Raw genomic sequence first — 52,610 nt, 5'->3', positions numbered from 1 at the left:
GAGGCTCAGAAAAACAAACAGCCCCTTAGTCTTTAATTTGCCGAAAATACAATTTTTTTTTAGTTGGTGTCGAAGGATTTGCAATGTTTGAGAATTTACAAGTGTCATTTTAGTAAAATTATTTTGCGTTTTCTAAATGAGTTTCTATGATTGCCGTTAAATTGTATATATATGGGAATGGGATCCCTTATGATGACTAGCAAAAGTGCACGTGTGTTGCACATGGAGCCTAGAAAAAAAATATTTACAATGGAGAAAAAACTTTCTTTTTAGAGCATGTCTTCAGTGTGCGAGATGTATAGTGCGCAGATAATGTGGGCTTTTGGATCAGTACTTTTGCCATGCAATACACACGCACCCCTTGGTATGAGTGGCCCAGATTTGATAGCATACCATACGATGTGCGCACCATAGATTTAGCCTTCTTTTTAAAGTGACATTTTTTTTTTCTGCCTATCATTCTTTTTAGCAAAACAATTGATATAGTTTAAAACAATTGTTATATTTGTGAGATGTGATTATCATTTGAGCCCAATATCATCAAAAGCAATATCATTTGAGCTAATAATCAAGTAGAAGTAGTGTGGGAACAAAATTTATTCCAATAGTTCTAATTCGCTGAACATGGCTTTAATAAGTGGTGGAAAATTTTAATAGATAAGTTTTTGATTAAATCCACCACTAAAATCTGATTATGTTGGTCATTATGTTGATTAAATTTACGACTGTGTTTTGCATCAACCTAGAGTTGGTCATTATTTGTCTCAAATCTAGCCTCAAACATAACACTTGATGCCTCCACCACTAGTAGGTACTACTCCAAATTTGTGACTATGTTTTGCATCCACCTAGAGTTGGTCATTATTTGAGAATGCTTGTCTCAAATATAGCCTCAAACATGACACTTGATGCTTCCACCACTACAATGCAACGATACATATTGCTTGTTCTTAATTGCTTCAAACTCATACCACAATTATTTAGCAAGAACTCTTTGAAATTACTCCGACCAACACATAAGTATCCACTAATTAAACACATCATTCGGATGATGGCGGTCCTGTGAATGTGAAGAAAAGAAAGATTACAGGTTCATGTCCATATCCAACTCAAGGTCGAGGGCAAGGTAGTAGAAAGAAATAGTTCTAATGAGTGTTGGAATATGTAATGGTGTATAAAACTTGGGCTCTTCAAATATTTGTGGAATTTGTTTGTACGTATGACATGTTTTATGATATAATGTTAAAAATACAGATGAAACTTTGCTGAAATTTATTCTTGATATGAAAAATGTAATATTTGATTTTACATGTATGATAGGTTTTATAATTTAATGTTGAAAATACATAAGAAACTCTGTTGAAATTTCGGTTTATTTGGAGAATAGAATACACCCATTATCGAGAAAAGAAAAATAAAATGGAATGCTCTCTTTCCAAATTTAACAAAAAAAAAATTATAGTATTAACACCGTGTAGTAGTTTTTTTTTAAAAATCCCATGGAATGCTCTCTTTCAAAAGTATCAAAGTAACCATCAAAGCTTCTGGATTCCTACGTACAGAAGTCTCTTGCTGCCGCAAAGGGGTTCCCACGGAAGCCTCTTGCTGCCACAAAAGGGTTTTCATAGAAGTCTCTTGCCGCCACAGAGGTTCTCACGGAAGTCTTTTGCCACCACCCATCAAAGCTTATGGATTCCCACAGAAGTCTCTTGCTACAACTGAGGGGGTTCCCACGGAAGTCTCTTGCCGCCACATAGGGGTTCTCACGGCAGTCTCTTACACGCACCCATCAAAGCTTCTGAATTCCCACAGAAGTCTCTTGCCACCATAGAGGGTTTCTCACGAAAGTCTCTTGCCGCCACCCATCAAAGCTTTTGGATTCCCATGGCATAAAGTTTTTGCCACAGAGAGGTTCCCACAGAAAGCTCTTGCCACCGCAGAGTGGTTCCCACGGAACAAAGCTTCCGTAGCTATATATTTCCCATTTTCCAATAGAAGCTTCTATAGTTCTATTGTCCAATTCTTTTTGAAGTGGTTGAAGTATAAATACCAAACATGAAAAATTATAATCCACCATGAAAAATTCTAATATAAACTCTCAATTAAATAAACCAATGAAAAACTTCTTGATTTAAGAATGTCTTTTAAAAAGTTGGGGTTTTATTATGCTTAGGGAAAACTCATCAAAGAGTCTCAAGTCTTTCGGATTAGGAGCTTGCTTTTTGATTAAAAACTGCACAAGAAAAAAATGGAGCTTCGACAGCAGAATGACGAGGTCATTGCCTTTTAGTTTTGCTAGGACAATAAAAGAAATTGAAGGAAACTTTCATATGAGAATGAGAAATATAAAGTTTGATTTTCTTTTTTCAAATTTAGAGTGCTTACGTGGACAAAAAAAAAAGAGTGCTTGGTGGGGGGAGGAGGTGTGTGTAAACCAATATGAAGAAGGGACACCACTACCCTTTTACCAAATAGGTGCTAGTCCCATTTTATGAGCACAACCCAAAATATATGTATTACTTATAAATTGAAACAAAATATGTTTAATCCTTTATTTGATTTGATTTAGATTGATTAATATAAAGAAATTGAAAAAAAAATTATAATTGAAGTTTCCTATTTTAAAAATAAAAATATTTTAATTGAGAGAGTCAAAATTCAAATTATAAATTTTGAAAAGGGATTGATCTGAAAAATAAAAAGGAGAAAAAAATGTAATAAAATATAGACATTCAAAACTAAATTTAAAGAAAAATAAGAAAAATGAGAGAAGAGAATGAGAAGAGGGAGTTCAACATCAAATTTGTTCATCACCCACCTTAATCATCCAAACAAAATCTCCATCCTATCTTTCCCCTCCAAAAATTTGTAAAAAATTAGAATTTTTTTGACTCTTTGAGTTTGATGAAGAAGATAAAAAAAAAAAAAATCAGCAATTAACTTAAAATTGAGAGAGAAAAAGTGATGGTAAGGATAAAAGTTTGTTATATATGTCACGTTATTTTTAAATATCAATATATTGCTAAAATATCAGGATAGTTTAGGATATCTCATGGATATTTACAGTTTTACCCTAGAATGTATCCGATTCATATTTTCATATCATTTGAGATCTCGATACATATTGTGATATTTTGTACTTGGTGATAAGAACTCCACGTTACTAAACAATATAGTACCGGCCAAGTTGCTAAATTCTGGCCTTTTATTCCCTTTTTTTAATATATATATATTAAGTAATCACAACAAAATACTAGCCATGGACAAGTGGGTGGGGAAATGCCGACGCGGCGGTCTCAATAACAAATGAAATACTGAGAAAGTCGGAAGTTTTTTGTTAAACAGATTGTTGAAGTGGAATTGTACAAAGTTGAAACTTGATGTCATAATAATAATAATAGTATAATTGCTGAATGAAAGGAAATTCCTGTGCAAAGTTGAAACTTTCGATGTCATAATATTGCATCACAGAGTAATCCAGTATAATCTCGCGCACCGAAGTGATTTTATGAAATACGTGACCTAGAACGCACCAGTTGTCCAAGGGGGAAAATATCATAAAGACCAGTGGGCGAGGGGGGAACACGTCAGCAGAAAAAACGAAGAGGGCCAATCAGGTGGAAGCTAATGATTTATTTATTAAGTTTGGTGGATATTTCTATTTTGTTAGATTTTGAGTAAGGAGAAGATATTTTGTAGTGAGAACGATTGAGTGGTTGTCCTCCTTCACTCACGAATCTCGTTAATTATTTTTATTATTATTATTATAAAGAAGTGGGAGAGATGGGTGGTCTCTTTTGAAGCGATTAGAAATCCTACTTTGGATCTCCAACGTTCGTTCTGCGCTGACCACATTCTTTGTTTTCAGATATTTTTAATATCTCAATAATAAATAAGTTGAATACTCTGAAGACGAAACTCTTTTCATAAAACTTTTTTGCTTTGCTCAGAGAGAAGCTCTAGATAGTGTCCGTTTTTTTCTGTATTTCTTTGACACAATCAATCAATAATAAATAAAGAGAGATCGAGATCGAGATGGTGGAAGTGGAAGTGGAAGTGGAAGTAGTAGTCATCGGTGAAGAAGAAGAAGAAGAAATCATGGAACTGGAGATGATGCAAGACAAGGATCTAGCTACTAGTGTCCTTCGATTGGAGAGTTTCAAGTCTCTCAGGATCTTATTGGTTGAATCTGATGACAGCACTCGCTCTATCATCGCCGCTCTTCTTCGAAAAACCGGTTACCGAGGTTCGTCCCTCTCTCTATCTCTCTCGATGATGATGATTAACTTACTGGTTCCTTAACAAAGAGCCTTTTTCAAGTTGTAATTTGATTTCATTTTTGTCAACAATCAGTTCAATCAGTTCCGGATGGTTTAAAGGCGTGGGAGACTCTTAAAGGGAAACCCCAAAACATAGACCTTGTCTTGGCAGAAGTTGAGCTCCCCTCAATATCTGGCTTCTCTCTACTTTCCATGATTACCGAGGATGAGCTCTGCCGTAATATTCCCGTTATAAGTACGTTCCTCATCTTTTTTTTTTGTTACAATAAAATTGTGTATATATCTTTTCTGATATATGAAAAAATTCACTGTGGCTTCTTCTTCTAAACAAGCTCTGTGTTGTTGTATGCGTTTGTCCAGTGATGTCCTCCTATGACGCTGTTAATGTCGTTTTCAAATGTATGTTGAGAGGTGCTGCCGATTTTCTTGTTAAACCCGTAAGGAAGAACGAGCTCAAGAATCTGTGGCAGCATGTTTGGAGAAGGCACTCTGTATGTCCCCTCCTCCCAATCTCAATTGCACTATTCATTTTGTTTCTTCTTCACTATATTATTCTGCAGCATTTAGATACTCTGTGCTCTGTCTTTGAATTAAATCTTGTTAAATTTCTATCTAAAAGGTAAACGGTGCTAGACATGATCAGCAAAATGCAAACCCTTCTCAGCAAAATAATGAAGCTACTGATGAGAGTTCTTCAGCTAAACACTCTACTGATTTTGTTGTGTGCCCCAAGGAAACTAAGGAGTGTAGTGAAAAAGGGAGTGATGCTCATGTGAGTGTTATACTGTTTTCTGTCTCTCTTCTCTGTACCATCAAATATGATATGGTTCAGTAAAACAAACTAGTAACATTATTTAGGTTCTTGGTGGCATCCGACCAACATTTTTGAATATGTTCGTATTAAATCGACCATCAAAAGTAGTAAACGATTTGTTCTGCCAGTGATTCATTTGCTTATTCGTAACAAATACCCTTTCTTTTTATCTTGCAGAGCTCTTGTACAAAGCCAAACATGAAGGCTGATGAGACAGACATGCAAAATAGGCAGAATCTTTCGCATAAGACTGTCTCTTTGATAAGTGGCATAAAAACACCAATAAACAAAAAGTCAATTTCAGTGGATGATTTATTAGTTGAGAATGAGAACCGCGTAGAAGGTATGACACGTTTCCTTGATCTTCTCTTCATTTTCTAGATACTTGTGTTTCTTCTCAATTTGATTCGACCTATCTGGACGAAAACATTGATAGGCCTTTTCTTGCAGATAAATCAATTAGTTCTGACGTGGCACCCTGCATCCAAAGCAATACGGTATTTGCTTTGATTCCAGAAGAAAAATATGCTGATGCAAGAGTAACATCCTTGGGCAAGAATGTAGCTCCAGAACTTCGAAGAGAGGATGCTAATATCCTAATTAACACTACTTCTATAAATAATGAGAGCATGAAGCCCTTCGGAGAAGCTATGGACTTGATTGGAGCATTTGATAATAACGTACACTCGTGCACTACTCATTTTCAAGAAGTAGTTGTATACAATGAGTCAAACAAATACTTTCAACAGGACGGTACAGGTAACGGTAGCAGGCATATTCCAAGATTGGAGCTTTCCTTGAGAAGATCTGATCCTAGTGATCATGATATTGGAGAAGAAGATGAAAGGCATATACTGAAGCATTCAAATGCCTCAGCCTTTTCACGGTGAGCTTGAACTGCCAACTTCCGTTATTTTATTTTTTAAATGAATTTTTTAAATAATTCTGTAAGAGAATAAATCCATTTTCTCTAACTAAATGATAATCGCACTCTGGTAAAGACTATAGAGTCTTTCCATTGCTTGAGATCTAAATAAAATGCTATAATGTACTTGTCCTTTTACTTTTTAGGAGTATAAGTGACAATCACTTTAGCTAGTAAATGGTAACAAATTGTTCTTGTAATTAGCTCGTCTTCTTTACTGCAAGGTCGCATGACCCTTTTTTTTGTGATTGGTACGTCATAAGTCGTCATTTCTCTTGTGGTTGTACTACTAATACAAGTGTGCTGAGTCTGCCTAGGTCTATTTCTACTAGGTCCATATCCTAGCCTCTAGGCTCCCCCCTAGGGACTCTAGGCTCCCCTGTAGTTCCTCGACAGCGACTACGCCTTTAACTATATAGGGTTGTATGTGCCTGAGCACTGAGCATTTGCTCACCCAATTTGACCGGCTGCATTCTGCACTTTAATTGAGCTTATTTCTTCTTTGAAGTACATCTTTGAGTTTATTTTTTTTTCTCCGGTTTTATCATGTCTTAAAACAATTGGTTAAGAATGCGTTTATCCGACTGATGCAGAATGATAAACAATATAAGCGGCTTAGAGATGAAATGATAAGCATTTTTCCAATATCTTTGCCTTTAAGGATATGTTCCTGGTGTGTCTTTGTGTTTTGATGTTTCTTAGACGTCAATTGTCTAATAATTATGAATTTCTCCAGGTACAATAACCGGTCAGTGCAACCATCTTTATGTAATGAAATCAAAGAAAGTGCGAGTGTGAGTGTCTCGTGCAAAAAACAATCAGTCCAAGCCTGTCACTCTGCTGAAGTTCCTGAACTCGGGTTCAATTCCGTTCCTTTTCCAGTCAGAGGGACGAAGGTCGATAGTTTATATTTGGGATATGGTGCTGTTTGGCCACAGCTGTTTTTTACACCAGCACTACAGTGTTCAAATTCAGTCACAAAGCAGAACTTGGTTTTGCATGTAGGTTCTTCTGATCAGTCTGATCCTGAAAATCACGACTACAAGCAATCAAATTGCGAATCCTCCAACACAGCAATGCACAGCCTGGGGCGTAATCTAGAATCTTTAGATGAATCAAGACATGTTTCAGCGGCTACTGCTCAAAGTGCCTCTAATAGTTTATGTAACAGCTCAAGCAATATAAACAGTGGTGGCTGTGGGAGTGTTTGTGATGGAAGTGGGAATGAAACTGCAGTCAATGCTGTTGGGGCTATTACAGGAAGCGGGACTGACATAAGGGTGTTTGTGCATGATGGGATCAGGGGAATGGATTCTCATTGCTCCACACAAAGAGAAGTGGCGTTAAACAAGTTTCGATTGAAGCGAAAAGATAGATGCTTTGAGAAAAAGGTAAATTTGTTGAATGTAGTTTTCTTTTCGTTAACTTAGAAGGTTATTCATCATCACACAGTATCTCATTAATAAAATGCTAGTTCCTTTCAATGAGATGTTACTGACATTCTTGCATACCCTACCCTACCCTACCCTATGAGAAGTCGAAGTAGGAATTGATCCTATACATCTTCACGAAAAAAATATTCGAGAATGCAAGATTAAAATGGTTGGGGTAACTATAACCAAGATGTACTTTATGTATCTCACCGTATACGTTTTTCAAGCATTCTGAATTTCAGTCTCCTTGTCTAGCTTCAATGGCCTTAGCATGATTATTTCTTTATTTTTGTTTCTTTATTGCTTCATTTTATTTTATTTTTATCTTTTTCTATTTCTTTAATTTTTTGTCCCCATATCAGGTTCGTTACCAAAGCAGGAAGAGACTTGCGGAGCAACGTCCACGAGTTAAAGGACAGTTTGTTCGCCAAATCCCTAGCTGACATTATTGAAAATTATGATCGTAGGAGTTGTAAATTTTGGTTATCCGTTTAGCTGAGTGTCATTTAGGATATGTGATACTTTGTCGGCTGTGATCGTTGACTGACGCTTGTAATGTGAACAATCGTGAATACCGACTAGCTTTCAGAAAAGGCAGAGCTCAAGAGGCTTAGCTATTAGGTACATTTATTTTTAACTTACATTGTACAATATTGTAGTTGTGTCACAGACCTTCTTAACATGAGATAGGTGCCCATGATTTATTTTTTATTTTTTATTTTTATTCTTACTTATACGCCTGGACGATCACTCTGTACAATTATTTTGCTTATTGGGAATGGATTGGATATGGGTGTTTTTCCATTATGCAGCTTTTATACTTTCTTTAAAAGCTCGCAACTTAAAATGGTCTCAAACTTAAGTAATTTTACTTTAGAAGCGCCCGAGTCGTGAAAGAGTTAACTGGGCGTGGGCTGAGCTTACCCGTTTTATTATTTAATTTTAAAATGTAGAATATACATTCTTGTATAAAACCCTACCTTGAACATCTTTGTGTATGGCTCTGCATCGTTTCATCTAGTAGAAGTACGTAATACGAATATCATAGGAGTGCTGTTTCTCAATAATTCAATAAATATGGACAAGTAATTAAATATTTGTCATTTACCTCCTAAAGGGGTTAGGACTTGTGACTAACAAAATTTCAGAAACTTGGATAGCTTCTGAAAACTTTACAGAACTTTCCTTTCCTAACGTTAGGGGGTTACCCATTTCCCTGCAAAAGTAATCTGTGGATTTTCTATTAAGTAGTCTTGATGTGGTGGTTTCTGTTATCCAAAAATCCAAAAGCTCTGTGACATAAGCTAACATTTCATTTAATTGATGACACTTCCAAATTCTATGGCCTTTGTCCTGTCAATAATTCTAGATGAGAAACCGAGTTAACACTTGACACCGTGAGATAAACTCGATTGTCTTTGGATTTTTTTTTTCTTCGTTTTCGTTCAGAACAAAGAGTAATCATTTTTGTGGCCACCATTGGTAAGATTGTGTGAAAGCCAGTTACCCACCTAGAGATGCTCCAAGAAGGGCATTTTGTGGCCAATTAGCCATTTCTTGTAGGCTTATAGCTATTGGGTTCACAAACATTATCCTCGTGTAATATGGACTCACCTGACTTTGCATTAAGTAAGTATTATCCATCACACATTCACACCTAAACAAAATGAAAAAAGGACAATCTATCACCGCGAGTTGTGTTATAATTGTGTGATAATAATAAAAGGTAAAGTCGTCAGCCAGACATGGGAACTATTGGCTATTTCAATATCAAATATACCAAACTCAGCCATGATCATGCATGGATCAATATCAAATGCTGCATAAGTGTAACACAAAGTTTAAACCCAAGATCTAAGGCCTCAGGGTCTTTTTAAGATTATATTTTATATATATATATATATATATAGGCAGAATTAATATACAACACTTTTTATATAGTGGGCTCCATCTCACTCTACAAATTTATTTACGACTTAATTTTATGTGGATACTATCTTTTTATCATAGAAAAATAGAGAACATTTTTGTAAAAATTGGGCTCATTTGAAATTTTTTAAAGAAAGATTTACAAAATTTTAAATCCTAACCGTTAAAATAGAATTTAGGATTTAAAATTTTGTAATCCTCTTTTAGTATATTTAGAAATGTCGAGCCCAATTTTTACAAGGATGTTCTCTATGATATAGGAAGATGGCATCCACAAAAACACAAAAAAACAAGTTGTAAGTAAATTTGTAGAGTGAGATGGAGGTCATTGTATAAAATGTTATACAAAAAGTGTTGTACGTGTATATGGATCCCCCCATGAATATATTTGTCTACTAAGTTAACTTATATTTATGAAGCAAAAAGTCAAACATCTTTTCAGATGATAAACAAGAGGGAGATGAGAAATCACATAGCAAGTTGCAGTTGATTAGGGATTCGTTTAAGACAGACTTTTCCCTGATCGAAGGGTTTTATGACACAAATTTCTCAAAGTGAATCCTTTTATTTCAAACCTCACAGACAACATATTCGATGGAAGATCCTAATGTAAAGGGTCCCATTTCCATAGCTTTTCCTAAAGGCAAAGCTGTTAATATCTACGCATTGCTTAGACTGTAAGGCGTACCATGCTGTAATAATAGCACTAGTATGCAGCATGGGTGCATGGGTGACAGTTTCAGTCCAGCACAAGAAGAGAAGTATCAAACTTACTACTAATATCAAATGACGAAATGCCAGATGATTCTAACTGCTACTAGTAGAAGACTGACTTAATGAGTAGCTCTAGTTATGAGCGACACTTTTGTGGCTAGACGCCTGGATCACTGCCAATTGAAATGAAATTTTACTCAAATAATTCAGTCAGACCAATTAAAACATATTCAATTCCGTTTTGGAGTGGTTATATCAATTTGTAAGCTCATCCATAAAACAGCTTTATGATCCTATGGATCATTACCTCCAGATTACTGATTAAGAGCCCCTCCTGAATCCATGCATCCAATTGTCTCGCAAATATAAAACGCAATTGGAAAAATCCATGCCTAATTTTTTTTTATTTTTATTTTATTTGCAAGCCGGTTTTAAATGAGATCAGTAACTCTTTGATGCTGGCGAGGTTCGCGCCCCAGACCTCTTATATCAACACCCAAAGATTTTACCGACTTTGCTAGTCCATGCCCAATTCTATCACTTGTATGTAGTATCTTTTTCCTCACTTAAAAAGTAACGGATGTAAAGACTCAAAACCCAAGAGCTCGGCAATCATCATCATGCACGATGCTCATGAGGGAGCTCGGAAAAGTGATTTTACAGATTCTTCGTGTTTTGTTTCTTTTGTGCACAGCTCAATGTACACAAAAACGACCTTAAGAAAATATAAAGATTAAAAGCCTAAGAATGGCATTAAGTCGATTTTCACTTATATTGAATTCAAATTTTGAAAGTAATCTTCGAGCTGTCAATTCGTTACGATAAACAAGAGTCTAGTGTGGAGAAAGAAGATCAAGGAAAGCGAAGCCGTGTCAGGATATGTTTTTCTTACTTTAATCAATGTCTAATCTTGTGGCCACTATTATCACCGTTGCTAGTGATGTCTGCTTCATGACTTCAATTATTCTAGGAGCCACGTAGGTCTCTATGATTGTGGCGGACCTCCAGTATGATCCCCTTATCCATCATGGCATATACATTTAGTAAAGCTAGCCGGGGTGTTACAGATCCATTTGATGAAAGAGGGAAGCATTTCGGATAGTATCACTAAAACAAATTTGTAATTTTAAGGAACGAAAAAGAGACAGGAAAACCATATGCATGGCAGCCGGTCCATCTTTTGTATTTGTCGATCTTCTCAAAGTCTAGACAAGCTAGTTACTGTATTTTAGGAGTACGTATGTATACTGCACAGGCGGAAGACATTTTGAGAAGTTGAGTTTTTGGTTCAAGCTAGAAGTATCACAAACACAATCCCCCACCACCACCAGGAGGAGAGGGTCAAAAGTGTTTAGAGCCCGCAAAATAATTGCTACTTTTCTGCATGCACCCTTTATTTATTTTCCATACACTCTACTTCTTTAGCCTTGCAACCTTTACCTCTTTTGCATCTCTTTCGCATCTCTCCAGGCCATATCTCTCTCTCTCTGCAAATGTCTGAATTTGTCGTCAAATCTCCCAAACACTGCGCAAAACAAGGATTCTACGGAAACAAGCTCAACAAGAAACTCTTGTACGCCATCTCCACCTTCCTTATTTCTCTCCTCTCACTAATCCTCCTTATCTATCTTCTTCTGCACCCTTCTAAACCGGAGTTTTTCCTCAGAGAAGCAAACTTATACCAACTAAACCTCTCAGGTCCTCATCTCCTTAACTCCTCCATCCAAATCACAGTCGTCTCCAAGAACCCCAACCAGAAAGTTGGCATCTACTACGATCAACTCCAACTCTACGCCTCTTACAAGGGCCAACAGATCACCACTGAAGCCTCACTTCCACCTTTCTACCAAGGTCATCAAGATGATAACATCTTAACAGCTTTGTTGATTGGATCTTTCCTCCCGGTTGCTTCTTCATTTGGTGACGAAGTGAGTCGAGACCAGAACACTGGTACCCTGGTTTTAAGTCTCAAGGTAAACGGAAGGCTCAGGTGGAAAGTGGGAACTTGGGTTTCCAGCCGATATCGTCTCAACGTTGATTGTGTTACAGTCATGGCTTTTCCCAACTCGTTTGGTCCATTGAACTCAAAGAAAGTCATTCAGTGTTCAACTGTGGTTTAGGTAGTAGTATCTTGGAAGAAGCTAACATGCTTAGTATGCTAATTAACTGTCCTATAGTTGGCGAGTTTTATTTTTCTTTTTGTTCTTTCTTTCTTTGTTTTTAATTTGTGTGGGTGGTGGTGGTGGGGATGGGGCTATATAATCATTAATCAGCTTTGTAAAATAATGATGAAAGATATATAGGATTCAAAGCTAGATAGTAAGTTGAGATGAAGTGCTATCTTATCTCCGCTTTTTGCTTTATAGATGATGGACGGGCCGAAGTGATTATTGAAAGTTGAATGTAAAGTGGGACTAAGGTTAATTGGAGGACGAAGTGAAATTGGCTTTATTGAGTGTTTAAGGATATGGAGAGACAGAAAGAGAGGGTACTGAGGAGGATGACTAGAAGATTCCCATATCCAAGTAGAAAGAAACAAACCAATTAAGGCGGGATATTTTTGGCTTTGGTGAGCGAAAATTAGATTGAAAAAGAATAAAATAAGGGGTTTTTTTTTACTTGACCCCCTAAAACTAACCCCATTTTAAATCCTACTACCAAACAACATTGTCTTTTTTCATCAACCATGAAAATAAATCCTACTACCAAACAAAAAAAATTGTAATAAATTTCAAAACATATCATGTACTATCCGAATTAACCCAAATCAACTCATAAATTGAATCTCTATCTTGTAATTTGTGCACAAATTTTTTTTCTTAAAGAGAATATACTAATTTTTATTTATTTTTATTGTTATAACTTTGCAAAAAATATAAAACATGAAATTATAAGGTTTGTTTATATTTATTGTGTGTGTGAGTTGGATTTTTTTTGCGAGGTAACTTTAAATTATATTAAAAGAAAGGGGAAAGAGTACAAAAATGATTAGTGTAGGCAACAGACTGCCCATACACAATATTCTAGCCAAATCATACTTAAATCTAGTTATAATTCATTTAAACCTGTAGAAGACTTGGAAATGAGCTTCCCACTTGTGAATCCAACTTGGTCTTCCTAAGTAAATGAACTTCTCTTGGTTATGCAGACCACCACCAACTCGTGCAAGTGCATCTGCAGTGATATTGGCCTCTCGCCAAATTGCAGTGAATTTGATGGATTGAGCTTCAAGTTTGCAACTCAACCATCTCGATACAAGCTCCCAAGGGATCTGGTCATTCTCAAAAGCCTTGATAGCCGCTTCCGAATCGGACTCTACCCATAGTTGTTTCCAACCCCACACACACACACACACACACACACACACACACACACACAATAATTGCTAGACACTCAGCTCTGAAGTTGGTGCCCACTCCAATATTTTGCCACACAGTGAGAAGGAATTCACCCAACCAGTTTCTAAAAGCTATATCAATGCCTGATGGACCTAGGTTAGCCATAGTTGAACCATCGGCATTAAGCTTAATGATATTGTTGTCAGGAGGGCTTGATGCTTGGTGCTCTCCTTGGTCTTGGATTGACATCCCAGAACCTTAAAATAACACTATCACCGTCGATGTTCTAGCTATGTGCTTTGGAGAGTCTGGCCGACATCTTTCCTTGTATTTTGACGTGTAACTTACATTCCCACAAGTTACCCATTTTATTGTCAAAATACACTTTGTTTCGTTGTTTCCAAATGCTTACCATTCCTGCAATGATGGTTGAGCTCCATAAGTGTTATATTCTATTGCTCCATAGTTTAGATAAATTCATCACTGAACTGAAGTCTAGGATAGGGGTTGAGCAGTTAAAAGCTAACACAATTCACTTTCAAAACTTTTGAGAGAAGGTGCATGTCCAAAACAAATAGGTAAAGGACTCAATATGATCTTTACAGAGACAACAACATGATGCTAAATGCACACTAACTTTCTGAACACGCACATCTATGGCACACCTCGTCTTAGTATTTTCCACGCCAAAGCTGCATACTGATTCCATAGAAACTTGCTCCATTCAGTGACTGGCTTCTTTTTTCTGATTTGGTCATACGCTGATTTCACCGAGAACTTACCTCTTGAGTCTGGACACCAAACAATGAAATCCTCAAAGTGGGGGTCGATCACACTTGTGAACAACCTTAATGCTAAGGTTGACACTGTCCATCAGTTGCTTCATAACATCAGGAATAACCCACTTATCATCAACTAACAAATCACATACTCTTGTTCTACACCCATTAATCTGTGCAAAATCGACGCTGAGAGCTTGCTTCAAAGACTGAGTGCACAATCAATTGCTGCACCACAAATCCACTTGTTCCCCATCTGCCACAACTCACTGTGATCTCTTCACCACTTCCACCAAGGCATTCCTTATCCCACGCTAAATGGATGTAGGCTTATGATATTTTAGAATTTCACCATCCTCATTGAGTTGAATTTTACCTTTAATTGTGTCTTGTTTTGGGGATTGGATCACTATTTTTTGGGAATCAATTTCCATGGTTGATGACTTGATGAAGAAGGGCAATATTGGCATAATATAAAATATTAACCTAGACTGGGGGGGGCTAAGTCAAATGATTTTAAAAATGGGGTAAATCAAAACGCTACATAGTTTTGGGGGGTTAAATAAAAAAAACCCTATAAAATAATAAGGGAAGTGTTCTGGCCCCCACAAATGTGGCCCAATAAAAGCCCAATTCAATACAAGCCCATGCTCAAAGCTTATCTACAAAAAAGTCCATGCTCAGAGCCCATGCTCGAAGCTTACTTACAAAAAAGTCCACGCTCAGAGCTTATCTATGAAAAAGCCCATGCTAAAAGCCTACATCCCACGACAGTTCTCCCGCCAGTTCTCCAACTTCATCCCACGAGCTGATAGTTCTCCCGCCAATTCTCCAACTTCATCCCACGAGCCGATGGATGTCGCCCGGTTCTCAACATCATCCCACGAGTGACGGATGTCCCGCCAGTTCTCGACTTCATTCCACGAGTGACGATGTCCCCGGTTCTCGACTTCATCCCACGAAAGCCGACAGATGTCCCGCCCGGTTCTCAACTTCATCCCACACGATGTCCCGCCAGTTCTCCAACTTCATTCCACGAGTGACGGATGTCCCCAGGTTCTCAACTTCATCCCACGAAATGACTTCTCCCGCGGTTCTCAACTTCATCCCACGAGCCGACAGATGTCCCGCCAGTTCTCAACTTCATCCCACGAAATGACGGTTCTCCCGCCAGTTCTCGAACTTCATCCCACGAGTCGACGGTTCTCGCCAATTCTCCAACTTCATCCCACGAGCTGACAGATGTCCCGCCAGTTCTCCACTTCATCCCATGAGCTGACAGTTGTCCCGCCAGTTCTCCACTTCATCCCACGAGTGACAAATCACCGGCTCTCCAACTTCATCCCATGATTGGGCCAGTTCTCTCGCCAGTTCTCCAACTTCATCCCACGATTGGAATATTGGAGAACGAAAAGTAACTATCACCAATGCTACCTATAAAATCCAACCTTCGTCATTTTTCCGAACTACGCGAATCCGACTTGATCCCAAGCAATATCTTTGGAGTGCGTAGGCAACTTCAAAACCGAAGACCGGTCTCATCTTTCCCCAATCACCATCTCCTTCACCATCTCCAAAAACATTACTTCCAACCCTCACCGGTGGTGTTTTTGCAAATCTTCTTTGAAACATATTTGGCCCGTCCTGCTTTTACCCTCAACCACAAAACAAAAGTTACGTCAATGGCTTCTCAAAACAAACAACGGTGAAAGTATCCCTTTTACCGCACAAGTTCGACATTCACCTTCTGGCGAGAATTCACTTTCAAGTCCGATGGTCCTTGGCCATCTGCGATGAGAGAGAGTGGGTATTCATGTATCCGATCCATCAACTCGGGTAGACCGCCGTCTCCGGAAATTTGGAGAGCAAGAATAACAATCTGAAGAAACAAATTTGTCGTCGACTTCTCGAAGATGATTCGGGGTCCACGGCAAAAGTGTTTGGGATCGTTTGAACACTCAAGCATCTCTCACAAAGACTCGAGTACAAACTCCCCGCACTAAGAGAAACCGTGTGAATTCGCTACTACGAAGGCTTCGCGAAAACAAAATGTGCAATGCCGAAAGCCTACACTTTCCAGTGTAATCATAAGTGAATCCACAAACTCTTCTGCCGACCTTGATGCCGACCACCCTGTCAGGGATCACCAACTCACAAAAGATCTCATGACGAAAACCGGTTTTACCGATTCGAACCGTACTAAGGGAGATCGGCAAAATATTCATATAGGTCGGCAAGATAGACTACCCAACCAACGAAAAACCAATGAAGTTCCTACCCCAAGCTCTAGAAGGGGTAGGCAAATATACAAGTCCTCGTCGCAATAAGCAGATATCGCCGATCTCGACAAAGAAGACTATTCACCAAGTAGTTCCAGTTCACAACCTAGTCGCTCAAGTTGTAGTCCCAATCCAAGAGGTCATTGTCGGCCAAAGTATGTTGACAATGGTAGCCATGGAGATAGAGACTCACTTGCATCAGGTCAAGAAAATGGTTGTGATATCCGGCCTCCGTCCGTATTCTCCGATGTTCACCATAGGAGACGAAGGAACCGAACTCCTCTCTAATCGGTCTACTTCACTTTCACCTGGGCCGACGGTCGACGAGAACTTACTCCACCTCCTCTGAAGAAATCTTGGCCAAAACGCGTCCGCGGTTAAGTTCGTGACCATCGTCAAGAGAATGTTCCGTTTTACGAACGACGCCTACACCTAAAATGATACCGAGAAGGCATTAATGATAAGGAGTCACGAGAAAATAAAATACAAAATCTCGCTATCGAGAGTGGTATCGATTCTCCCTTCTCTCTCCGAATCCAAACAACTGTTCATCACAAGGACTTCAAGCAGCCAGAATTCGAAAAGTATGATGAGATTGATGGAGATCCTTTGATGCATCTTGTTAATTACAGAAACAAGATGATCTTATGGACTTTCGACGATGCTCTTCTTTGCAAGTTATTCCCGTCCACACTCATTGGAATTGAGTCGATGAGATGGTTTAACATGCTTCCAGAAAGATCCATCAACAATTTTACTGATCTGGCTTACAAGTTTGCCGAGCATTTTTGTCACAACTAGAAAGAACCGAAACATATTGATTCTCTATTCAGTATTAAACAACAAAAAGAAGAAAAGCTCAGTAAGTTTGTTGCGAGATTTCGGAAAGCGGCTGTTGAAATCCCAGATGCATCTGATATTCTTGTCATTTATGCCTTCAAGGAAGGCATTAATTATGATAGGGACGGCATTTACAACTCTATTGTAAAAGACGTCCCAACAACTTGTTATGAACTTTTTTCTCGAACTCAACAGTTTATTCGAGTTTAAGATGATGCATCGGCACGAGTTCACAGAGATAGGGATCGAATAAGCAAGCCGCAGGAACAGAGTAAAAAACCGAAGTTTCAACAAACAACCGATCAAAAGTCCAAGAGTGATGGTAGGCCACAACAATGGAACGACAAAGAACAAAAGAAACTTTCAGAGTTAAAGCTTACCGCCCTCACGAAGTACGCTGTTATCTATCTAGAAGATTAAGGAAAAGAATATCTTATCTCCACCTTTTCCTCTCTCCAAGATACCAAGGCTACACGTGACAAATCCCGTGGTGCAAATTTCCGCGATGATTTTGGTCATGAAACTGAACAATGCCGATCTCTAAGGGGTAGAATCCAAGGTTTGATCGAGAAGGGTATGCTCGAGGATTACGTGCTTTGGGTAAAACAAAACAAGCTTTAGTCGTTACCGCACACAATGTAATCAAAGTCGGTCATGCCAGAGTGATTCAATGTCTAACACCCAGCGCAAGAATTTCAATCACTCCAAGATCACTGATCTCAGCCACCACTATGTTTATAGTGGATATGATTTTCTCCACGGAATGGGTACTGAAACTTATGAGGAAGGACCTCTCTGTTGGACTGACAATGACCTGATAGGAGTGCACCATCCTCATTATGATGCCGTTGTAATACAAGCTTTTGTTGGAATTCATCGTGTGCAGAAAATCATGATCGATACAGGTAGTTCGGCAAGTGTGATCTACAAGCGTTGTTACAAAGGACTCAACCTCCCCGAGAAAATGATAGTTCCCGATCCAAATCCTATCATTGGCTTTGATGGGACAGCAGCAACATCAGTTGGTAGATGCTCTCTTCCGGTGACATTAATGAACAAGGAAGTTACAATTGATTTTCTTCTCTTGGATTGTAACTCCTCCTACAATGTCATTCTGGGAAGAGATTGGATTCACTCAATGGGAGCTGTCGTTTCTACTTTCCATCAGGCTATCAAGTTCTAGTGTGATGGTAGGGTATGCAAAGTTCGAAGTGATCAGATAGCAGCTTTGAAGTGTCATGAGTCTGTACTCGAAGATTTTGATAAAACTCGAGAAGAAGCTTTACAATGTCTAATAAAATATCAGGCAGCCATGAAACACAAATATGATAGAAAGCTTTGCCTCAAGAGTTTTGAACCAGAAGATTGGGTACTTAGCCGCAAACAGAAGCTCATTGAATCTGGGAAGCTGTCAGAGAATTGGGAAGGACCGTTCATTATTGATAGACCAGCATCCAAAGGATCTTATTTCCTTTGTCGAATCACCGGAGAAAAATTTGCCAAGCCATGGAATGCTTTTCATTTGAAAAAGTTTTATCGTTGAATGTTTGTTTTTCATTCATTGTAATCATTTTATAATTCAATAAAATTCGATCCATCTTTCGTTTTAACTAGAGATTAAATATCCCAAATTTTGTTATCATTACACTATGGGGGCGGCGACCCCCCAAATTTCATTATGTTATCATTACACTATGGGGGTGAGGACTCCCCAAATTTCATTATGTTATCATTACACTATGGGGGCGGCGACACCCCATATTTCATTATGTTATCATTACACTATGGGGGCGGCGACTCAAATTTAATTATGTTATCATTACACTATGGGGGCGGCGACACCCCATATTTCATTATGTTATCATTACACTATGGGGGCGGCGACCCCCCAAATTTCATTATGTTATCATTACACTATGAGGGTGAGGACTCCCCAAATTTCATTATGTTATCATTATACTATGGGGGTGGCGACACCCCATATTTCATTATGTTATCATTACACCATGGGGGCGGCGACACCCCAAATTGCATTACGTTATGGGGGCGGCGACACCCTAAATTTCATTACGTTATTATTATATTATGGGGGCGGCGACACCCCAATTACGTTATCCTTAATACTTATATCTATTTTGCCGACCTACCTCAAGGCCAGATTACCCAACTATTATATATTTTGACCGACCTATTCTGATTACCAATCTAATAAAAAATAGATAAACACCAAATATCATGAATACAGTGGAAAAAATAAACATAATCGAGAAAGAAAAAATCGTAACCTAACCTCACATCATCATAACAATAAAAAATAAAAACTTCACTCAAGAAGTTGCGGCATAATGCTATCCTCCACTGGAACTGGAACACCTAATAGATCCGACGGAGATACATCTTCCAACTTCCTATAACACATAGTATAATAATCGGACAAATGCTTTGCAATTTTTTCCCGTTTCTCAGAATCTTTTGATTTCCAAAGTCCAACACTTGCCGATGCTTCACGCAACAACGCCCCAGATTTCTTAGTTTTAACTGCATGCTTCTTAATTATATCATCATTCTCTTCACACCCTACTCTAAAATTTTCCACCCTCTCATGATATTCATCTAACTCCTTCTTCAAAAATGCATTCTCTTCCAATAGTACCTTGTAGTCTCCTCTAATCCCCTCAAACCCTCAAACTCGTTTTGCCAATTCCAATTCTCACATTTTAAAATCGCGAACTTCATCACTCAAAACCTTCGCTCTCCTTTGAGAACAACAATTTCTTGATTTTGTTTTAGACACTTCAAATTTTCATGATATTCAATTTCATCTCATAGTCGTGCAAAACTACTTCATTTCTCATAAGTACTACTCTCAAATGTTCATTCTCCTCGAAGATGAGCTCTCTCCTTCCAAATATTTCTCAATCTCGCATATTCACTGGTTTTAATCTTATAATTTTCTTTTGCTTCTAAGATTTCTTTAGCACAATCCCCAAGCTTCGACGCCTAATAGAAAAAATAATGTGTTACTCAAAAAAAAAAAAAAAAAAAAAAAAAAAAAAAAAAAAAAACACACACACACACACACACTAAAAATTACCTCTGCAAGCTTTGAATTCAACATATTAACGATTTTTCCAAAATCTACACTTCGTTAATAATCCAAACACAATAAGTTTGGATATGAAATATTAGACAAAAGGATTTAAAATAATAATATATAATAATCAGTAAATACTATTTAAATAGCTATTCAACATCTAACCTTCAATTGCCAAGGCTTGCATGTCTGGAGTGATGAGCATAGGTGTTGTAGAACTACCGCTCATCCCTGGCTGCAACGAAGAAGGTACAGTTGAGCCAACAATGATGTCGGTACTAACAACAGTAGACAAAGTTTTGCGTCCTTTTCTATGATGAAAATTGTCTAGAAATCTCACATTAGTATTCGAAGTAGGATTTATTCTTAGAAACTTAATATAATATGTACGCAATAGTTTTTGCATCTTTTTAAGAACATTCATGCACGGAGTATCATTGACAGCATAATTTATACATTTTCCAGGTTTCAAATACCGACTTGATCATGTCAGGGATATTTTATGTGATGCATTTTGGAAGGCCGGAGTACAAGTGAAGAAGGAGGATCCCGTGAATTTCTTCATTGATACGAATGAGGGAATATCAACACTTCGGCCTACAGATATATTTGTCTACAGTTGGTATGCGTGTGTTTATGTAACTTGAGCCTCTCCGCTGGTAAGCCTTGGGAATAGAGTCTTTAAGGAGGGAATGCCAGCTAATAGAGCAACAGCAGGGAAGATTGGGAAACTCGAGGAGGCTTATAGAGCTAACCAGCATTGTTTCATTCCGTTCAGTTTCGGCACTTTTGGTTTCTTGGGACAACAATCTGTTAAGCTCCTTAAGTGATTGCAGAAAGTTATGGACTACAACCTAGTGACAACTGGTTCTAACGAGTTTGTATTAAGGAGGATAAGATTTCCAGTTCAGAAAGGACTTGCGTCACAGCTTGTTGCACGCTTGTCCTAATTATTTGTAAAACTTGTTATCATTAAAAATAAAATTTCATCTTAAAAACAACAACAAAACCAACATTTTCTTTTATTCGAAGAGAATATACTACAAAAAAAAAACATTCTCTTTTATTTGAAGAGTATATACTATAAATAAAAAAATAAAAAAATAACGACAACAACAACAACATTTTCTTTTATTTGAAGAGTATATACTACAAAAAAAAAAAAAAAAACCCTATAAAAAAACAAATAAAAAACTCACAAAAGCAAAGCTAACTGAACTTATTATGCTCAAATAGAGTTGCGTGCACTACTCTAAAACCTCCAAACAACTTCCACTATAGAAGTTTACGCCATCAATTCAGAATATACGTGTTGGTCTAACTACCTTGAGAAACATTCTTCCATATGTTCTACCTAATTACAAAGCCACGATCTTCATCTTGAAAAAATTAACTTTTCACACACATACCACGTAAGAGTGTTCAGACAAAAGCACATGTCTTATTTTATGTGCTTTCTCTTTCCTATTTTGTAATAACAAGAGGAGGCTTGTAGAGCAAACCAACATTGTTTCATTCCGTTTAGTTTCGACATTGCTGGTTTATTGGCACAACAATCTGTTAAGCTCCTTAAGTGATTGCAAAAAGTTATGGACTACAACCTAATGACAGTTGGTTCTAACGAGTTTGTATTTAGGAGGATAAGATTTGCAGTTCAGAAAGGACTTGTGTCACAGCTTGTTGCATGCTTGTTCTAATTATTTGTAAAACTTGTTATCATTATAAATAAAATTTCCACTTAAAAACAACAAAAAAACCAACATTTTATTTTATTCGAAGAGAATATAATATAAAAAAAAATTCTTTTATTTGAAGAGTATATACAATAAATAAAAAAATAAAAAAAAATAACAACAATAGCAACAACATTTTCTTTTATTCGTAGAGTATATACTACAAAAAAAAAAAAAAAAAAAACACCATCATTTTCTTTTTTTCGTTGATTATCCACTACAAAACCAAAAAAAAAAAAAACTATAAAAAAACAAATAAAAAACTCACAAAAGCAAAGCTAACTGAACTTATTATGCTCAAATAGAGTTGCGTGCACTACTCTAAAACCTCCAAACAGCTTCCACTATAGAAGTTTGCGCCATCAATTCAGAATATACGTGTTGGTCTAACTACCTTGAGAAACATTCTTCCATATGTTCTACCTCATTACAAAGCCACGATCTTCATCTAGGAAATCTGAAGTTAAAAGCCCCATCTTGAAAAAATTAACTTTTCACGCACATACCACGTAAGAGTGTTCAGACAAAACCACATGTCTAATTTTATGTGCTTTCTCTTTCTTATTCTGTGATAACACGAGGAGGCTTGTAGAGTTAACCAGCATTGTTTCATTCCGTTCAGTTTCGATACTGTTGGTTTCTTGACACAACAATCTGTTAAGCCTCTAAAGTGATTGCAGAAAGTTATGGACTACAACCTAATGACAGTTGGTTCTAACGAGTTTGTATTTAGGAGGATAGGATTTGCAGTTCAGAAAGGACTTGCGTCACAGCTTGTTGCACGCTTGTCCTAAATATTTGTAAAACTTGTTATTATTATAAATAAAATTTCCTCTTAAAAACAACAACAAAACCAACATTTTCTTTTATTCGAAGAGAATATACAAAAAAAAAAAAACATTTTCTTTTTTTTGAAGAGTACGTACTATAAATAAGAAAATAACAATAACAACAACAATATTTTCTTTTATTCGAAGACTATATACAAAAAAAACATCATCATTATTTTCTTTTTTTTCGTAGATTATCTACAACAAAAACAAAAAAATAATAAAAAAAAACACTATAAAAATAAAACAAATCAAAACCTCACAAAAACAAAACTAACTGAACTTATTCGGTTCAAATACTGATCATGCGAAGACTCTAAAAGCTCCAAACAAATTCCCACTATTGAAGTTTCATACCATCAATTCAGAATATACGTGTTGGTCTAACTACCTTGTGAAACATTCTTCCATATGTTCTACCTCATTACAAAGCCACGATCTTCATCTAGGTAATCTGAAGTTAAAAAACCCATCTTGAAAAAATTAACTTTTCACGTACATACCCCGTAAGACTGTTCTGACAAAAGCACTTGTCTCATTTTATGTGCTATATCTTTCCAATTGTGTGATATTTGTTTGTTTTCATTGATCGGTGTTATATTTTCAACTTTCTTTTGATATGTTACATATTGTGCTCAACACTCTTTTTGCCGCAGTATTAGATAAAATTTTTCTCAAGCTTCACAGGTATTTTCTTTCTTCATCTCTTGACATTTTGAGAAGAAAGCATCCTTCTGTTTGGGGGTGGTAAGAACCTGAAGCAAAATTTACGTAGTTTTTAGGTTGTATAGAGCTTCTTTATGAATAACTGTACTTAGTGACAAAGTCTTGTTTCCTTTTCTATGATGAAAATTGTCTAGAATTCTCACACTAGTATTCGAATAAGGATTTGTTCTTAGAAACTTAATTTAATATGTACATAATAGTTTTTACATCTTTTCAAGAACATTCATGCACGGAGTATTATTGACAACATAATTTATACATTTTCAAGGTTTCAAATACCGACTTGATCATGTCAGGGATATTTCATGTGATGCATTTTAGAGGGCTGGAGTATAAGTGAAGAAGGAGGCTACCGTGAATTTTTTCATTGATCCGAATGAGGAAAGCTCAACACTTCGGCCTGCAGATGTATTGGTCTATAGTAGGTTTGAGGGGTGGTATGCGTGTGTTGATGTAACTTGAGCCTCTCGGTTGGTAGGGCTTGGGAATGGAGTCTTTGAGGTGGGAGAACCAGCTAATAGAGCAACAGCAGGGAAGATTGGGAAACACGGGGAGGCTTATAGGGCTAACAAGCATTGTTTCATTCCGTTAAGTTTCGACACTTTTGGTTTCTTGGCACAACAATCTGTTAAGTTCCTTACGTGATTGCAGAAAGTTATGGACTACAACCTAATGACAGCTGGTTCTAACGAGTTTGTATTCAGGAGGATAGGATTTGCAGTTTATAAAGGACTTGCGTCACGGCTTGTTGCACGCTTGTTGTAAATATTTGTAAAACTTGTTATCATTATAAATAAAATTTCCTCTTAAAAACAACAACAAAACCAACATTTTTTGTTATTCGAAGAGAATATACAAAAAAAAAAATCATTTTCTTTTATTTGAAGAGTATATACTATAAATAAAAAAATAAAAAAATAACAATAACAACAACAACATTTTCTTTTACTCGAAGGGTATATACAACAAAAAAAAAAAAAAAACATCATCATTTTATTTTTTCCGTAGATTATCCACTACAAAAAAAAAAAAAAAATTAAAAAACTAACAAAAGCAAAGCTAACTGAACTTATTCTGTTCAAATACAGTCGCGTGCACTATTATGAAAGCTCCAAACTGCTTCCACTATTGAAGTTTGCTCCATCAATTCAGAATATACATGTTGGTCTAACTACCTTGTAAAACATTCTTCCATATGTTCTACCTCATTACAAAGCCACGATCTTCATCTAGGAAATCTGAAGTTAAAAAACTTATCTAGAAAAAATTAACTTTTCACGTACATACCACGTAAGAGTGTTCAGACAAAAGCACATGTCTCATTTTATGTGCTATCTCTTTCCTATTGTGTGATATTTGCTTGTTTTCATTGATTGGTGTGATATTTTCAACTTTATTTTTACATGTTATATTTTCAACTTTCTATTGATATGTTACATGTTGTGCTCAACACACTTTTTGCCACAGTATTAGATAAAATTTTTCTCAAGCTTCACAGGTATTTTCTTTTTTCATCTCTTGACATTTTGAGGAGAAAGCATCCTTCTGTTTGGGGGTGGTAATAACCTGAAGCAAAATTTACGTAATTTTTAGGTTGTATAGAGCTTCTTTATGAATAAGTGTACTTAGTGATAAAGTTTTACTTCCTTTCTTATGATGAAAATTGTTTAGAAATCTCACACTAGTATTCGAAGCAGGATTTATTCTTAGAAACTTAATATAATATGTACGCAATAGTTTTTGCATCTTTTTAAGAACATTCATGCACGGATTATCATTGACAACAGTATTTATACATTTTGCAGGTTTCAAATACCGACTTGATCATGTCAGGGATATTTTATGTGATGCATTTTGGAAGGCTGGAGTACAAGTGAAGAAGAAGGCTCCCGTGAAGTTTTTTTCATTGATACGAATGAGGGAAGATCAACACTTCAGCCTACAGATATAATTGTCTACAGTTTGTATGCGTGAGTTTATGTAACTTGAGCCTCTCCGTTGGTAAGCCTTGGGAATAGAGTCTTTAGGGTGGGACAGCCAGCTAATAGAGCAACATCAGGGAAGATTGGGAAACATGAGGAGGCTTGTAGAGCTAACCAGCATTGTTTCATTCCGTTTAGTTTCAGCACTTTTGGTTTCTTGGGACAACAATCTGTAAAGGTCCTTAAGTGATTGCAGAAAGTTATGGACTACAACCTAATGACAACTGGTTCTAACGAGTTTGTATTAAGGAGGATAGGATTTGCAGTTCAGAAAGGACTTGCGTCACGGCTTGTTGCACGCTTGTCCTAATTATTTGTAAAACTTGTTATCATTAAAAATAAAATTTCATCTAAAAAACAACAACAAAACCAACATTTTCTTTTATTCGAAAAGAATATACTACAAAAAAAAACAATTTCTTTTATTTGAAGAGTATATACTATAAGTAAAAAAATAAAAAAATAACGACACCAACAACAACATTTTCTTTTATTCGGAGAGTATATACTACAAAAAAAAAAAAAAAAAAAACCATCATTTTCTTTTTTTTTCGTTGATTATCCACTACAAAAACAAAAAAAAAAAAAACCCAATAAAAAAAAGAAATCAAAAACTCACAAAAACAAAGCTAACTGAACTTATTATGCTCAAATAGAGTTGCGTGCACTACTCTAAAACCTCCAAACAACTTCCACTATAGAAGTTTTCGCCATCAATTCAGAATATACGTTTTGGTCTAACTATCTTGTGAAACATTCTTCCATATTTTCTACCTCATTACAAACCCACGATCTTCATCTAGGAAATCTGATGTTAAAAAACCCATCTTGAAAAAATTAACTTTTCACGTACATACCACGTAAGAGTGTTCAGACAAAAGCACATGTCTCATTTTATGTGCTTTCTCTTTCCTATTTTGTGATAACACGAGGAGGCTTGTAGAGCAAACCAGCATTGTTTCATTCCGTTCAGTTTCAACACTATTGGTTTCTTGGCACAACAATATGTTAAGCTCCTTAAGTGATTGCAAAAAGTTCTAGACTACAACCTAATGACAATTGGTTCTTACGAGTTTGTATTCAGGAGGATAGGATTTGCAGTTCAGAAAGGACTTGCGTCACAACTTGTTGCATGCTTGTCCTAATTATTTGTAAAACTTGTTATCATTATAAATAAAATTTCCACTTAAAAACAACAACAAAACCAACATTTTATTTTATTCGAAGAGTATAAAAAAAAATTCTTTTATTTGAAGAGTATATATAATAAATAAAAAAATTCAAAAAAAATAACAACAACAACAACAACAACAACATTTTCTTTTATTCGAAGAGTATATATTACAAAAAAAAAAAAAAACCATCATTTTCTTTTTTCCATTGATTATCCACTACAAAAAAAAAAAAAAAACCCTATAAAAAAACAAATAAAAAACTCACAAAAGCAAAGCTAACTGAACTTATTATGCTCAAATAGAGTTGCGTGCGCTACTCTAAAACCTCCAAACAACTTCCACTATAGAAGTTTGCGCCATCAATTCAGAATATACGTGTTGGTCTAACTACCTTGTGAAATATTCTTCCATATGTTCTACCTCATTACAAAGCCACGATCTTCATCTAGGAAACCGAAGTTAAAAAAACCCATCTTGAAAAAATTAACTTTTCACGTACATACCACGTAAGAGTGTTCAGACAAAAGCACATGTCTCATTTTATGTGCTTTCTCTTTCCTATTTTGTGATAGCACGAGGAGGCTTGTAGAGCAAACCAGCATTGTTCCATTCCGTTCAGTTTCGACACTGTTGGTTTCTTAGCACAACAATCTGTTAAACTCCTTAAGTTATTGCAATAAGTTCTGGACTACAACCTAATGACAGTTGGTTCTAACGAGTTTGTATTCAGGAGGATAGGATTAGCAGTTCAGAAAGGACTTGCGTCACAGCTTGTTGCATGCTTGTCCAAATTATTTGTTAAACTTGTTATCATTATAAATAAAATTTCCACTTAAAAATAACAACAAAACCAACATTTTATTTTATTCGAAGAGAATATACTATAATTTTTTTTTTTTTTTGAAGAGTATATACAATAAAAAAAAATAACAACAACAACAACAACAACAACATTTTCTTTTATTCGAAGAGTATATAATACAAAAAAAAAAAAAAAAAAAAAAACACACACCATCATTTTCTTTTTTTCGTTGATTATCCACAACAAAAACCAAAAAGAAAAAACCCTATAAAAAAATAAATCAAAAACTCACAAAAGAAAAGCTAACTGAACTTATTATGCTCAAATAGAGTTGCGTGCACTACTCTAAAACCTCCAAACAACTTCGACTATAGAAGTTTGCGCCATCAATTCAGAATATACGTGTTGGTCTAACTATCTTGTGAAACATTCTTTCATATGTTCTACCTCATTACAAAGCCACGATCTTCATCTAGGAAATCTAAAGTTGAAAAACACATCTTGAAAAAAGTAACTTTTCAGGTACATACCACGTAAGAGTGTTGAGACAAAAGAACATGTCTCATTTTATGTGCTTTCTCTTTCCTATTTTGTGATAACCCGAGGAGGCTTGTAGAGCAAACCAGCATTGTTTCATTCCGTTCAGTTTCGACACTGGTGGTTTCTTGGCTCAACAATCTGTTAAGCTCCTTACGTGATTGCAAAAAGTTCTGGACTACAACCTAATGACAGTTGGTTCTAACGAGTTTGTATTTAGGAGAATAGGATTTGCAGTTCAGAAAGAACTTGCGTCACAGCTTGTTGCACGTTCGTCCTAAATATTTCTAAAACTTGTTATTACTATAAATAAAATTTTCTCTTAAAAACAACAACAAAACCAACATTTTCTTTTATTCGAAGAGAATATACAAAAAAAAAACATTTTCTTTTATTTGAAGAGTATATACTATAAAAAAAAAAAAAAAATAACAACAACAACATTTTACTTTATTCGAAGAGTATATACAACAAAAAAACTTAAAAAAAAAAAACATCATCATTATTTTCTTTTTTTCATAGATTATCCACTACAAAAACAAAAAAATAATAATAAAAATAAAACACTATAAAAATAAAACAAATCAAAACCTCACAAAATAAAAACTAACTGAACTTATTCTGCTCAAAAAAAAAAAAAAAAAACGATTATTTTCTTTTTTTCGTTGATTATCCACTACAAAAACCAAAAAAAAAAAAACCCTATAAAAAAAACAAATCAAAAACTCAAAAAAGCAAAGCAAACTAAACTTATTATGCCCAAATAGAGTTGCGTGCACTACTCTAAAACCTCCAAACAACTTCCACCATAGAAGTTTGCGCCATCAATTCAGAATATACGTGTTGGTCTAACTATCTTGTGAAACATTCTTCCATATGTTCTACCTCATTACAAAGTCATGATCTTCATCTAGGAAATCTGAAGTTAAAAAACTTATCTAGAAAAAATTAACTTTTCATGTACATACCACGTAAGAGTGTTCAGAGAAAAGCACATGTCTCATTTTATGTGCTATCTCTTTCCTATTGTTTGATATTTGATTGTTTTCATTGATTGGTGTGATATTTTCATCTTTATTTTGACATGTTATATTTTCAACTTTCTTTTGATATGTTGCATGTTGTGCTCAACACACTTTTTGCCGCAGTATTAGATAAAATTTTTCTCAAGCTTCACAGGTATTTTCTTTTTTCATCTCTTGACATTTTGAGGAGAAAGCATCTTTCTGTTTGGGGGTGGTAATAACCTGAAGCAAAATTTACGTAGTTTTTAGGTTGTATAGAGCTTCTTTATGAATAAGTATACTTAGTGACAAAGTTTTGCTTCCTTTGCTATGATGAAAATTGTCTAGAAATCTCACAATAGTATTCGAAGCAGGATTTATTCTTAGAAACTTAATATAATATGTACGCAATAGTTTTTGCATCTTTTTAAGAACATTCATGCACGGATTATCATTGACAACATTATTTATATATTTTCCAGGTTTCAAATACCGACTTGATCATGTCAGGGATATTTTATGTGATGCATTTTGGAAGGCTGGAGTATAAGTGAAGAAGAAGGCTCCCATGAAGTGTTTTTCATTGATACGAATGAGGGAAGATCAACACTTCGGCCTACATATATATTTGTCTACAGTTTGTATGCGTGTGTTTATGTAACTTGACCCTCTCCGTTGGTAAGCCTTGGGAATAGAGTCTTTAGGGTGGGAGAGCCAGCTAATAGAGCAACATCAGGGAAGATTGGGAAACACAAGGAGGCTTGTAGAGCTAACCATCATTGTTTCATTCCGTTGAGTTTCGGCACTTTTGGTTTCTTGGGACAACAATCTGCTCAGGTCCTTAAGTGATTGCAGAAAGTTATGGACTACAACCTAATGACAACTGGTTCTAACGAGTTTGTATTAAGGAGGATAGGATTTGCAGTTCAGAAAGGACTTGCGTCACAACTTGTTGCACGCTTGTCCTAATTATTTGTAAAACTTGTTATCATTAAAAATAAAATTTCATCTTAAAAACAACAACAAAACCAACATTTTCTTTTATTCGAAAAGAATATACTACAAAAAAAAAATATTTTCTTTTATTTGAAGAGTATATACTATAAATAAAAAAAATAAAAAAATAACGACAACAACAACAACATTTTCTTTTATTCGAAAAGTATATACTACAAAAAAAAAAAAAAAAAAAAACACCATCATTTTCTTTTTTTCGTTGATTATCCAATACAAAAACCAAAAAAAAAAAAACTATAAAAAAAACAAACCAAAAACTCACAAAAGCAAAGCTAACTGAACTTATTATACTCAAATAGAGTTGCGTGCACTACTCTAAAACCTCCTAACAACTTGCACTATAGAAGTTTGCGCCATCAATTCAGAATATACGTGTTGGTCTAACTATCTTGTGAAACATTCTTCCATATGTTCTACCTCATTACAAAGCCACGATCTTCATCTAGGAAATCGGAAGTTAAAAAACCCATCTTGAAAAAATTAACTTTTCACGTACATACCACGTAAGAGTGTTCAGACAAAAGCACATGTCTCATTTTATGTGCTTTCTCTTTCCTATTTTGTGATAGCACGAGGAGGCTTGTAGAGCAAACCAGCATTGTTCCATTCCGTTCAGTTTCGACACTGTTGGTTTCTTGGCACAACAATCTGTTAAACTCCTTAAGTTATTGTAAAAATTTCTAGACTACAACCTAATGACAGTTGGTTCTAACGAGTTTGTATTCAGGAGGATAGGATTAGCAGTTCAGAAAGGACTTGCGTCACAGCTTGTTGCATGCTTGTCCTAATTATTTGTTAAACTTGTTATCATTATAAATAAAATTTCCACTTAAAAACAACAACAAAACCAACATTTTATTTTATTCGAAGAGAATATACTATAAATTTTTATTTTATTTGAAGAGTATATACAATAAAAAAAAATAACAACAACAACAACAACAACATTTTCTTTTATTCGAAGAGTATATAATACAAAAAAAAAAAAAAAAAACATCATTTTTTTTTCGTTGATTATCCACAACAAAAACCAAAAAGAAAAAACCCTATAAAAAATAAATCAAAAACTCACAAAAGAAAAGCTAACTGAACTTATTATGCTCAAATAGAGTTGCGTGCACTACTCTAAAACCTCCAAACAACTTCGACTATAGAAGTTTGCGCCATCAATTTAGAATATACGTGTTGGTCTAACTATCTTGTGAAACATTCTTTCATATGTTCTACCTCATTACAAAGCCACGATCTTCATCTAGGAAATCTAAAGTTGAAAAACACATCTTGAAAAAAGTAACTTTTCACGTACATACCACGTAAGAGTGTTGAGACAAAAGCACATGTCTCATTTTATGTGCTTTCTCTTTCCTATTTTGTGATAACACGAGCAGGCTTGTAGAGCAAACCAGCATTGTTTCATTCCGTTCAGTTTCGACACTGGTGGTTTCTTGGCTCAACAATCTGTTAAGCTCCTTACGTGATTGCAAAAAGTTCTGGACTACAACCTAATGACAGTTGGTTCTAACGAGTTTGTATTTAGGAGGATAGGATTTGCAGTTCTGAAAGAACTTGCGTCACAGCTTGTTGCACGTTTGTCCTAAATATTTGTTAAACTTGTTATTATTATAAATAAAATTTTCTCTTAAAAACAACAACAAAAACAACATTTTCTTTTATTCGAAGAGAATATACAAAAAAAAACATTTTTTTTTATTTGAAGAGTATATACTATAAAAAAAAAAAAAATAACAACAACAACATTTTACTTTATTCGAAGAGTATATACAACAAAAAAACTTAAAAAAAAAAAAAAACTTCATCATTCTTTTCTTTTTTTCGTAGATTATCCACTACAAAAACAAAAAAAATAAAAAAAAATAAAACACTATAAAAATAAAACAAATCAAAACCTCACAAAATAAAAACTAACTGAACTTATTCTGCTCAAAAGAAAAAAAAAAAAAAAAAAACCATCATTTTCTTTTTTTCGTTGATTATCCACTACAAAAACCGAAAAAAAAAACCCTGTAAAAAAAAACAAATCAAAAACTCAAAAAAGCAAAGCAAACTGAACTTATTATGCTCAAATAGAGTTGCGTGCACTACTCTAAAACCTCCAAACAACTTCCACCATAGAAGTTTGCGCCATCAATTAAAAGAATATACGTGTTGGTCTAACTATCTTGTGAAACATTCTTCCATATGTTCTACCTCATTACAAAGTCACGATCTTCATCTAGGAAATCTGAAGTTAAAAAACTTATCTAGAAAAAATTAACTTTTCACGTACATACCACGTAAGAGTGTTCAGACAAAAGCACATGTCTCATTTTATGTGCTATCTCTTTCCTATTGTTTGATATTTGATTGTTTTCATTGATTGGTGTGATATTTTCATGTTTATTTTGACATGTTATATTTTCAAATTTCTTTTGATATGTTGCATGTTGTGCTCAACACACTTTTTGCCGCAGTATTAGATAAAATTTTTCTCAAGCTTCACAGGTATTTTCTTTTTTCATCTCTTGACATTTTGAGGAGAAAGCATCCTTCTGTTTGGGGGTGGTAATAACCTGAAGCAAAATTTACGTAGTTTTTAGGTTGTATAGAGCTTCTTTATGAATAAGTATACTTAGTGACAAAGTTTTGCTTCCTTTGCTATGATGAAAATTGTCTAGAAATCTCACAATAGTATTCGAAGCAGGATTTATTCTTAGAAACTTAATATAATATGTACGCAATAGTTTTGCATCTCTTTAAGAACATTCATGCACGGATTATCATTGACATCATTATTTATACATTTTCCAGGTTTCAAATACCGACTTGATCATGTCAGGGATATTTTATGTGATGCATTTTGGAAGGCTGGAGTACAAGTGAAGAAGAAGGCTCCCGTGAAGTTTTTTTCATTGATACGAATGAGGGAAGATCAACACTTCGGCCTACATATATATTTGTCTACAGTTTGTATGCGTGTGTTTATGTAACTTGACCCTCTCCGTTGGTAAGCCTTGGGAATAGAGTCTTTAGGGTGGGAGAGCCAGCTAATAGAGCAACATCAGGGAAGATTGGGAAACACGAGGAGGCTTGTAGAGCTAACCATCATTGTTTCATTCCGTTTAGTTTCGGCACTTTTGGTTTCTTGGGACAACAATCTGCTCAGGTCCTTAAGTGATTACAGAAAGTTATGGACTACAACCCAATGACAACTGGTTCTAACGAGTTTGTATTAGGAGGATAGGATTTGCAGTTCAGAAAGGATTTGCGTCACAGCTTGTTGCACGCATGTCCTAATTATTTGTAAAACTTGTTATCATTAAAAATAAAATTTCATCTTAAAAACAACAACAAAACTAACATTTTCTTTTATTCGAAAAGAATATACTACAAAAAAAAACATTTTCTTTTATTTGAAAAGTATATACTATAAATAAAAAAAATAAAAAAATTACGACAACAACAACAACATTTTCTTTTATTCGAAAAGTATATACTACAAAAAAAAAAAAAAAAAAAACACCATCATTTTCTTTTTTTCGTTGATTCTCCAATACAAAAACCAAAAAAAAAAAAACCCTAAAAAAAAAACAAACCAAAAACTCATAAAAGCAAAGCTAACTGAACTTATTATGCTCAAATAGAGTTGCGTGCACTACTCTAAAACCTCCAAACAACTTCCACTATAGAAGTTTGCGCCATCAATTCAGAATATACGTGTTGGTCTAACTATCTTGTTAAACATTCTTCCATATGTTCTACCTCATTACAAAGCCACGATATTCATCTAGGAAATAGGAAGTTAAAAACCCCATCTTGAAAATATTAACTTTTCACGTACATACCACGTAAGAGTGTTCAGACAAAAGCACATGTCTCATTTTATGTGCTTTCTCTTTCCTATTTTGTCTTAACACGAGGAGGCTTGTAGAGCAAACCATAATTGTTTCATTCCGTTCAGTTTCGACACTGTTGGTTTCTTGGCACAACAATCTGTTAAGTTCCTTAAGTGATTGCAAAAAGTTCTGGACTACAACCTAATGACAGTTGGTTCTAACGAGTTTGTATTCAGGAGGATAGGATTTGCAGTTCAAAAAGGACTTGCGTCACAGCTTGTTGCATGCTTGTCCTAATTATTTGTAAAACTTGTTATCATTATAAATAAAATTTCCACTTAAAAACAACAACAAAACCAACATTTTATTTTATTCGAAGAGAATATACTATAAAAAAAAATTCTTTTATTTGAAGAGTATATACAATAAATAATAAAAAAAACATAACAACAACAACAACAACAACATTTTCTTTTATTCGAAGAGTATATACTAAAAAAAAAAAAAAAAAAACACCATCATTTTCTTTTTTTCGTTGATTATCCACTACAAAACCAAAAAAAAAAAACCCTCTAAAAAAAAACAAATCAAAAACTCACAAAAGCAAAGCTAACTGAACTTATTATGCTCAAATAGAGTTGCGTGCACTACTCTAAAACCTCCAAACAACTTCCACTATAGAAGTTTTCGCCATCAATTCAGAATATACGTTTTGGTCTAACTATCTTGTGAAACATTCTTCCATATGTTCTACCTCATTACAAACCCACGATCTTCATCTAGGAAATCTGATGTTAAAAAACCCATCTTGAAAAAATTAACTTTTCACGTACATACCACGTAAGAGTGTTCAGACAAAAGCACATATCTCATTTTATGTGCTTTCTCTTTCCTATTTTGTGATAACACGAGGAGGCTTGTAGAGCAAACCAGCATTGTTTCATTCTGTTCAGTTTCGACACTGTTGGTTTCTTGGCACAACAATCTGTTAAGCTCCTTAAGTGATTGCAAAAAGTTTTGGACTACAACCTAATGACAGTTAGTTCTAACGAGTTTGTATTCAGGAGGATAGGATTTGCAGTTCAGAAAGGACTTGCGTCACAACTTGTTGCACGCTTGTCCTAAATATTTGTAAAACTTGTTATTATTATAAATAAAATTTCCTCTTAAAAAAAAAACAACAAAACCAACATTTTCTTTTATTCGAAGAGAATATACAAAAAAAAAAAAAAATTTTTCTTTTTTTTTTTTTGAAGAGTATGTACTATAAATAAAAAAATAACAATAACAAAAATAACATTTTCTTTTATTCGAAGACTATATAGTAATAAAAAAAAAAACATCATCATTATTTTCTTTTTTTCGTAGATTATCCACTACAAAAAAAAAAAAAAAAAAAAAAAAAAAAAAAAAACAATAAAAAAAAAACAAATCAAAACCTCACAAAAGCAAAACTAACTGAACTTATTCTGCTCGAATACAGTCGCGAGCACTACTCTAAAAGCTCGAACAGCTTCCACTATTGAAGTTTGCGCCATCAATACAGAATATACGTGTTGGTCTAACTACCTTGTGAAACATTCTTCCATATGTTCTACCTCATTACAAAGCCACGATCTTCATCTAGGAAATCTGAAGTTCAAAAACCCATCTTGAAAAAATTCACTTTTCAAGTACATACCCCGTAAGACTGTTCTAACAAAAGCACATGTCTCATTTCATGTGCTACATCTTTCCTATTGTGTGATATTTGTTTGTTTTCATTGATTGGTGTTATATTTTCAACTTTCTTTTGATATGTTACATATTGTATTCAACACACTTTTTTCCGCAGTATTAGATAAAAATTTTCTCAAGCTTCACAGGTATTTTCTTTCTTCATATCTTGACATTTTGATGAGAAAGCATCCTTCTGTTTGTGGGTGGTAAGAACCTGAAGCAAAATTTACGTAGTTTTTAGGTTGTATAAAGCTTCTTTATGAATAAGTGTACTTAGTGACAAAGTCTTGCTTCCTTTCCTATGATGAAAATTGTCTAGAAATCTCACATTAGTATTCGAAGTAGAATTTATTCTTAGAAACTTAATATAATATGTACGCAATAGTTTTTGCATCTTTTTAAGAACATTCATGCACGGAGTATCATTGACAGCATAATTTATACATTTTCCAGGTTTCAAATACCGACTTGATCATGTCAGGGATATTTTATGTGATGCATTTTGGAAGGCTGGAGTACAAGTGAAGAAGGAGGCTCCCGTGAATTTTTTCACTGATACGAATGAGGGAAGATCAACACTTTGGCCTACAGATATATTTGTCTACAGTTGGTATGCATGTGTTTATGTAACTTGAGCCTCTCCGCTGGTAAGCCTTGGGAATAAAGTCTTTAAGGTGGGAGAGCCAGCTAATAGAGTAACAGCAGGGAAGATTGGGAAACTCGAGGAGGCTTATAGAGCTAACCAGCATTGTTCCATTCCGTTCAGTTTCGGCACTTTTGGTTTCTTGGGACAACAATCTGTTAAGCACCTTAAGTGATTGCAGAAAGTTATGGACTACAACCTAATGACAACTGGTTCTAACGAGTTTGTATTAAGGAGGATAGGATTTGCAGTTCAGAGCGTCACAGCTTGTTGCATGCTTGTCCTAATTATTTGTAAAGCTTGTTATCATTATAAATAAAATTTCCACTTAAAAACAACAACAAAACCAACATTTTATTTTATTCGAAGAGAATATACTATAAAAAAAAAAATTCTTTTATTTGAAGCGTATATACAATAAATAAAAAAATAACAACAACAACAACAACATTTTCTTTTATTCGAAGAGTATATACTACAAAAAAAAAAAAAAAAAAAGAAAAACACCATCATTTTCTTTTTTTCGTTGATTATCCACTACAAAAACAAAAAAAAAAAAAAACCCTATAAAAAAAAAATAAAAAACTCACAAAAGCAAAGCTAACTGAAGTTATTATGCTCAAATAGAGTTGCGTGCACTACTCTAAAACCTCTAAATAGCTTCCACTATAGAAGTTTGCGCCATCAATACAGAATATACGTGTTGGTCTAACTACCTTGTGAAACATTCTTCCATATGTTCTACCTCATTACAAAGCCACGATCTTCATCTAGGAAATCTGAAGTTCAAAAACCCATCTTGAAAAAATTCACTTTTGACGTACATACTAATTTTTGCAATCATCATTTGCCAAAGTTAAAAATTGTCAAACATGTTGAATTTTTGTAGAGATGTTCCTTATGGTTAGTAGTTCAAATCCACAAAAAATGAGGTTTTAAATCAGTAAGCATAGGCTTTAATTTATGGATTTTTTTCCACTGTTGTTGGTAAATTTTTAGGTGTGACTTTGGAACCCCTCTTGAAAGTTTTATTTAATTAGTCATTTGAATACCTTAAGATTATGGTTAGAATACCTGTACACTTTCAATCCTTTTGTATATGGGATGATTGACCTTGCAATTGTATTAGAATAAAGAAAAACATTTACATTAATTTGCTTGTGAGGTGTTGCTAATTACCGATTATTTACAATAAAACATTAATGAGTATCACTCAGTGCCTTGCTTCTGTAATTGGTCACCGCATTGTCAGTCTATTCTTTCCAAGATAGATGATTCATTTACATGGCCATAACTTTTATTCTAAATTAAGCATTTATAGACATTGGATCGGAAAATTTGTACTCAATATTTATTTTATGAAAAAGTTTGATTTAAGTTGCGCATACCTTTACCATGTTACGTTGCAAATGCCACAGGAGGGTCTTAGGCCTAGGCGGGATCCTTGGGATTAGACATCAAGCTAAACTTTGCATTGGAAGTCGGTTTGTTTCTAATTGCCAATATCATTGCCTAACATCTCTCAGATCAACTTATTTCTTGAACTGTCATAATTAATCAAGACTGCAATGCCATCATCTCTTAAGTTATTGTACATCAACTTTTCTTATAACACCACCACTAAAGATAACAAAAATATTCTTGAAGTAAATATAACTGAAGGTAATGAATTCTCTCGAAGGTGCAACGTGTATAGCTTTGTTGTGGTCTTTAGAGAGAAGATGGCAATGTCTGAACGAGGATATTGCAGTCCTTGGTGCGTGAGGAATAGACATCCGGTGTAGTTGATTTTATAGTACTGAGTTAGTTTGAGATCGAATAAGGGATGGCGACTTTCCTTCGATTCCCGTTGAATTGGAAATTTGGAAATAAGATTTACTATAAGTTTTATTTTAGTGTTTTGTCTTTCATATTTTACTAAGTTGTTCACTTAGGATTATCTTTCAATGTTGAAATGTGATTTCTTTAACATGTTCTCAAAAAAAAAAAAAAAAAAAAAAAAAAAAAATTCGAAGAGACACACAAAAACAAAAAAAAAAAAAAAAAAAAACGGATTTTTTTTTTTAAAAATTTATTTAGAGATATACTCTAAGTTACATAAAATTTGTTGTCCACTTTTAAAAAATAACTAACCGTAAAAAAATGTCTAGTTTTTGCAATCATCATTTGTCAAAGTTAAAAATTGTCAAACATGTTGAATTTTTGTAGAGATGTTCCTTATGGTTAGTAGTTCAAATCCACAAAAAATGAGGTTTGAAATCAGTGAGCATAGGCTTTAATTTATGGATTTTTTTTTCACTGTTGTTGGTAAATTTTTAGGTGTGACTTTGGAACCCTTCTTGAAAATTTTATTTAATTTGTCATTTGAATACCTTAAGATTATGGTTAGAATACCTGTACAATTTCAATCCTTTTGTATATGGGATGATTGACCTTGAAATTGTATTCGAATAAAGAAAAACATTTACATTAATTTGTTTGTGAGGTGTTGCTAATTACCGATTATTTACAATAAATCATTTATGAGTATTACTTAGTGCCTTGCTTCTGTAATTGGTCACCGCATTGTCAGTCTATTCTTTCCAAGATAGATGATTCATTTACATAGCCATAACTTTTTTCTAAATTAAGCATTTATAGACGTTGGATCGGAAAATTTGTACTCAATATTTATTTTACGAAAAAGTTTTATTTAAGTTGCGCATAGCTTTACCATGTTACGTTGCAAATGCCACAGGAGGGTCTTAGGCCTAGGCGGGATCCTTTGGATTAGACATCAAGCTAAACTTTGCATTGGATGTCGGTTTGTTTCTAATTGCCAATATCATTGCCTAACATCTCTCAGATCACCTTATTTCTTGAACTGTCATAATTAATCAAGACTGCAATGCTATCATCTCTTAAGTTGTTGTACATCAGCTTTTCTTATAACACCACCTCTAAAGATAACAAAAATATTCTTGAAGTAAATATAACTGAAGGTAATGAATTATCTCGAAGGTGCAACGTGTATAGCTTTGTTGTGATCTTGAGAGAGAAGATGACAATGTTTGAACGAGGATATTGCAGTCCTTGGTGCGTGAGGAATAGACATCCGGTGTAGTTGATTTTATAGTACTGAGTTAATTTGAGATCGAATAAGGGATGGCGACTTTCCTTCGATTCCCGTTGAATTGGAAATTTGGAAATAAGATTTACTATAAGTTTTATTTTAGTGTTTTGTCTTTCATATTTTACTAAGTTGTTCACTTAGGATTATCTTTCAATGTTGAAATGGTATTTCTTTTACATGTTCTCAAAAAAAAAAAAAAAAAAAAAAAAAAAAAAAAAAACTTTAATCAAGAATTTTAATCGAAGAATATAACACACAAAAAAAAAAAAAAAAAAAACGGGATTTTTTTTTACATGTTCTCAAAAAAATTTTTTTTTTTTTAATTTATTTGAAGAGTATAATATACAAAAAAAAAAAAAAAAAAAAAAAAATTAAAAATAAAGGAAAATTTTTTTTAAAAAAAAAAAAAAAAAATTTAAAGATATACTCTAACTTAGATAAAATTTGTTGTCCACTTTTGAAAAATATCTAACGGTAAAAAAATGCCTTGTTTTTGCAATCATCATTTTTCAAAGTTAAAAATTGTCAAACATGTTGAATTTTTGTAGAGATGTTCCTTATGGTTAGTAGTTCAAATCCACTAAAAATGAGGTTTTAAATCAGTGAGCATAGACATTAATTTCTGGATTTTTTTTTCACTGTTGTTGGCAAATTTTTAGGTGTGACTTTGGAACCCCTCTTGAAAGTTTTATTTAATTTGTCATTTGAATACCTTTAGATTGTGGTTAGAATACCTGTATAATTTCAATCCTTTTGTATATGGGATGATTGACCTTGAAATTGTATCGGAATAAAGAAAAACATTTACATTAATTTGTTTGTGAGGTGTTGCTAATTACCGATTATTTACATTAAAACATTTATGAGTATTACTCAGTGCCTTGCTTCTGTAATTGGTCACCGCATTGTTAGCCTATTCTTTCCAAGATAGATGATTCATTTACATAGTCATAACTTTTTTCTAAATGAGGCATTTCTAGACGTTGGATCTGAAAATTTGTACTCAATATTTATTTTATGAAAAAGTTTGATTTCAGTTGCGCATAACTTTACCATGTTACGTTGCAAATGCCACAGGAGGGTCTTAGGCCTAGGCGGGATCCTTGGGATTAGACATCAAGCTAAACTTTGCATTTGGTGTAGGTTTGTTTCTAATTGCCGGTATCATTGCCTAACATCTCTCAGATCACCTTATTTCTTGAACTGTCATAATTAATCAAGACTGCAATGCCAGCATCTTTTAAGTTGTTGTACATCAGCTTCTCTTATAACACCACCACTAAAGATAACAAAAAGATTCTTGAAGTAAATAGAACTGAAGGGAATGGATTCTCTCGAAGGCGTAACGTGTATAGCTTTGTTGTGATCTTGAGAGGGAAGATGACAATGTTTGAACGAGGATATTGCAGTCTTTGGTGCGTGAGGAATAGACATCCGGTGTAGTTGATTTTATAGTACTGAGTTAATTTGAGATCGAATAAGGGATGACGACTTTCCTTCGGTTCCCGTTGAATTGGAAATTTGTAGATAAGATTTACTATAAGTTTTATTTTAGTGTTTTGTTTTTCATATTTTACTAAGTTGTTCACTTAGGATTATCTTTTAATGTTGAAATGTTATTTCTTTTACATGTTCTCAAAATAAAAAAAAAAAAAAAAAAAAACTTTTATTCGAAGAGTATAACACACAAAAATAAAAAAAAAAAAAAAACAAGATTTTTTTTTTTTTTATTGTAAAAATTCATTTAGAGGTATACTCTAAGTTACATAAAATTAGTTGTCCACTTTTAAAAAATAACTAACCGTCAAAAAATGTCTAGTTTTTGCAATCGTCATTTGTCAAAGTTAAAAATTGTCAAACATGTTGAAGTTTTGTAGAGATGTTCCTTATGGTTAGTAGTTCAAATCCACAAAAAATGAGGTTTTAAATCAGTGAGCATAGGCTTTAATTTATAGATTTTTTTTCACTGTTGTTGGTAAATTTTTAGGTGTGACTTTGGAACCCTTCTTGAAAGTTTTATTTAATTTGTCATTTGAATACCTTAAGATTATGGTTAGAATACCTGTACAATTTCAATCCTTTTGTATATGGGATGATTGACCTTGAAATTGTATTGGAATAAAGAAAAACATTTACATTAATTTGTTTGTGAGGTGTTGCTAATTACCGATTATTTACAATAAAACATTTATGAGTATTACTCAGTGCCTTGCTTTTGTAATTGGTCTCCGCATTGTCAGTCTATTCTTTCCAAGATAGATGATTCCTTTACATAGCCATAACTTTTTTCTAAATTAAGCATTGATAGACGTTGGATCGGAAAATTTGTACTCAATATTTATTTTGTGAAAAAGTTTGATTTAAGTTGCGCATAGCTTTACCATGTTACGTTGCAAATGCCACAGGAGGGTCTTAGGCCTAGGCGGGATTCTTGGGATTAGACATCAAGCTAAGCTTTGCATTGGATGTCGGTTTGTTTCTAATTGCCAATATCATTGAATAACATCTCTCAGATCACCTTATTTCTTGAACTGTCATAATTAATCAAGACTGCAATGCCATCATCTCTTAAGTTGTTGTACATCAGCTTTTCTTATAACACCACCACTAAAGATAACAAAAATATTCTTGAAGTAAATATAACTGAAGGTAATGAATTCTCTCGAAGGTGCAACGTGTATAGCTTTGTTGTGATCTTGAGAGAGAAGATGGCAATGTTTGAACGAGGATATTGCAGTCCTTGGTGCGTGAGGAATAGACATCCGGTGTAGTTGATTTTGTAGTACTGAGTTAATTTGAGATCGAATTAGGGATGGTGAATTTCCTTCGGTTCCCGTTGAATTGAAAGTTTGAAAATAAGTTTTACTGTAAGTTTTATTTTAGTGTTTTGTCTTTTATATTTGACTAAGTTGTTCACTTAGGATTCTCTTTCAATGTTGCAATTTTATTTCTTTTACATGTTCTCAAAAATTTTTTTTTTTTTTTTTTTTTTTTATTTGAAGAGTATAATATACAAAAAAACAAAAAAAATATAAAGGAAATTTTTTAAAAAAAAAAAAAATTCATTTAGAGATATACTCTTAATTAGATAAAATTTGTTGTCCACTTTTGAAAAATATCTAACGGTCAAAAAATGTCTAGTTTTTGCAATCATCATTTTTCAAAGTTAAAAATTGTCAAACATGTTGAATTTTTGTAGAGATGTTCCTTATGGTTAGTAGTTCAAATCCACTAAAAATGAGGTTTTACATCAATGAGCATAGGCTTTAATTTCTGGATTTTTTTTCAATGTTGTTGGTAAATTTTTATGTGTGACTTTGGAACCCCTCTTGAAAGTTTTATTTAATTTGTCATTTGAATACCTTAAAATTATGGTTAGAATACCTGTACAATTTCAATCCTTTTGTATATGGGATGATTGACCTTGAAATTGTATTGGAATAAAGAAAAACATTTACATTAATTTGTTTGTGAGGTGTTGCTAATTACCGATTATTTACAATAAAACATTTATGAGTATTACTCAGTGCCTTGCTTCTGTAATTGGTCACCGCATTGTTAGCCTATTCTTTCCAAGATAGATGATTCATTTACACAGTCATAACTTTTTTCTAAATGAGGCATTTCTAGACGTTGGATCTGAAAATTTGTACTCAATATTTATTTTATGAAAAAGTTTGATTTCAGTTGCGCATAACTTTACCATGTTACGTTGCAAATGCCACAGGAGGGTCTTAGGCCTAGGCGGGATCCTTGGGCTTAGACATCAAGCTAAACTTTGCATTTGGTGTAGGTTTGTTTCTAATTGCCGGTATCATTGCCTAACATCTCTCAGATCAAGTTATTTCTAGATCTGTCATAATTAATCAAGACTGCAATGCCAGCATCTTTTAAGTTGTTGTACATCAGCTTCTCTTATAACACCACCACTAAAGATAACAAAAAGATTCTTGAAGTAAATATAACTGAAGGGAATGGATTCTCGAAGGTGCAACGTGTATAGCTTTGTTGTGATCTTGAGAGGGAAGATGACAATGTTTGAACGAGGATATTGCAGTCTTTGGTGCGTGAGGAATAGACATCCGGTGTAGTTGATTTTATAGTACTGAGTTAATTTGAGATCGAATAAGGGATGGCGACTTTCCTTCGGTTCCCGTTGAATTGGAAATTTGGAAATAAGATTTACTATAAGTTTTATTTTAGTGTTTTGTCTTTCATATTTTACTAATTTGTTCACTTAGGATTATCTTTCAATGTTGAAATGTTATTTCTTTTACATGTTCTCAAAAAAAAAAAAAAAAAAAAAAAAAAAAAAAAAAAAAAAAAAAAAAAAAACTTTATTCGAAGAGTATAACACACAAAAATAAGAAAAAAAAAAATTTTTTTTTTTTTTTTTAGGTGGAAATTTTATTAATAATGATAACGAGTTTTACAAATAATTAGGACAAGCGTGCAACAAGCTGCGCCGCAAGTCCTTTCTGAATGGCAAATCCTATCCTCCTAAAAACAAACTCGTTAGAACCAACTGTCATTACATTGCAGTCCATAACTTTCTGCAATCTCTTAAGGAGCTCAACAGACTGTTGTGCCAAGAAACCAAAAGTGTCAAAACTGAAAGGAATGAAAAAATGCTGGTTAGCTCTACAAGCATCCTCGTGTTTCTCAATTTTCCCTGCCGCTGCTCTATTGGCTGCTTCTCCCACCTCAAAGACTCCATTCCCAAACCCTACCAATGGAGAGGCTCCAGTTACATCAACACATGCATGCCTCCCCTCGCACGACAAATCAGATATCAATATATTCGCGAGGCGATGTCGATCTCCCCTCATTCGGATCGATGAGAAAATTCACAGAGCCTCCTTCTTCACCATCTTCCCCCCAAAATGCATCACATAAAATATCTCCGACATGCTCATGTCGGTATTTGAAACCCTGGAAAATATCTACAATGTCTTTGCATGGTCCCCAAAAGAATCTAGTCTTTTTTTTTTTTTTTTTTTAAAAAATTCATTTAGAGGTATACTCTAAGTTACATAAAATTTGTTGTCCACTTTTAAAAATAACTAACCGTCAAAAAATGTCTAGTTTTTGCAATCGTCATTTGTCAAAGTTAAAATTGTCAAACATGTTGAATTTTTGTAGAGATGTTCCTTATGGTTAGTAGTTCAAATCAACAAAAATGAGGTTTTAAATCAGTGAGCATAGGCTTTAATTTATGGATTTTTTTTTTTCACCGTTGTTGGTAAATTTTTAGGTGTGACTTTGGAAACCTTCCCCAAAGTTTTATTTAATTTGTCATTTGAATACCTTAAGATTATGGTTAGAATACCTGTACAATTTCAATCCTTTTTATATGGGATGATTGACCTTGAAATTGTATTGGAATAAAGAAAAACATTTACATTAACTTGTTTGTGAGGTGTTGCTAATTACCGATTATTTACAATAAAACATTTATGAGTATTACTTTCGCCTTGCCTCGTATAATTGGTCACCGTCACCGCATTGTCGATCTATTCTTTCCAAGATAGATGATTCATTTACACAGCCATTTTTTTTTTTCAAAATTAAGCATTTATAGGCGTTGGATCGGAAAAATTTGTACTCAATATTTATTTTATGAAAAGATTGATTTAAGTTAGCGATAGCTTTACCATGTTACGTTGCAAATGCCACAGGAGGGTCTTAGGCCTAGGCGGGATCCTTGGGATTAGACATCAAGCTAAACTTTGCATTGGATGTCGGTTTGTTTCTAATTGCCAATATCATTGCCTAACATCTCTCAGATCACCATATTTCATGAACTGTCATAATTAATCAAGACTGCAATGCCATCATCTCTTAAGTTGTTGTACATCAGCTTTTCTTATAACACCACCACTAAAGATAACAAAAATATTCTTGAAGTAAATATAAATGAAGGTAATGAATTCTCTCGAAGGTGCAACGTGTATAGCTTTGTTGTGATCTTGAGAGAGAAGATGGCAATGTTTGAACGAGGATATTGCAGTCCTTGGTGCGTGAGGAATAGACATCCGGTATAGTTGATTTTATAGTACTGAGTTAATTTGAGATCGAATAAGGGATGGCGACTTTCCTTCGATTCCCGTTGAATTGGAAATTCGGAAATATGATTTACTATAAGTTTTATTTTAGTGTTTTGTCTTCCATATTTTACTAAGTTGTTCACTTAGGATTATCTTTCAATGTTGAAATGTTATTTCTTTTACATGTTCTCAAAAAAAAAAAAAAAAAAAAAAAAAACTTTTATTCGTAGAGTATAACACAAAAATAGGAAAAAAAAAAAAAAATTTTTTTTTTTTTTGTAAAAATTCATTTAGAGGTATACTCTAAGATACATAAAATTTGTTGTCCACTTTTAAAAAATAACTAACCGTCAAAAAAATGTCTAGTTTTTGCAATCATCATTTGTCAAAGTTAAAAATTGTCAAACATGTTGAATTTTTGTAGAGATGTTCCTTATGGTTAGTAGTTCAAATCCACAAAAAATGAGGTTTTAAATCAGTGAGCATAGGCTTTAATTTATGCATTTTTTTTTCACTGTTGTTGGTAAATTTTTGGTGACTTTGGAACCCTTCTTGAAAGTTTTATTTAATTTGTCATTTGAATACCTTAAGATTATGGTTAGAATACCTGTACAATTTCAATCCTTTTGTATATGGGATGATTGACCTTGAAATTGTATTGGAATAAAGAAAAACATTTACATTAATTTGTTTGTGAGGTGTTGCTAATTACCGATTATTTACAATATAACATTTATGAGTATTACTTTCGATTGCCTTATACGTAATTGGTCACCGCATTGTCGGTCTATTCTTTCCAAGATAGATGATTCATTTACACTAGCCATAACTTTTTTCAAATTAAGCATTTATAGGCGTTGGATCGGAAAATTTGTACTCAATATTTATTTTTTGAAAAGTTTGATTTAAGTTAGCGATAGCTTTACCATGTTACGTTGCAAATGCCACAGGGAGGGTCTTAGGCCTAGGCGGGATCCTTGGGATTAGACATCAAGCTAAACTTTGCATTGGATGTCGGTTTGTTTCTAATTGCCAATATCATTGCCTAACATCTCTCAGATCACCTTATTTCTTTAATTGTCATAATTAATCAAGACTGCAATGCCATCATCTCTTAAGTTGTTGTACATCAGCTTTTCTTATAACACCACCACTAAAGATAACAAAAATATTCTTGAAGTAAATATAAATGAAGGTAATGAATTCTCTCGAAGGTGCAACGTGTATAGCTTTGTTGTGATCTTGAGAGAGAAGATGGCAATGTTTGAACGAGGATATTGCAGTCCTTGGTGCGTGAGGAATAGACATCCGGTGTAGTTGATTTTATAGTACTTAGTGAATTTGAGATCGAATAAGTGATGGCGACATTCCTTCGATTCCCGTTGAATTGGAAATTCGGAAATATGATTTACTATAAGTTTTATTTTAGTGTTTTGTCTTCCATATTTTACTAAGTTGTTCACTTAGGATTATCTTTCAATGTTGAAATGTTATTTCTTTTACATGTTCTCAAAAAAAAAAAAAAAAAAAAAAAAACTTTTATTCGTAGAGTATAACACAAAAATAGGAAAAAAAAAAAAACAGGATTTTTTTTTTGGTAAAAATTCATTTAGAGGTATACTCTAAGATACATAAAATTTGTTGTCCACTTTTAAAAAATAACTAACCGTAAAAAAATGTCTAGTTTTTGCAATCATCATTTGTCAAAGTTAAAAATTGTCAAACATGTTGAATTTTTGTAGAGATGTTCCTTATGGTTAGTAGTTCAAATCCACAAAAAATGAGGTTTTAAATCAATGAGCATAGGCTTTAATTTATGCATTTTTTTTCACTGTTGTTGGTAAATTTTTAGGTGTGACTTTGGAACCCTTCTTGAAAGTTTTATTTAATTTGTCATTTGAATACCTTAAGATTATGGTTAGAATACCTGTACAATTTCAATCCTTTTGTATATGGGATGATTGACCTTGAAATTGTATTGGAATAAAGAAAAACATTTACATTAATTTGTTTGTGAGGTGTTGCTAATTACCGATTATTTACAATAAAACATTTATGAGTATTACTCAGTGCCTTGCTTCTGTTATTGGTTACCGCATTGTCAGTCTATTCTTTCCAAGATAGATGATTCATTTATACAGCCATAACTTTTTTCTAAATTAAGCATTTATAGACGTTGGATCGGAAAATTTGTAATCAATATTTATTTTATGAAAAAGCTTGATTTAAGTTACGCATAGGTTTACCATGTTACGTTGCAAATGCCACAGGAGGGTCTTAGGCCTAGGCGGGATTCTTGGGATTAGACATCAAGCTAAGCTTTGCATTGGATGTCGGTTTGTTTCTAATTGCCAATATCATTGCCTAACATCTCTCAGTTCACCTTATTTCTTGAACTTTCATAATTAATCAAGACTGCAATGCCATCATCTCTTAAGTTGTTGTACATCAGCTTTTCTTATAACACCACCACTAAAGATAACAAAAATATTCTTGAAGTAAATATAACTGAAGGTAATGAATTCTCTCGAAGGTGCAACGTGTATAGGGCAGGGATCGGGTCGGGTTCGGGTCGGATATGGCTATATCCGAATCCGAATCCGAATCCGAACCCGATTATATTCGAAATTTAATATCCGAACCCGACCCGAACCCGATTATATCCGACTAACCCGATCGGATAACACTAAAAATTCAAAAAAAGCCCAAAAAATATATCCGAATCCGAATCCGAATCCGACAGACCCGACCCGAACCCGAACCCGAATAAATAAACGAATACCAAAATCAACCCGAACCCGAATTATTCGGGATCGGGTCGGGTCGGGTTCGGGTCAAACCCGACCCGATTCCCTGCCCTAAACGTGTATAGCTTTGTTGTGATCTTGAGAGAGAAGATTACAATGTTTGAACGAGGATATTGCAGTCCATGGTGCGTGAGGATTAGACATCCGGTGTAGTTGATTTTATAGTACTGAGTTAATTTGAGATCGAATAAGGGATGGCGACTTTCCTTCGATTCCCGTTGAATTGGAAATTTGGAAATAAGATTTACTATAAGTTTTATTTTAGTGTTTTGTCTTTCATATTTTACTAAGTTGTTCACTTAGGATTATCTTTCAATGTTCAAATGTTATTTCTTTTACATGTTCTCAAAAAAAAAAAAAAAAAAAAAAAATTTTTATTCGAAGAGTATAACACACAAAAATAAGTAAAAAAAAAAAAAGCGGTTTTTTTTTAAAAATTCATTTAGAGATATACTCTAACTTACATAAAATTTGTTGTCCACTTTTAAAAAATAACTAACCGTAAAAAAATGTCTAGTTTTTGCAATCTTCATTTGTCAAAGTTAAAAATTGTCAAACATGTTGAATTTTTGTAGAGATGTTCCTTATGGTTAGTAGTTCAAATCCAAAAAAAAATGAGGTTTTAAATCAGTGAGCATAGGCTTTAATTTATAGATTTTGTTTCACTGTTTTTGGTAAATTTTTAGGTGTGACTTTGGAACCCTTCTTGAAAGTTTTATTTAATTTGTCATTTGAATACCTTAAGATTATGGTTAGAATACCTGTACACTTTCAATCCTTTTGTATATGGGATGATTGACCTTGAAATTGTATTAGAATATAGAAAAACATTTACATTAATTTGCTTGTGAGGTGTTGCTAATTACCGACTATTTACAGTAAAACATTTATGAGTATTACTCAGTGCCTTGCTTCTGTAATTGGTCACCGCATTGTCAGTCTATTCTTTCCAAGATAGATGATTCATTTACATAGCCATAAATTTTTTCTAAATTAAGCATTTATAGACGTTGGATCGGAAACTTTGTATTCAATATTTATTTTATGAAAAAGTTTGATTTAAGTTGCGCATAGCTTTACCATGTTACGTTGCAAATGCCACAGGAGGGTCTTAGGCCTAGGCGGGATCCTTGGGATTAGACAACAAGCTAAACTTTGCATTGGATGTCGGTTTGTTTCTAATTGCCAATATCATTGCCTAACATCCCTCAGATCACCTTATTTCTTGAACTGTCATAATTAATCAAGACTGCAATGCCATCATATCTTAAGTTGTTGTACGTCTGCTTTTCTTATAACACCACCACTAAAGATAACAAAAATATTCTTGAAGTAAATATAATTGATGGTAATGAATTCTCTCGAGGGTGCAACGTGTATTGCTTTGTTGTGATCTTGAGAGAGAAGATGGCAATGTTTGAACGAGGATATTGCAGTCGTTGGTGCGTGAGGAATAGACATCCGGTGTAGTTGATTTTGTAGTACTGAGTTAATTTGAGATCGAATTAGGGATGGTGAATTTCCTTCGGTTCCCGTTGAATTGAAAATTTGAAAATAAGTTTTACTGTAAGTTTTATTTTAGTGTTTTGTCTTTTATATTTGACTAAGTTGTTCACTTAGGATTATCTTTCAATGTTGCAATCTTATTTCTTTTACATGTTCTCAAAAAAAAAAAAAAAAAAAATTTGAAGAGTATAATATACAAAAAAAAAAAAATTAAAAAAAAAAAATTTTTTTTAAAAAAAAAAAAAAATCATTTAGAGATATACTCTAACTTAGATAAAATTTGTTGTCCACTTTTGAAAAATATCTAACGGTAAAAAAATGCCTTGTTTTTGCAATCATCATTTTTCAAAGTTAAAAATTGTCAAACATGTTGAATTTTTGTAGAGATGTTCCTTATGGTTAGTAGTTCAAATCCACTAAAAATGAGGTTTTAAATCAGTGAGCATAGACATTAATTTCTGGATTTTTTTTTACTGTTGTTGGCAAATTTTTAGGTGTGACTTTGGAACCCCTCTTGAAAGTTTTATTTAATTTGTCATTTGAATACCTTTAGATTATGGTTAGAATACATACAATTTCAATCCTTTTGTATATGGGATGATTGACCTTGAAATTGTATTCGAATAAAGAAAAAACATTTACATTAATTTGTTTGTGAGGTGTTGCTAATTACCGATTATTTACATTAAAACATTTATGAGTATTACTCAGTGCCTTGCTTCTGTAATTGGTCACCGCATTGTTAGCCTATTCTTTCCAAGATAGATGATTCATTTACATAGTCATAACTTTTTTCTAAATGAGGCATTTCTAGACGTTGGATCTGAAAATTTGTACTCAATATTTATTTTATGAAAAAGTTTGATTTCAGTTGCGCATAACTTTACCATATTACGTTGCAAATGCCACAGGAGGGTCTTAGGCCTAGGCGGGATCCTTGGGATTAGACATCAAGCTAAACTTTGCATTTGGTGTAGGTTTGTTTCTAATTTTCGGTATCATTGCCTAACATCTCCCAGATCACCTTATTTCTTGAACTGTCACAATTAATCAAGACTGCAATGCCAGTATCTTTTAAGTTGTTGTACATCAGCTTCTCTTATAACACCACCACTAAAGATAACAAAAAGATTCTTGAAGTAAATATAACTGAAGGGAATGGATTCTCTTGAAGGTGCAACGTGTATAGCTTTGTTGTGATCTTGAGAGGGAAGATGACAATGTTTGAACGAGGATATTGCTATCCTTGGTGCGTGAGGAATAGACATCCGGTGTAGTTGATTTTATAGTACTGAGTTAATTTGAGATCGAATAAGGGATGGCGACTTTCCTTCGATTCCCGTTGAATTGGAAATTTGGAAATAAGATTTACTATAAGTTTTATTTTAGTGTTTTGTCTTTCATATTTAACTAAGTTGTTCACTTAGGATTATCTTTCAATGTTCAAATGTTATTTCTTTTACATGTTCTCAAAAAAAAAAAAAAAAAAAAAAATTCAAGAGTATAACAAGTAAAAAAAAAAAAAAAAAAAAAAAAAAATTTTGTATTTAGAGATATACTCTAACTTGCATAAAATTTGTTGTCCACTTTTAAAAATAACTAACCGTAAAAAATGTCTAGTTTTGCAATCTTCATTTGTCAAAGTTAAAATTGTCAAACATGTTGAATTTTTGTAGAGATGTTCCTTATGGTTAGTAGTTCAAATCCACAAAAAATGAGGTTTTAAATCAGTGAGCATAGGCTTTAATTTATGGATTTTTTTTCACTGTTGTTGGTAAATTTTAAGGTGTGACTTTGGAACCCATCTTGAAAGTTTTATTTAATTTGTCATTTGAATACTTTAAGATTATGGTTAGAATACCTGTACACTTTCAATCCTTTTGTATATGGGATGATTGACCTTGAAATTGTATTAGAATATAGAAAAACATTTACATTAATTTGCTTGTGAGGTGTTGCTAATTACCGATTATTTACAATAAAACATTTATGAGTATTACTTTCGATGCCTTTATACAGAATTGGTCACCGCATTGTCGGATCTATTCTTTCCAAGATAGATGATTCATTTACATAGCCATAACTTTTTTCTAAATTAAGCATTTATAGGCGTTGGATCGGAAAATTTGTACTCAATATTTATTTTATGAAAAAGTTTGATTTAAGTTGCGCATAGCTTTACCATGTTACGTTGCAAATGCCACAGGAGGGTCTTAGGCCTAGGCGGGATCCTTGGGATTAGACATCAAGCTAAACTTTGCATTGGATGTCGGTTTGTTTCTAATTGCCAATATCATTGAATAACATCTCTCAGATCACGTTATTTCTTGAACTGTCAAAATTAATCAAGACTGCAATTCCATCATCTCTTAAGTTGTTGTACATCGGCTTTTCTTATAACACCACCACTAAAGATAACAAAAAGATTCTTGAAGTAAATATAACTGAAGGGAATGAATTCTCTCGAAGGTGCAACGTGTATAGCTTTGTTGTGATCTTGAGAGAGAAGATGGCAATGTTTGAACGAGGATATTGCAGTCCTTGGTGCGTGAGGAATAGATGTCCGGTGTAGTTGATTTTGTAGTACTGAGTTAATTTGAGATCGAATTAGGGATGGTGAATTTCCTTCGGTTCCCGTTGAATTGAAAGTTTGAAAATAAGTTTTACTGTAAGTTTTTTTTTTAGTGTTTTGTCTTTTTATATTTGACTAAG

At 34.0% G+C, this 52,610-nt stretch overlaps 3 protein-coding genes across 4 annotated transcripts; all 3 read left to right on the top strand.

The window, feature by feature from the left end:
• Positions 1 to 3,501: 3,501 nt before the first annotated feature.
• LOC147473507 (two-component response regulator-like PRR95) lies at positions 3,502 to 8,256 on the top strand. 2 transcript variants are annotated; one of them, XM_086587360.1, is made up of 8 exons: positions 3,502 to 4,246; positions 4,354 to 4,515; positions 4,641 to 4,771; positions 4,900 to 5,052; positions 5,272 to 5,437; positions 5,545 to 5,980; positions 6,756 to 7,410; positions 7,815 to 8,256. In XM_086587360.1, the coding sequence occupies exons 1-8, from the start codon at positions 4,036 to 4,038 to the stop codon at positions 7,893 to 7,895; spliced, it is 1,995 nt and encodes a 664-aa protein (XP_086443486.1). In that variant the 5' UTR covers positions 3,502 to 4,035; the 3' UTR covers positions 7,896 to 8,256. The 2 variants fall into 2 exon arrangements, with proteins under 2 accessions (XP_086443486.1, XP_086443487.1); XM_086587361.1 differs by lacking the exon at positions 4,900 to 5,052 and having other exon boundaries at positions 3,772 to 4,246.
• Positions 8,257 to 10,856: 2,600 nt separating this feature from the next.
• LOC147473506 (Late embryogenesis abundant (LEA) hydroxyproline-rich glycoprotein family) lies at positions 10,857 to 12,546 on the top strand. The gene has a single exon (XM_086587358.1). It carries the CDS (start codon positions 11,589 to 11,591, stop codon positions 12,213 to 12,215), a length of 627 nt encoding a protein of 208 aa, XP_086443484.1. The 5' UTR covers positions 10,857 to 11,588; the 3' UTR covers positions 12,216 to 12,546.
• A 5,455-nt stretch (positions 12,547 to 18,001) lies between these two features.
• LOC147473505 (uncharacterized) lies at positions 18,002 to 18,514 on the top strand. Its single transcript, XM_086587359.1, has one exon. The coding sequence runs from the start codon at positions 18,002 to 18,004 to the stop codon at positions 18,512 to 18,514; it is 513 nt and encodes a 170-aa protein (XP_086443485.1).
• Positions 18,515 to 52,610: the final 34,096 nt, after the last annotated feature.

This window comes from Coptis chinensis, unplaced genomic scaffold, assembly GCF_015680905.1.
Source record: "Coptis chinensis isolate HL-2020 unplaced genomic scaffold, ASM1568090v1 utg2345_pilon_pilon, whole genome shotgun sequence".
In the NCBI taxonomy this organism is placed as follows: Eukaryota; Viridiplantae; Streptophyta; class Magnoliopsida; order Ranunculales; family Ranunculaceae; genus Coptis; species Coptis chinensis.
Note: the sequence above shows the minus strand (reverse complement) of the source record. Positions and strands in the feature narration are given on the sequence as shown.

Coding starts and splice junctions, on each gene's coding strand:
- LOC147473507 (XM_086587360.1), top strand. CDS start 4,036: ATGGTGGAAGTGGAAGTGGAAGTGGAAGTAGTAGTCATCGGTGAAGAA. Junction 4,247..4,353: donor TCGAAAAACCGGTTACCGAG/GTTCGTCCCTCT, acceptor GTCAACAATCAG/TTCAATCAGTTCCGGATGGT. Junction 7,411..7,814: donor ATAGATGCTTTGAGAAAAAG/GTAAATTTGTTG, acceptor TCCCCATATCAG/GTTCGTTACCAAAGCAGGAA.
- LOC147473505 (XM_086587359.1), top strand. CDS start 18,002: ATGTCTAACACCCAGCGCAAGAATTTCAATCACTCCAAGATCACTGAT.
- LOC147473506 (XM_086587358.1), top strand. CDS start 11,589: ATGTCTGAATTTGTCGTCAAATCTCCCAAACACTGCGCAAAACAAGGA.